General features: G+C 50.7%; 4 protein-coding genes across 9 annotated transcripts in view; 1 reads left to right on the forward strand and 3 right to left on the reverse strand.

Annotated features, from left to right (window-relative positions):
- ATG2A (autophagy related 2A) overlaps window positions 1–17,941 on the reverse strand; it is a 20,491-nt gene extending 2,550 nt beyond the window's left edge. Inside the window, exons 1-37 of one of the 3 annotated variants that reach the window (XM_029208360.1) lie at window positions 17,663–17,941; window positions 15,438–15,600; window positions 15,160–15,312; window positions 14,916–15,018; window positions 14,383–14,518; window positions 14,136–14,234; window positions 13,752–13,848; window positions 13,499–13,618; window positions 13,254–13,394; window positions 12,479–12,716; window positions 12,250–12,394; window positions 12,059–12,151; window positions 11,454–11,612; window positions 11,105–11,348; window positions 10,659–10,755; window positions 10,377–10,533; window positions 9,558–9,700; window positions 9,338–9,477; window positions 9,095–9,252; window positions 8,500–8,650; window positions 8,137–8,336; window positions 7,952–8,032; window positions 7,648–7,754; window positions 7,471–7,563; window positions 5,736–5,806; window positions 5,436–5,512; window positions 4,723–4,893; window positions 4,456–4,582; window positions 4,154–4,368; window positions 3,195–3,403; window positions 2,793–2,928; window positions 1,199–1,399; window positions 873–974; window positions 703–787; window positions 474–609; window positions 315–387; window positions 58–140 (exon numbers count right to left, since the gene is read on the reverse strand). In XM_029208360.1, the coding sequence (XP_029064193.1) occupies window positions 58–140; window positions 315–387; window positions 474–609; window positions 703–787; window positions 873–974; window positions 1,199–1,399; window positions 2,793–2,928; window positions 3,195–3,403; window positions 4,154–4,368; window positions 4,456–4,582; window positions 4,723–4,893; window positions 5,436–5,512; window positions 5,736–5,806; window positions 7,471–7,563; window positions 7,648–7,754; window positions 7,952–8,032; window positions 8,137–8,336; window positions 8,500–8,650; window positions 9,095–9,252; window positions 9,338–9,477; window positions 9,558–9,700; window positions 10,377–10,533; window positions 10,659–10,755; window positions 11,105–11,348; window positions 11,454–11,612; window positions 12,059–12,151; window positions 12,250–12,394; window positions 12,479–12,716; window positions 13,254–13,394; window positions 13,499–13,618; window positions 13,752–13,848; window positions 14,136–14,234; window positions 14,383–14,518; window positions 14,916–15,018; window positions 15,160–15,312; window positions 15,438–15,600; window positions 17,663–17,833 (5,075 nt within the window). In that variant the 5' untranslated portion in view covers window positions 17,834–17,941. Of the gene's footprint in view, window positions 1–57; window positions 141–314; window positions 388–473; window positions 610–702; window positions 788–872; window positions 975–1,198; window positions 1,400–2,792; window positions 2,929–3,194; window positions 3,404–4,153; window positions 4,369–4,455; window positions 4,583–4,722; window positions 4,894–5,435; window positions 5,513–5,735; window positions 5,807–7,470; window positions 7,564–7,647; window positions 7,755–7,951; window positions 8,033–8,136; window positions 8,337–8,499; window positions 8,651–9,094; window positions 9,253–9,337; window positions 9,478–9,557; window positions 9,701–10,376; window positions 10,534–10,658; window positions 10,756–11,104; window positions 11,349–11,453; window positions 11,613–12,058; window positions 12,152–12,249; window positions 12,395–12,478; window positions 12,717–13,253; window positions 13,395–13,498; window positions 13,664–13,751; window positions 13,849–14,135; window positions 14,235–14,382; window positions 14,519–14,915; window positions 15,019–15,159; window positions 15,313–15,437; window positions 15,601–17,356 lie in introns of all 3 variants that reach the window. The other 2 variants (XM_029208359.1, XM_029208361.1) reach the window with 2 other exon arrangements.
- Window positions 17,942–28,409: 10,468 nt separating this feature from the next.
- Window positions 28,410–37,159, forward strand: PPP2R5B (protein phosphatase 2 regulatory subunit B'beta). 3 transcript variants are annotated; one of them, XM_029209110.1, is made up of 14 exons: window positions 28,410–28,781; window positions 29,242–29,697; window positions 30,475–30,671; window positions 31,288–31,389; window positions 31,550–31,642; window positions 31,768–31,898; window positions 33,345–33,404; window positions 33,505–33,613; window positions 34,163–34,216; window positions 34,290–34,340; window positions 34,465–34,584; window positions 35,459–35,586; window positions 35,853–35,954; window positions 36,364–37,159. In XM_029209110.1, the coding sequence occupies exons 2-14, from the start codon at window positions 29,499–29,501 to the stop codon at window positions 36,509–36,511; spliced, it is 1,494 nt and encodes a 497-aa protein (XP_029064943.1). In that variant the 5' UTR covers window positions 28,410–28,781; window positions 29,242–29,498; the 3' UTR covers window positions 36,512–37,159. The 3 variants fall into 3 exon arrangements, with proteins under 3 accessions (XP_029064943.1, XP_029064944.1, XP_029064945.1); XM_029209111.1 differs by having other exon boundaries at window positions 29,283–29,697; window positions 36,364–37,153; XM_029209112.1 differs by having other exon boundaries at window positions 29,612–29,697; window positions 36,364–37,153.
- A 69-nt stretch (window positions 37,160–37,228) lies between these two features.
- On the reverse strand, window positions 37,229–38,472 carry GPHA2 (glycoprotein hormone subunit alpha 2). The gene is made up of 4 exons (XM_029209614.1): window positions 38,371–38,472; window positions 37,906–38,008; window positions 37,579–37,763; window positions 37,229–37,468 (listed from the first exon to the last, which is right to left on the reverse strand). The coding sequence occupies exons 1-4, from the start codon at window positions 38,470–38,472 to the stop codon at window positions 37,367–37,369; spliced, it is 492 nt and encodes a 163-aa protein (XP_029065447.1). The 3' UTR covers window positions 37,229–37,366.
- A 2,015-nt stretch (window positions 38,473–40,487) lies between these two features.
- On the reverse strand, window positions 40,488–56,832 carry MAJIN (membrane anchored junction protein). Of its 2 annotated transcripts, XM_029209616.1 has the most exons (8): window positions 56,805–56,832; window positions 54,918–55,035; window positions 52,413–52,458; window positions 48,022–48,113; window positions 46,582–46,645; window positions 42,503–42,575; window positions 41,258–41,375; window positions 40,488–40,643 (listed from the first exon to the last, which is right to left on the reverse strand). In XM_029209616.1, the coding sequence occupies exons 1-8, from the start codon at window positions 56,809–56,811 to the stop codon at window positions 40,598–40,600; spliced, it is 564 nt and encodes a 187-aa protein (XP_029065449.1). In that variant the 5' UTR covers window positions 56,812–56,832; the 3' UTR covers window positions 40,488–40,597. The 2 variants fall into 2 exon arrangements, 1 of the variants encoding a protein (XP_029065449.1); XR_003791579.1 differs by lacking the exons at window positions 40,488–40,643; window positions 41,258–41,375; window positions 42,503–42,575; window positions 56,805–56,832 and adding exons at window positions 48,416–48,447; window positions 49,508–49,669 and having other exon boundaries at window positions 46,433–46,645; window positions 54,918–55,037.
- Window positions 56,833–61,128: the final 4,296 nt, after the last annotated feature.

Here is a 61,128-nt window from a genome sequence, read left to right on the forward strand (position 1 = left end):
GGCCAAGGGCACAGTCAGGAACAGAGAAAGGGCCCCGAGAGAGGCCTGGAGGCTCACCCATGCCGGCAACACAGCCGCTTTAGCTTCAGCTCGGAGCAGTTGAGCTGGGCCAGGCCTATGAGGAGGCCTGCGAAAGTGCCCTGGGGAGGGAGGAGGGGTTGGAGTTTACGTGATGGGACCCAGGGACCCGCCCAGCTCACAGGAGCCACTAGAGGCTGACAGTAGCCGACGGTGCCTGGACACAGCCCTGGCCCCCTGGCCTCCAAAGAGCAGGCCACACCTGGGCAGAATGGGGACCTGACAGCCCCGCTTACCACCTGGTCCATGGTGACGTGCTTGCCGTGGTAATCCAGCCAGATGGGCACCTCGGATGTGAAGCGGAACTCCCTGCGTGGGGAGTGGGGAAAGGGGTCCTGTGGTCACTGGCCTGATCCCCTGCAGCCTGGCACGGGGCCCCCAGCCCAAGGCCCTACCTGAAGTAGATGGGCTGCTGCTCAGCAGGGGAGGCGCCGTGTCTACCGCCTGCAGCCTCCTGGGAGCTGGTGGTCTCCACACCCTCGGGTTGCCCTTCCTGGGGGCCGCTGGGCTGGACTGGGTTCTCAGGGTGAGCTGGAGGAGAGGCGGGGGACAGACCAGGGATGGGCCCAGGCATGGCTGTGAGGCAGGAGGCCCAGACCCTCCCCTCCCTGCCCAGCTGCTCACCTTCAGTGGAGGTCTCCGCCGGGACCACAGGGTTGATGCTGGCCGCCAGGCTGGTGAAGAAATCCCTGAGGAAGAGCAGAGCATCCTGCCGGGGGGAAGGAGCAGGTCAGATTCAGAGGCCTGGAGGCAGTGGGCTCACCTCAGGCTCTGCCCCCACGCAGCCCACTCACCTGATCCACGTTGAGCCGCAGGGGCAGCAGTGAGACGCGGAGACAGCACTCGGGCCCACCCAGGTTGGTCACGGGGGCCACGTGCAGCGCTTTGATCTTGAGCTGAAGGCAGAGGGTGAGCTCTGGGCACCCACTGGGCCTCAGGCCCCCGGCCCCCACTGCTCCCCCAGTTGGTCCTGCACATGCTGTTCCCTCAGCTAAGCCCGCCTGGGCCCCGCCCCCCTCCCAGGCTCACAGACAACCGGGGTCTGTATGTGTACATGCATGTGTGTGCACGCGAGCATGCGTGTGCCCTTCTCAGGGTGGACCGTGCGGAAGGCCTGTACCATGTTGGAGTGGGTGCGCCGTGGCATCCGCTCACTCGTGTGTAAATACAGGAATTTGTTGATCTGGGAGGAGGCCAGCCGGTCTCGGACCTCGAGCTCCTGCACGATGAACACCTGGCGGGACAGCGGCTGCTCCTCGGGCTCCTCGCCGGGGGCTACGGGGCCTGGCTCTGCCGGGTACACCTCATGCTGGAAGCTTACCTGCGGGGCGGACGGAGGCCTGAGCGGCAGGCAGGGCTGCACAGCGAAGGGGGCTCACCCCAAGCCCCTCCTCTCCCAGCCCAATCTCAGTCCCACAGCGGCTGCCACCTGGACGCCTCCACACAGCTGTGTCACAGGCACTTCAGACGCCCCACGGCCACGATGAACCCGACTGCCTCCCGAGAATCCACCTGCCCCCCTATCACCCTAAGTGCAAACGTTGGTTCGGTCCTCCCGCTGCAATCTCTCTATCACTACGGCTGTCAGTTTTGCTTCCTGAGAACATCTCTCCAGTCCCGCTGCACTTCTGTCACCGCCACAGCTGCACCTGGTCTCGGAGCTGCCGTCACCCATCCCCTGCCCGGCCCCCCTGCCCGGCCCCCCTGCTCGTCCCCTCCAGCCCCTCTCCACCCACCCAGAGGGATCTTTGTAAAGCGTTTGCCCACCCACCTGGCGCCCTACAAACTCCTCACTGTAGCCTGGCGAGGCCGTGCTTCCCCCTCCAAAGCCTGCTTTCGGCCCTTGCCCTTGACCTGGAGTACACTGGCCTCTCTCCTGCCCCTGACAGGTCAAAGCCTCCCTCACCGGCGGGTTCTCGCCCCAGCCTTGTCTCCCCCTCACCCGGCGCTGGCACTGGCTCCCCGGCCCGTCGGGTGTCCGAGGAGCCCCGGCCACCACTCTGAAGCGCATCCCCGAGTCCTCTCAGCACAAGCGCCCTCACCAGCAGGGAGTGGCTGTGTGGGCTCACTCGCTTGACCCGCACAATTTCTCAGGTCAGCCCGGCCCGCTCCCTCCCTCACGCACATTCAGTCCAGCAGCCCAGCCCGTGGTTCTTTCCACCGTCCCTCTAGTAAAAACCAAAACCATCCGTGGTCTACAGGGCCTTACGCGGCCTGGTCTGGGTTGGATCTCTGGCCTCGCCTCCTACTGCCCTCCTCCCTGCTCAGCTGCAGTCTCGCTGGCCTCCTTGCTGCTCCCGGGACACGCGAGGGATGCTCCCAGCTTGCGGCCTTCACGCTGTGCCCTCTGCCTGAAAACCTCTCCCTGGCTCACTGTGGCTTCACATCTTTGTGCAAAACGGCATATTTTCACGAGCGCTTTCCGGCCCTCCCCAGCACTCCCTGTGCCCCCTCTGTTTACGTTCCCTGCGCGTTTATCACATCTGAGCATCTGTATATATAGTCTTACTGGGCTCCCTCCACTATGATACAAGGGACAGGAAAGCAGGGTTTCTGTCTGCTTTGCTCATCGCTACATCCAGCATCTGGAACAGCATGGCAGCAGCTGACCTAGTACAGGAGAAGGGGCCCGCAGGAGTTCCCGTGGAGTGAGTGCTACCTGAGCAGCAGGGACACGAGGGCCTGTCCCGGTGCCCCACCCCGGCTGGCCTCACCTTGCTGAGCTGGATCTCCATGAGGACGTGGTGCTGCCTGCCACTGCCCCCCTGCGCACGCCAGGAGTTCTGGGGCCGGTTGGGGCCGGAGCAGCGAGAAGGGGAGCTCCTGGGGCCTGTGAGGCCTGCTCTTGCCCTGGGAAGAGGAACAGGGGACACGCTGACTCAGGGGAAGCCCCTTTCCTCATTCCCTCCCATCACAGCAGGACTTTCAGCCTGGGGCAAGAGACCCTCTCCTGGGAGGTAGGCAGGGCAAGGGAAGAGGAAGAGTTAATAAGGCCAGAAGGTGAGGATCTGGCTCAAGGTTACCAGCTGCTGAGGGTCAGAACTGGACCCCAGCCCGGGCCTCATCTCCTGGGGGCCCCACTGCCACAGCTGCCACCTGCGCCCTCTCCTTCTCACCTGTGTCCGGGATGAGGGCCAAAGTCTCGGCCCCCATAGAGGTGCCAGACAAGGGAGACCTCACGCAGCACCACACGACTGCTGGGCACTGGGAAGTGGGCAGGTGCCCGCAGCAGGTCCGTGCTGCCCAGCGGCTGTGAGAAGTGCCCGTCCTGCACTATGATGGGGTCTGGATGCAGCTGTGTCACCACAGGCTCCCCATCTTGGGGCTGCAGGGAGGAGGCCAAGTGAACATATAGGCCACAGAAGCTTTCCCCAGTCCAGGCCACCTGTTTATCCCTCATCCTCGCATCTGTCTCCCTTTTTTCACAAAAGGTGATTCCCACGGGCAATTATCCTGAGGAGCCTGAGTGCCCCTTGCTCCTGTCGGCCCTGTCAGGTCTTGCGTGTGACAGTGAGTCTGGACGTCATTCCCACTGGCACTTGGGGGCCGGGAGGCCAGCACCGTTGCAGCCAGGTGGTTCTCCTCACTCTCCCGCTACCTGCCCTGCTCCTATCCCTCCCTACTCTTATTTATTTATTTATTTATTTTGCGGTACACGGGCCTCTCACTGTTGTGGCCTTTCCCGTTGTGGAGCACAGGCTCCGGACGCGCAGGCTCAGTGGCCATGGCTCACGGGCCCAGCCGCTCCGCGGCATGTGGGATCCTCCCGGACCGGGGCATGAACCCGTGTCCCCTGCATCGGCAGGCGGACTCCCAACCACTGCGCCACCAGGGAAGCCCCCTCCCTACTCTTGAATGTCCCAGTCCCTCTGCCCAGGACTCCATGCCTTGTCACTTCCTCTGGAAATCCGTCAACTCCTTCAAAGCCCAGAGTGAGGGCTGCCTCCCCAGGGACCCAACCCCACTTCCCCACTGATACTGACCACCTCCTGCCTCTCTCACAGTGGGAGCTCTAGAAGGGCCTAGAACTGAGCCACCCTCTTCCAGGCCCCTGCCCAGCCTGCCCACCACACACCAATATGCCCAGGCCAGGAGCGTCAAGGATGCAAAACTCATCGCTGTCCAGAGTGTCTCCATCCCCTTCCTCTTCCTTCTCCTCTTCTTTGGCCTCTGAGTGGGACCCCAAGCTGCCAGTGGGGGCCCCAACCAGGGGCGAGGGGGGCTGGGCCCCACTCCGTTCACCTGGGAATAGGTAGACCGACACTGGAGAGGCCTGAAAGAAGGGGCTCCCTGTGGGGGAGAAAGAGGCCGGCTTAGGGGGATGCCCGATGTGGGTGTCTGATTGTGTCTGCTGGCCCCAAAGCATCCTGAGCCCACCTGAAGCCTGGGCCAGCTCCCGCAGGCTGCGCTCCGTGTCCAGGAGGGCGTCGGTCAGGTCCCGCTGGTTGATGAGGGCTGTCTCCACTGGGGGGCATGAGGGCAGGGAGGCAGGGCTCTCCGAGAGCTGCGCCAGGCAGGGGAGGACTGGTGAATGCGTGTCAGGAGGGAGGGGGGCCCCAGGGCTCCCCCATCACCAGGTCCCTGGCGGCCATGGTGGGGAGGGGGCTGGGCAGGGCTCTGGTGGCCTGTACGGCCAGGCCTCACCTGTACCTTCTGGCCGGCGATCTCCGTGGGGCTGGGGGGCCGGGGAGGGGGGTGCAGGTCGCCCTCACTCATCACGTACTGGAGCAGGTTGACCAGCAGGGCGCAGGAGTCAGCACAGCTATGCACGTGCATCACATTGTTGGAGCAGCGCAGCTCGAAGAGTGGCTGGCTCTGCGGGGTTGCGGGCGGGTATCAGCCTGGGTTCTAGCCCCACCAGACTTAGACAGGACTGGGCCAGGTCTCCCCTGGGGCGGTCAGCCTGGGGCGGTCAGCCAACTACCCTTTGAACACATGGGCAAACTGAGCCTAGAGAGTAAAAGGGGCTTCGCCCAGGGCCGCCTGAGGAAGCAAGGGTGCACTCCCGCGTGAAGGACTCTGAGCGCCGTCTCCAGTGAGGCGGGGCCTGGGATCTCCCTTTTACTATAGATAAGGACACTGGAGACCCAGAAAGGCTGACTCCTGAGGCCCTGCTTTTTCGTGGCTACAGCTGCCCTCTGCTGGCAGGGTTCATAGGGAGGGATGTCCACCAAAGGTCTGGCCCTTCCCAGGAGGGCCAATAACCACAGGGAAGGGCTGTCAGTGACTGGACCTGAGCCTGGGCCCAGGGAGCAGAAACAAAGAGACGGTGCGTGGGGAAAAGTGATCCCCCGAAGGCTCCCTTGCCCCAGTCCCTGCTCTGGCTCTGGGGGACCCTGGGCGACAGCCACACTCACCAGTTTGTCCTCAGTGCTCCCCTTCCAGGTTTTGATCACGAGCTCCAGAAGGTCAACGTCCAAGACACAGACATAATCTGAGGCAGAGGCAGGAGAGGCTCCCGTTGCCTCCTCCTACCCAGGCCCCGGCCCCGCTGCGAGAATCTAGGGTTTGTCTGGGTGCAGCCCTTGTGTGCGTGCACATGTGCATGGGCGCTGAGGACCTGGCCAGCAGCTGGGTGAGGACAGCGGGCTGCTCTGGGTATGGCCGGGGGCCACAGCCCCTCAGACGGGAGGGAACCCAGTCCAGGCCCTGCCCACCTCGCCGCAGATCCAGGGTCTCCATGTCACACTTGTCGGACAGGTACAAGGCGGAGTCGTCGAGGATGAACCTGGGGGGGAACGGGGCTGAGAAGGGCCGGGAGCCACTGCAGGCGGCAGCTCCGAAGGAGCTGGCAGGGGTGGGGCTTGCTCATAGAGACGGGCAGCAGGGGCACCAACAGGGGGTCCCAAGCCCACAAGAGAAGACTAGTGCTGGGTCTTCTCTGGCCTCGGTGTTCTTGTCTGTACAGTGGGGAGACTGGGCCTGGAGTCTTGTACCACAGGCCCAGACAACAGGCACTCGAGGCAACCGGGCAGCATTTCTCTTTCTCCAAAAACTTCCAGCTTCTCCACCTCACCTGGGCCTCATAGCAGCCCTGGGAGGGAAATGTCCTGTTTTCCCCCTACAGCCTGCATTGTTCTTTTAAAATAAGTCCTTATTTTAATGGCAACCTAACATAAGCTCCTTTCAAATATTTAAAAAATATAGCTAATCCCGAATTCTGAGAAAAGCACCGTATACGGTCAGCCCTCCATATCTGCAGGTTCTGCTTCTGAGGGTTCAACCAACCGCGGATCAAAATATTTTTCTAAAAATCCAGAAAGTTCCCAAAGGCAAAACTTGCATTTGTCATGCGCTGGCAACTACTTACATAGCATATACATGGTATTGGGCGTTATTAAGCAATCTAGAGACGATTTGAAGTATATGGGAGGGACTTCCCTGCTGGCGCAGTGGTTAAGAATCCGCCTGCCAATGCAGTGAACACGGGTCCAGGAAGATCCCACATGCTGTGGAGCAACTAAGCCCGTGCGCCACAACTACTGAGCCTGCACTCTAGAGCCCGTGAGCCACAGCTACTGAGCCCACGTGCCACAACTAATGAAGCCCGTGCGCCTAGAGCCCGTGCTCCGCAACAAGAGAAGCCACTGCAACGAGAAGCGCACCACAAAGAGTAGCCCCCTGCTCGCCACAACTAGCGAAAGCCCGCGTACAGCAACGAAGACCCAACGCAGCCAAAAATAAATACATTAAATAAATAAATTAAAAAATATATATATGGGAGGATGTGCATGGGTTATATGCAAATATTGCACCCTTTTATATGTGACTTGAGCGCCCCTGGATTTTGGTATCCACGAGGGGTCCTGGAACCAATCCCCTGTGGGATACCAAGGGACAACTATACATCTCCATCCTGTCTTTCCTATGAAGCCACACAGAGATTCATACAAACACACCCCCAAAAGTCTTTAAAAAATATATATATACATATATAGTTTTATATCTCTATATAAATATTGTACTATGGCATTTCCCCATATTTTTCAATGTTATTCTTAAATTTGACTTTAATGGTTGAGTGGGCCACGTTTACTGACTGAGGTCGTAATTTGGGGGCATTTAAGTTGTTTACAAGTTTTGACTATTTTGAATTATACTACAGAGGCATTACATTCTACCTTTCTTATCCTTCTATCCTAAGGACAACCACCAGAAGTGAGGTGATCAGGTCAGAGAGCTCAAACACCTTTAAGGCTCTGATTTGAAGGTCTGACTGACTCTGGGAAGGTGAAACCCAATCTTGTTCCCCAGGGAGGGATCACCTAAATGTCCAGAAAGGCTCAGACTGACCTGAAGATATACAGCAGGTACACAGGACCCTGGGGGAGTGGCAGCTGCAGCCAACTTGGGGTGGGATGGACGGGGAGCTCGGGTGGGGGAGCCGCATACCTGAGCAGGAAGGTAGAGGTGTCCATGACGATGTTGCTGGAGAGGGTGAAGGTCTCAGCAGTGACAAGGACACGTACAGGGAGGTAGAGGGGCCTGGAGGGGTGGGTCACATTTGGGTTGGGGCAGGCTCCTTACACAGGGGCCCAGCCCCTGGCCCCCAGCCCCGAGCCTGGGTACCTGTAGTCCACGGTACAGGAGAACAGGTGTACATGTAGGATGGTAATGACCGTTGGAGGCAGGTAGCCCAGCACTGGGTCATCCAGGACATCTAAGAACTCCAACAGCTTTGGGGGCCAGAGTGAAAGGGACAGGGGAGGAGGGGGCCTCTTTCTTCCTCAACACCCCCAACCGCAGCACAGCTCTCCAGTTGCTGCCCATCAGCTGTCTGTCACACCCTTGCCCAGGGGCTCCACCCAGAAGTCGGCTCCAGTCCAAGGTCAGCTCTGGCCCAGCCCACGCCCCCCACGCGACCCTCCCTCACCTGGGAGTGCCAGCTCTGTTCTGGCAGGGCCATGTGGTGGCGCAGGGTGGCTCTGTGCAGCCGCAGTGTCACCAGGAACTCCTGGGGGCAGGGCACAGTCAGCATGGCGGCAGCCCAGCCTTCCAGGCACCAGGGAGGCAGTGGCCCTGGCCAAACAGGTGGGCCAGAAGTAGGCGTGGCTGTACCTTGACGTTCCTGTGAGGGTCCAGTTGGATGCGCACCGCGGTGGACAGCATGTGGGGGCCCCGGCCCTGGCCTTTGCGGCCCACGCCTCCTTGCTCAGTCATCCCTTCCTCCGACGGGTAGATGGTTCGGGCCAGCTGGGCCGGAGGAGCAAAGGTGGGCAGCTCCAGGCGACTGGGCAGCAGGTAGTCATCCACAGCCGCTGCGGAGGCATCTGGTGAGCCCCCTGCCAAGCTGGCTGATCACCCACTCCATCCAGGGCACCCCTGCCAAGCTGGCTGACCACCCACTCCATCCCTCCTGAAGCAGCTCCCCTCCCCATGTACCCTAGAGACCCCACGGTGACTGGCCGCCAGCCCTCACACCTCGGTGGTACAGTGTCGCCTTTTCAGCTTCCAGGCAGAAGTAGCCGAGTCCCGGCTGGCCTCGGTACTGGCAGACGCTGAAGATGGTGCCTTGTTCCACGTCCAGCACCAGCTCCCCGTGCGTGGCCTCCAGCCGCTTCCCGCACTCGTCCTGCAGGCAGCACGTGGCTCAGCCTCACCAGCTACGCTCAGCAGCTCCCACACCCTCAGGGGCGAGGGCGCCTCTGGGAGCCCGGGCCTGACTAGCGTCGGCTTCAGCCCCTCCCCAGAGCGCTGGAGGTCCAGAGCAGCACCTTCTCTTTCGCCAGAGGGGAAGGGTCATCCCTGCCCTGTCTACCTCCGAGCATCAGATGGTGTTCATTCGGACCCCTGGCATAGTACCGTACGTATAGCAGGTGCTAGTAAGTGGCTGACGGGGTGTGATGGGATGGGTGCGGGGGCATGGGTGGGTGCTACTGGCTGGACAGGCCGCACTCGGCCCCCGGTGGGGCCTCTGTCTCCCACATTCCCCACTTGGAGCTGCTCACACAGGCCTTGTTCTCCTGCCAGTGGGGGCTCTGGAGTCAGGGGCTCACCTCCCCTGGGCTGTGCTCACCTTGGTCTCACAGTGGGCCGTGATCCGACCCTTTAGCACCGTCACCAGTGTAGAGAAGGTACTCTGGGAGTGAGGGCTCTGGGACTCAGGGACAAGGCGCTGGGGGGTGCCTGATGCCCCCGCTGAGAAGTGGGTGTCCTCGTCGTCCGAGTCCGAGTCTGGGGGGAGATCAAGGAGCCGAGTGGGAAGGAGACCTGGGAGGGCGGCCCCGGCCCCAGGGCCCCACCAGGGCGCCCCTCCTACCCAGCTTGAAGGCAGACTTGCACATCTTGAAGCTGTCGTGCCAGAAGCCCGAGGCATCTGGGAAGCCAGAGGGGCGAGTGGCAGGGGCGGGGGTGGGAAGCAGGTCCGCGGGCTCCCACATGAGCAGGTCGTTGTTGATCCTGAGAGGGCAGTTGGACCACGGTGGTGAGGGAGGCCCGGCCCAGCCCCTTGCCACCCCCTGCCCTGCCCACGTCGCCACCTGTTGTAGAGGCTCTCGTAGACCTCCTTGCTGGGCAGGAAGATGTGGGCGCCGGGCAGGACCACTTCCAGGCTGCAGCGGGACAGCGCCAGGGCCCAGCTCTGAAAGGTCCTCATTTCCTCAGGGTCTCCAGGAATCACCATCTAGGTGTGGGAGCAGGGAAGGGGATGCGAGAGATGTCAGGGCCTGCTGCCGGCCTTAGAATCTGACCCAGGTCTGCTTCCTGAACTCCTATCATTCATTCATTCATCCACATGAGCCCTTCTCTGCTGGGATGTATGACAGCCATCTTGTCTGAGGCGCTGACTGCATGCAAACCCTGCTCCAAGGGCCTCGTTTATGTTAACCCCTTTATCCTCACGACAGGCCCATGAGACAGGTCATTATACCCACTTTCCAGATGAGGAAACTCATCTGTAGGTAACTCTCCAAGAGGTTAGACAACTTCCCCAGATGACACAGCCACTGAGTGGCAGAGGCTGGATTCGAACCCAGGTCGTTTGGCCCAGAGGCCAGGCCCCTAACTACCTCTCACTCAACCCTCATCACCTTCGGAGAAGAGGATCCTGAGGCCCAAATGTACCCTGCTGATAAATGGCTGATGGGACGGGTCATGATCTTCCCCATCGAGGGCCCGTGTCCCCCAGGCGCTGCCCTCACTCTTGGGCCCCCTGAGACTCCCCACTGACCAGAGACAATGGAAGAAATGAAATTCTCACTGGTGCTGGTTCACATTTTCTGGTGCCCCATGTGGTCTTGTCCCCCTGACCCAGAGCCACCAAGTGGCTCCCGTGAGACCCAAAAGGCCTTGGACCTCACCTCTTCCGTCTCGTACATGGTCCTTTTGGAGGAGAAGGGTGAGGGCTCAGGCTCCCGAAGCTCGCACAGATTCTCGGCCGACAACTCCAGCTCCTCTCCCTTCTCCGGGGTCACTTCCCACTGTGCGCCGAGCTGGGGGTTCAGGGTCACCACTACCCTGCCAGGGCACAGGCCTGTCACTGGCCTGCAGGGCCCCCCAGCCCCTGGCCCCAAGTGGCCTCCCACTGCCCTCAGTAGCAAAGCCCTCCCCTCCTGTCTGCTCCTCCCAGAGCCCCAACTTACTGGGGCAGGAAGTACTTGTGCCCAGGGCTCTTGGGATCCAGGGCTTTGGAGACCCGCAGGCAGGGGACAGGTGGCTTCTCTCCGTCTTCGTAGGTGACTGGATGGGATGGGGAGGGACGGGGGGTTGTCACTGCCACCTTTCCCCATTTCTTCTTCAAGACCAGGTGGGTCAGTGGGAGCACCCCCATGACAGCTGTGTTTTATTGTGTACAGACCCGTGCCCTCCCTCGCGCCCACAGTCTGCAGCGGCCCAGGGATAAGCGGCCCACTCTGCCCGCTGCCCAGAGGAGCCCTGGGATACCCAATGCCGGTGCCTCACGAAGCAGATGAGGTCTGGACCAGGGTCTGCCCCCATCGTGACCCAGCCCCTTCCGTGGCCCCAAGCCCACCTCTCCTAGAGGCCTGAGCCCCCTGCCCAAGGGGTTGTCTCCTGGGGGTGCTCTTACCATGGAGGTCGGAGCAGGTGAGCTCCAGGCGGGTGGGGGCTGGGGGGCCAGGCCCACTGCTCAGCTCTGACCGGAACTGGGGCTCAGTCAGCTCCAGGCGCAGCTGCTCGGCCCGCACGGCCCCGCCCACCCAGGGGTCCCGCTCGGGCCGCAGGTCAGCAATGGGGAAGCGCAGCCGCAGTGTGGCCCGGGGTGCCGAGAGCCGCACCACTGCATGCTGCTCAGCTGCTGGCGGGGGCTCTGCCTGTGGGGGGAGGGGTCAGAGCTGCTGCTAGCCCCGCCCCCACGCAACTGTGGCCGAGAGCCAGAGGGCCCACGGCCTGCTCTCCGCCCTGGCTGCGCCTCTTACCAGCAGGCCAGCCGGCTGCTCGGGAGGGGGTGTGGCGGCCTGGTACAGCAGGGCAGCGAGCCGGTCCAGGGCCCCCAGCTCCACATCTGCCTGGAAGTCGGCCAGGTCCAGGGCCAGTTCGGAGTGACAATGGCAGGCAGTTGGGCGCCGGGGCCGGCTCTGAGGGTGAGGGTGCTCAGGTCAGCGAGGGCTGTGGGGTGGGTGAGGGCAGGATGGGCAGGGTTCCCCTTGAGCAAAAACAGAAAGGACACAGAGCCCTCCCAAGCTGTGAGGAGAAGAGCTTGGGTGAGGAACCCAGGAGACCTTCACCGCCTGCTCGGGGCAGACAACCATGCTCGCTTAACGAAAACCACCCAATACTTACCACCTCCAGCCCTGGAGGCTGGCAGGGGTTTGCCAAGATGAGCCAGGAGAGGGGCTAAGAGAATGGCATGTATATGGCCCGGAAGTACTCAAGGGCTCCGGGATGGGGAGGTGTGCTCTGGTTTGAGCACAGGTAAGGCGGGTGGAGGGTGGGAGCAGGGAGGCACCAGGGGAGGCTGGTGGGGGGCAATACACCGTGGGAAACAGCCAGGGGCCCCTGGGCCTGGAGCAGGGTGGGTTACCTTGGGCAGCCGGCGCAGGGTCTGCGTGTGGCGCAGGTGAGCACAAGGCTGAGCCGAGGCCTGGGACCGCAGGCTGCTGGGGAAGCTCAGGACCTGGGGCAGGACATGGAAGACGACAGGGTCAGGCCGAGCCCCCAAGCCCACCCTCACCTCTAGGCCCTGCCGTGCACACACTGGCTCTCAGCCCTCACCTCTGTGTACTCAGGCTCCGGAGTGCCCCTGGGCCACAGACACTCCAGCACCTCGAGCTGCCCGAAGTGCACTTCCGTGCTGGTAATCCGCCGGCCCCTGCTTGTCCTCAGCTCCCAGGAAAGCTGCACAGCGGCACCCGTTAGCCTACGGGAAGAAGCTGGGCATCAGAAGGTGGGCTTCAGGGGCTCAGGGAGTCCCCTCTAGTTCAGGCCCGCCTCGGGCTTGTACCGGACATGGCTACAGGGACAGGCCCTCTGGAAGCGCGGTCGGAGATGGTAGAAGTCATGGGAGCCGAAGGACCCATCCTTGGTGGCATCGAACTCCGCAAAAAAGTGGGTGGTGAGGTCAGGTGGTCCGGAAGACGGGGCAGATGTCTGAAGCAAGGTCAGGGTCACACCCCCCAAGGTCATCTTCAGCAGCGAGTCGGGGCGCAGGGTGCTCGAGGGGGGTGCAGGGGCTGTCTTGCCTGAGAGGACAAAGGCTTCACCAGAGGCTCCCCAGAGCTCGTAGGCATCCCAGGTAAAGTGACAGTCAGACAGTGGTCTAGGGGCCAGGAGAAGCCCTGGCCTAGTTGGATCGTGACTCTGGCCAGGGACTTGGCCAGGCAGGGGTGACGTGAAGCCTTATTATGCCAGACACTGAGTCCAAGCTCAATTCAACCCGCTCAAGGAAGCTGGAAGAACTGGAGGTGACGAAGCACTTACTCAGTACCTGACACACGCGATCTCTCAATAAACATCAGCTCAAACGTGCAGCCTGGCAGGGTCAGATCTCACCCCTTTTTTATGGAAGGGGAAACTGAGTTTAAGTGCTCGGCCCAAGGTCTCTAACTCCGAAACCCAGGTTCTGTCCATCGCACCGCCACCTCCCCTGAGCGTTCCCACGGAACCAAGTCACCAACGGTGGACCTCCAGGCAGCGCTGGAGGCCTCCCACATGCACGTAGCAAAGATGACACCGGCACCAAGCCTTCTTCCAGCTCTTCCTGCCCCTGGAGGACTCACCGGTTGGGGGGCCCTGAGCAGAGAGCCGGCGGGAGGCCATGTTGCTGTGCACAGAGGTGCCCAGGTCTACATCGGAGAGGGAGAGCTCAGACAGGGCTGAGGCCACACTGCTTGTGAGGCCCGCCATGGAGAAGAAGAGGTCTGTGGGCCAGAGGAAGGGGGTCAGAGGCAGCCGGGCTCAGCCCCCTGACTCCTGCGCCCACAGTAGACACCCCGCCAATTGCTGGCTCTGGCTCCATACCCACCAGTGCTCTCCAAGTTGACAAGGGGGTTCGAAAGGGGGTCTGAGCTGAGGGGCTCAGCTACGGTCCCCGCCTGCAGCCGCTGATTCAGATCCTGTTCAATCAGCCACAGATCGTCAGCACCTAGTGGGCGGCTCTTGTTCAGCTTGTCGACCAGGCCCTCGGGGTCTACGGGGGAGGACAACTCCTTGTGTCAGTCCAGTCTGGCCGGTGCCTTCCCAGCCATCCCACTCCCTGGACCGCCCAGAGGCCTCACCTGCAAGGCTCAGTGCGCCAAGCAGTTCCTGAAGCTGCTGGAGCTGCCGTGGGGTCAGGAGCAGGTGCAGGGAGCCCAGCTGCCCACACACCTCCAGCTGGGGGTGGAGGAAGCAACCATGGAGCCTACACCAGCCACTGCCGCCACCCACGTGCCCTCACCCTGAGGAGGTAGGACGCCAGTCGCCAGGCTAAGCTCTGCCACCAACTAGCTGTGTGACCCTGGCTCCAACTTGACCACCCTGAGCCTCAGTTTCTCCACTTGCCTAGAAGGCAGTGATTTCCCCACCTAACGACCCCGCTCCGTCCCAGGGAAGATCAGCATTGCTAAGGAGGATTCTGAGATGGAGCATAATCCCTCCTCCCCAGGGGCCTGGAGACCCACCTTGGGGCCTGGGAAGGCCTCATTTTGCTTCAATTTCACTGTCAGCTCCAGGCACCCTGAGCAGCTGCCAATCTGCAAGGGAGGCTCTGGGGGGCCTTCCTGGGAGACAAGAAGACATGGGAGGGGAGGGATTGAAAAGATGCAGCCAAAGATGGTCAGAAGGGATGCAGAGGGGAAGATGGGTCAAGGGCCAGAGAGGACAGGGATTAGAAGGAGAAAGAGATGGTCCGGACCAGAGTCGGCCCACCTGTGGGCGGAGCTCCTCGAAGTGCAGGCGGACCCCCGCCAGCTGCAGCAGCTTGTGGAGGAAGGCAGGGGGCTGGTGCACATCCACGGGCGGTGCCTGGCTTGGGTCTCGCACGGCCTCGTCGCAGTACTCTAGTCTGGGGAGTGTAGGATCAGCTCCTGCCCAGGCCGCCCTCTCCCCACACAGCATTCTGTTCTAGGAGTCTGGGGTTAGTGAAGTCTGGCCTGCGGAGCCGTCCCATCATAGCCAGGCCATCCTGGACCTCCGCGGCCATTGCTCCCCAGACCCTCAGCGTGTCACCTGACCCCGGGGGCCCAGCTACCCTAGGCCTCTACCACTTGGCCCCGGGACACCACTCCAGGCTCACAACACAGTTCGCCGCCCGCTGCCCTGGCCACAGCCCAGGCCCACCCAGACTTGCCCTGACACTTCCCAGGAGCCCAGGCTGGGGGTGCAGGTGGGGCCAGGGCCACTCAGCAGCCCCTCACTCCCCCTCTCCCTCACGCCAGCACCCCCACTCAGCCTGCCCCTACCTTTGCACGTGGGCTTCCACTGCCACGCCACGCTCCCCAGCACCGGGCGGGTGCTCTACCCTCACGACAGTATCCAGGAAGGTCACCTTGATCCTTCGCAGTACTGAGAGGTGGGGAGGGGTCTCAGGTCAGGCAGAGCAGCAAGGGCCAGACAGAGTTTCCCTGTCAGGCAGCAGGGTGCTGTCTGAGGCCTTTGCCCTGTGGGCCACGGAGGGGCGACAGTGGCCGGGCGGGGCCTGCTCACCAGTCTCAATGGTCTGGGCAAACATCTCCAGTCCTTCCAGGGGCTGTGGTGGCTCAGAGGGCTCGGGCAGCCCATCCCGCAGGCACTCCTGGGCCAGCTGCATGCTCGTGGTCATGCACGAGGCCCAGCTCTGTGAGTCGGCAGCCCCCGGCCCTGCAGGTAGGAAGAGGGTCTCAGGGCCGGCAGGTCCAGTCAGCTCCTGGGTGCCCAGGCCCACTCGCACCGCCTTCTCCCGCACCCCCACCCCCACCCCCGCCCCAGCTTTGCTCTGTTCTCACCCGGGCCCTGGCGGGGCTGTAAGGTGAGCTGGAGGCCTGAGACGTGCACGGTGCAGTGGTCAGTGAGCAGCGCGGCCCAGGGCACGGCCACCTCGATAGAGCCCACGAAGCCTTCCACCAGCTCCAGTGGCGACTCCATGGACTCCAGCACCTCATTCACAGACTGGGAGCAGGCAGGAGACAAAGCCAGCTCAGGAAAGCCCCAAACCCAGCCATCTCCCTGGCTGCTGCACTCCTTGCCTGGCTGTTCCACCTCGGAGAGCACCCTCACTCCCCCTGTCCGTCCACATGCTACCTACAAGATCCTACCTTTGCTCAACTGATCCCTACTCTTGGCCCGCCCTATTACCGTACAGTCCAACGTGCCCAGTCTTTCAAACCAGAGGAGGGCAGAGCTGAAGGACAAAGAGGAGGGAGCCAGGCAGAGGGGATGGAAGGCAGGGTTTCAGGCATGGGCACAGCACATGCAAAGGCCTGGCAGAGAGAGCAGCAGCCCACATTTACCTGGGCGAGTGTGGATTAAGGGGAGTGTCCAGGAGAGGCAGGCAGGGGGCTGACCTGAGCTGGAGGGGGCCCCCCAACTCCAAACACTTGGGGTAGCTGTACTCTCTCTGAGGCACAAGGCTAGAGCCCCTGGTGACAAATAGGGGAGCAGCCCCCCCACCAGTCTGGAAGCTCCCTGAGGGCAGGAGCCCACCTGCCTTCTCTGTGTGACTCCAGGTGCTCTGTGTGGTGCCACCCAGAGAGGGCCTCAGTAAACACCTGTTGGATCCATGAATGAAATACACGGCAGAGCTAGAAGGCCCACAGACATCACGTGCAAATTCCTCACCTACAGATCCACAGATGGGGAAACTTGAGGCCTAAAGAGAAGGGACTAGCCTAGTCACCCAGTGTACTATGGGAACTGAGACTGAGACCCAGGCACTTGGCTTCTTTGGGGGTCTGCAAGGGAGGGGCTGCAGGCGCGGCAGCCTGGAGAAGGGCGGGCATATTGGGAAAGCACTTGCATTCCACCAGGGCCCAACTCCTCCCTGGAGGCCGGGCAGGAAAGCAGCCTAGCTAGGAGCCAATTCAAATCCCCAACCAGAGGGCAGGGCGGGTGGAAGTATAGAAAGGCAGCCTAGAGGTCTGGGCTAGCCTAAGAGGCTGAAGTCAGAGGTCAGAAAAGGTCTCCCGCACTGGGATTCACAGGCAAGAGGTGCCACCAAGTCTGGGCTCAGGGGTCTCCGCCTACCCCACGTTTGCTCAGGAAGACCTGGTCTACCCTAAAGCCCAGTTTCTCCTGCCCAGACTGCATTGAGGCCAGGCACCCTGTCTGCTCCCCCAGGAAACTGCGAAGCCCCTGTCCCCATGCCCACCCCTGTTGCTCTGGACTGGAGGGTTGACCCAGTGCCAGCCCTGGTCTGGCGCCTCTAACTGGTGGCTCCTTTGCAACTTCCCAGGTCAGCTGAACCGTGAGACACAGCTCCTCACTGCCCCCAGCCGCAGGCCTCTGACCCAGAGCTTATTCCTCTCTGCTTCCCCAGCATCTCTCTCCTCTCTGCCTAAGGCCAGATCTCTCCACCTTTCCTCAAGGGCTTTCCTCTAGGTGGGGATGCTGATGCCCAAGCTCCTCCCCAAACACCCATTCAGTCCATCCCACTCTCCTAAAAGCAGGAAGTAGGCATCGGTGGCAGTCACACAACGTGTTGATCAACAGGGGTGCTGACGCGGTTGTTGACATCCATATCCGGAGACGAACGCCACCCACCGAGCCAGGGTCGTGGGGTCAGGAGGTCAGGGCACCTTTCCCACAGGTGCCCAGAGCAGGGCCCTGGACCCCTGCCAGACTTCCCTAACCAGCTGCGTGCCCCAACTCTGTCACTTCCCTGGCCTGGTCCCACCAGAGCCCCCTAGTTTCCGAGGTTCCTCCTCACCCTCTCCTTAGCCCCTTGGCACCACGCTCAACTCAGGCCCCCAATTTGATACACTAATTCTGGCATTCTCCAGACAAGTGACATCCTGCTCCCCAGCTTCAGTTTCTCCTCCTGTGAAGTAGAGGCAGGGGCCCCTTCTGTCCAGCTTCTGGCTCTGGAGGCGATCAGCTGACCCCTGGAAAGGGCCGGACGCCCAAGGCCTCTCCACTCCGGTGCCTGGTCCCCTAGTCCGACCCTTTCGCAGGGAGACTCAGGATGCTGCACCCCCGAGTCCGACCCTTCCAGGGCTCGGGCCTGGATCCTCACCCAGATCTCCAGGTGTATATCCCGCAGGACAACGCTGCCCTTGTACAGATCGAGGCTGAGCTGGTCCAGGCTGAGGTGCTCCTGGAAGAAGTGACCCAAGTAGTGGTGCAGCAAGTAGCGGCAGACCCGCTCTTTCACACAGTTCGACCACGGCCATAGCCATCGTGACATCTCGGAGACCGCCGGGCCCGGGCCGCCTCCACTCGCCGGCCGCCGGCGTTCCCCGTCCGGTTGCGCTGTTCACTAGAGCCCCCGGCTCACCCCGCCGCTTCTCTTAGCGCCAGGCCGCACCCCCGGACGCCTGACCACGCCCCCACGCTCACTGCCATTGGTCACTGCAAAGGGCAGGGCCTACTGATTGGCCGCGGGGGCGGAGCCTTCAGGCGCGAAAAAGGGACTGGGCTCTCGGTAAGATATAGGGCTCCCAATATTAATTTACGCTTGCGTATAAATTCTGTGTGGGAGGACCTTTAACCTCTCTCCTACGGGCTCCGGGAAGGCTGTCGCTTGAGGTGCCAGCCCCTCAAAGGAATGCGCATGTGCTGACTCGTCCGACTAGTACTTGAGGTAGTTGGCGAGGATTTAAAGGGACAGTGTCCCATTAAACTTCGTAAAAAGCTTTTCAGAGGCATACTTAGTGTGAGCCCAGTACGCATCTCTAGAAACGATTAAGTGAAAACATTTGCATTTTACAAAACGCTTAACCTTCCGCTATCTCATTCAACCCCCACAGCAACCTCTAAGGTGGAGGTTATTGTCACCATTTTACAGATAAGGAAACAGATTTATAAAGGTTGCTGTGAGTCCACCGTGAAGGAGGTCTCACCTGGAATGCTTGAGCGGAGATTAACTGATCTTCCCTTCTCTCTGTACTTGGTCAGGGCTCCAGCCCCTCCCTGGAATAATAATAATAATGGTTTTTAATATCTCTAATCCTAGAATTCAATAAAGAATGGATTCTAACCCCCTTGAGCAGAGGTTTATTGTTTTGCACAGCCCTTGAGCTAAGAATGTTTTTTTTTAAAAAAATTTATTTATTTATTTATTTTGGCTGCCCCGGGTCTTGGTAGTGGCACATGGGATCTTCATGCAGGATCTAGTTCCCCAACCAGGGATCGAACCCGGGCCCCCTGCATTGGGAGTGTGGAGTCTTATCCACTGGACCACCAGGGAAGAATGGTTTTTACATATTCGAATAGTTGGAAAAAAATCAAAAGAAGAATATGATTTCATGACGTGAAAATCATATGAAATTCACAGTGTGTCCACAAATAAAGTTTTAGTAGAAGACAGCCATGCTCATTTGATTAAGTACTCTCTAGGGCTGCTTTCTTGCTATAGCAGAGTTAAGTACTTGAGACAGAGGCCTGCAAAGCCTAAAATATTTATTTTCTGCCCCTTTACAGGAAAAGTTTGCCCACTCCTGCTCTACAGGTTTAGTCACACAAGCTTCCTTACATCATGATGACTTAGGAGATACCCACAGGTAATTATAATTCCATTTTAGCCTTACTAGGGAGATGGACTCTATTGCAATCTAAAGCCAAAAGTTGGCCGGAAGCAAGGGCAACCACCCTGGCCTGAGGGGCCAGGGATCTGGATTCCAGTCCCAGCTCTGTGTGGCCTTGCTCCTATTGGTGAGACTGTTTTATTCCCCTTAGCCTGGGGTTGGGTTAGTAGGCCGGAAGGCTCATTACCTGGAAGGGATTGAAGAACAGCCTCTGAGAGAATTGTGGGGAACACTAGGAAGGCCCCATTCTAGGAGACTGGCTAATAAGATGGCTGCTCAGAAAATGCTTGTGGAATGAATCAAGAGGTCTGCCTGACCCCCCATGACAGGCCAGGGGCAGAGCTGTGTTCATCGAGTGTTCATTAAATTAATAATAAAAATAATAGACACCATGAATTGAGCCATGTGATGTCCTGGACCCTGGGCTTGTCACTTTACATGCATGACTTCATCTGCTCTTTACCACACAGGCTCATGAGGGAGGCACTGTTGCAGCACAAATAGAAATGAAGTTTTCCCTCTCCTGAGAACAAGGTAAATAAAGGGAACAGTGAACAGGCTAGAGAAGAAACATAACCTGGCCTGAAAGAGTGAGTCAATCCTAGTTTTATTTTAACTGTTACTAAACTGTAATGTCTGTAGTTAGATTTGCCCTTCACAAAGCTAACCTGTCACCACTAATCCTGTGTAATTTATATTCTGCACCTGGTATTTGCTCTCCCTATAATCTCTAGTAGCAAATCACCCCTTGTAGCTGTTTGCATTTCAGAAAGGAGGTCCCAGACCAATAACCCAGAGACTAACGGACCCAATTACCGGACTGCTGGACCCAATTACCAGCTTGCCTGACTCCAGCAGTGACTGTTTTGAAATAATGCAAGAAAAATGCAAGACATTCACCATTTTGATCCTTATCACTTACTTCGGACTGCGAACTCCCCTATAAGGATCCCTGTAATTCCCCAGGAAGGGGGGCACAGTTCTTGAGGTGCTAGCCTACTGTGTCTTCCCTTTGCCTGGCAAAGAAAATTTAAAAAGCCTCTCTATTTCTTACCTTCCAAATCTCTGTCTCCGTATTTTTATTCGGCATTGGTGTACAGGGAGCCAAGATTTTGGCAACAGCGCTATTAATACCCTCATTTTATGGAGAGGAAAACTGAGGCTGTGTGCCTAAGTGCCTGTGGAGCAAGTGAATGAACAAGCATCACTTCTCCTCCCAAAGGCAGTGGGAATAGAAGGGCAGATTCTCGAGTCTAGGAAAAGTTGTCCTTATGTTCCATCTAGGAGGGAGCTACCATTCCCCTGCAGTGGGAATGGAGAGTACCACCTGCAAAGGGTGGGGACACCGGGCCATTCCCTATATCCAGACAGACCTCCAATCTGGGGTGGCTGCTTCCTAGGTTGGCTTCCTGCCACTGAGGCTGCACTCAAATCTTGTCTTTCATTGTAACTTTACTAGGAGCCACATCTGTCTCTCAGAAGTGGGTGCTTGTGAGTCCACTCCTAAGCCTGATTCCCTCTGTGACCAGGACACAGTGCAGTGTCTGTGCCACAACAGAGAAGTAGATAGGACTCAGAGGGATAGAAAGTTCCTTCCTGCCACCTCCCCCTAGACAATACACGGTGAACTCCACAGAAATCCAACAAATACAGTGGCCCTGGGCACTGGACAACGGGATCTCAGAGAACTCAAGGGGTCTGGAAAAGCATGGGGCCAGGGTTCCTCCCCACAGAAAGAAAAGGAGAGGGCCAGGCTTTGTGGGGCTTCTTGGGGGCCTCCCCACGTCAGATAGGTGGGAACTTATAAGGCAAACCAGGTTCTATAGGCCTCAGGGGCCCTAGGGGGAGGCTCTCCCTTCCCTAGGAATGGCCCACCCAGAAGAAGCCCCTCTGGCAATGTCCTCAGTGGGATCATGATAGGTGTAAAATTGATCACGGAAGGTAGCCTGGGGGCTGTGGCTTTTGACTTGGCCATGGTGGAGGGCCTGGATTTTGCATTTTGTCTGAATTGTGGTAAAATATACATGATAAATTTTACCATTTCTAGAAGTACAATTCAGTAGTGCTAAGTGTATTCACATTGCTGTGGAACTAATCTCCCGGACTTTTTCATTTGCAAAACTGAAATTCTATACTCATTAAACAACAACACCAAACTGGGTGAATTTTGTGGTATGTGAATGATACCCCAAGAAAGATGATTTAAAAAATAATTTTCAACTCCCCCCCCATGTGACATTGTATCTATTCTGAGACACAGTTCAAAGGCTATTTCTTGCAGGAAGTCTTATGTGTGCCCTCCACACTTCAGTGCCCCAGTCCTCAAACTGAGCACCCCCTTTGTACAAAGCATCAACCCTCCATGGCCAACCTGGCCTGGAGACCCTCAGAGTTCAGGGCACTAGCCCCCAGGGGACCTGGGATGGGGGGCTGGCGCTGGCGCTGGCGTGCACCTGACTTAGGCTGGGAGGTGGGGGCCTGGACCGTGGTCCCAGCTTTGATGGTAGGCTATGTAACCCTGGGCAAAGCACTTCTCCTCTCTGGGCCTCGGGGTCCTCACCTGGCTGTAGAAGGCTTGGTGGGCCTGCCCTCCCCCAGCTTCTTCTGCAGGGGCGTGGGAGAGGCTTCATCTCCTGAGCCTGGGAGATGGGCAAGGAGGAGATTATGAGTTTCCAGTTGACAGACGAGGTCACCAAGAGCCAAATGGACAAGACCTGTTGAGCAAGGGGTTTCATCCTGGATCTCAGCCTGGCTAAACTGTGGCCTTTGCTCTTTATTGCTCCAGTAGGTGAGTACCTCTTGGGTACCCAGGCTCCCTCTGCAGCAGGGAAGGCGGCTGGGTGGTTCCACTGGGGTACTGAGTGGTCAACAAGGCCTAAGGCAGAGTAAGGAAGACTCTAAAAAGGGCCCCATCCCACTCCCTGACTTCATCGCGAGGTTTCACTGCCCACTCCTGATGCTCACATGGACCAGTTGTTTATTTAGGCAAAACTGCTGGGTGGAAGCAGAAGCGGGAAGAACTACAATTCTTCAGCCTGTGGAAGGAAAAACACATTCACAGAAAGACAGACAAAATGAAAAAGCAGAGGACTTTTTACCAGATGAAAGAACAAGATAAAACCCCAGAAAAACAACTAAATGAAGTGGAGATAGGCACCTTCCAGAAAAATAATTTGGAATAACGATAATGAAGATGATCCAGGACCTCAGAAAAAGAATGGAGGCAAAGATGGAGAAGATGCAAGAAATGTTTAACAAAAACCGAGAAGAATTAAAGAACAAACACCTAGAAGAATTAAAGAACAAATACCTAGAAGAATTAAAGAACAAACAAACAGAGGTGAACAATACAATAACTGAAATGAAAAATACACTAGAAGGAATCAATAGCAGAATAACTGAGGCAGAAAAACGGATAAGAGACCTGGAAGAAAGAATGGTGGAATTCACTGCCATGGAACAGAATAAAGAAAAAAGAATGAAAAGAAATAAAGACAGCCTAAGAGACCTCTGGGACAACATTAAACGCAACAACATTCACATTATAGGGGTCCCAGAAGGAGAAGAGAGAGAGAAAGGACCAGAGAAAATATTTGAAGAGATTATAGTCGAAAACTTCCCTAACATGGGAAAGGAAATAGGCACCCAAGTCCAGGAAGTGCAGAGAGTCCCAGGCAGGATAAACCCAAGGAGAAACATGCCAAGACACATAGTAATCAAATTGACAAAAATTAAAGACAAAGAAAAATTATTGAAAGCAGAAAGGGAAAAATGACAAAAAACATACAAGGCAACTCCCATAAAGTTAACAGCTGATTTCTCAGCGGAAACTCTACAAGCCAGAAAGGCGTGGCACAATATATTTAAAGTGATGAAAGGGAAGAACCTACAACCAAGACTACTCTACCTGGCAAGGATCTCATTCACATTTGACAGAGAAATCAAAAGCTTTACAGACAAGCAAAAGCTAAGAGAATTCAGCACCACCAAACCACCTCTACAACAAAGTTCCTTTAGGAACTTTTCTAAGTGGGAAACACTAGAGAAGAAAAGGACCTACAAAAACAAACCCATAACAATTAAGAAAATGGTAATAGGCACATACATATCGATAATTACCTTAAACGTGAGTGGGTTAAATGCTCCAACCAAAAGACACAGGCTTGCTGAATGGATACAAAAACAAGACCCATCTATATGCTGTCTACAAGAGACCCACTTCAGACCTAGGGACACATACAGACTGAAAGTGAGGGGATGGAAAAAGATATTCCATGCAAATGGAAATCAAAACAAAGCTGGAGTAGCAATACTCATATCAGATAAAATAGACTTTAAAATAAAGAATGTTACAGGAGACAAGGAAGGACAGTACATAATGATCAAGGGATCAATCCAAGAAGAAGATATAGCAATTATAAATATATATGCACCCAACATAGGAGCACCTCAATACATAAGGCAACTGCTAACAGCTATAAAAGAGGAAATCAACAATAACACAATAATAGTGGGGGGCTTTAACACCTCACTTACACCAATGGACAGATCATCCAGAGGGAAGATTAATAAGGAAACACAAGCTTTAAATGAAATAATAGACCAGATAGATTTAATTGATATTTATAGGACATTCCATCCAAAAACAGCAGATTACACTTTCTTCTCAAATGCACACGGGACATTCTCCAGGATGGATCACATCCTGGGTCAGAAATCAAGCCTCAGTAAATTTAAGAAAATTGAAACCATATCAAGCATCTTTTCCGACTACAACACTATGAGATGAGAAATAAATTACAGGGAAAAGAACGTAAAAAACACAAACACATGGAGGCTAAACAATACGTTACTAAATAACCAAGAGATCACTGAAGAAATCAAAGAGGAAATCAAAAAATACCTAGAGACAAATGACAACGAAAACACGATGATCCAAAACCTATGGGATGCAGCAAAAGCAGTTCTAAGAGGAAAGTTTATAGCAATACAAGCCTACCTCAAGAAACAAGAAAAATCTCAAATAAAAAATCTAACCTTACACCTAAAGGAACTAGAGAAAGAAGAACAAACGAAACCCAAAGTTAGTAGAAGGAAATAAATCATAAGATGAGAGCAGAAATAAATGAAATAGAAACAAAGAAAACAGTAGCAAAGATCAATAAAACTAAACGCTGGTTCTTTGAGAAGATAAACAAAATTGATAAACCTTTAGCCAGACTCATTAAGAAATAGAGGGAAAGGACTCAAATCAATAAAATTAGAAATGAAAAAGGAGAAGTTACAACAGACACTGCAGAAATACAAAGCATCATAAGAGACTCCTACAAGCAACTCTATGCCAATAAAATGGACAACCTGGAAGAAATGGACAAATTCTTAGAAAGGTATAATCTTCCAAGACTGAACCAGGAAGAAACAGAAAATATGAACAGACTAATCACAAGTAACGAAATTGAAACTGTGATTAAAAATCTTCCAACAAACGAAAGTCCAGGACCAGATGGCTTCACAGGTGAATTCTATCAAACATTTAGAGAAGAGCTAACACCCATCCTTCTCAAACTCTTCCAAAAATTTGCAGAGGAAGGAACACTCCCAAGCTCATTCTATGAGGCCACCATCACCCTGATACCAAAACCAGACAAAGATACTACAAAAAAAGAAAATTACAGATCAGTATCACTGATGAATATAGATGCAAAAATCCTCAACAAAATACTTGCAAACGGAATCCAACAGCACATTAAGAGGATCATACACCACAATCAAGTGGGATTTATCCCAGGGATGCAAGGATTCTTCAATATATGCAAATCAATCTATGTGATACACCATATTAACAAATTGAGGAATAAAAACCATATGATCGGGCTTCCCTGGTGGCGCAGTGGTTGAGAGTCCGCCTGCCGATGCAGGGGACACGGGTTTGTGCCCCGGTCCGGGAAGATCCCACATGCCGTGGAGCGGCTAGGCCCATGAGTCATGGCCGCTGAGCCTGCCCGTCCGGAGCCTGTGCTCCGCAATGGGAGAGGCCACAAAAATGAGAGGCCCGCGTACCACAAACAAACAAACAAACAAACAAAAAAACCATATGATCATCTCAATAGATGCAGAAAAACCTTTTGACAAAATTCAACACCCATTTATGATAAAAACTCTCCAGAAAGTGGGCATAGAGGGAACCTACCTCAACATAATAAAGGCCCTATACAACAGACCCACAGCAAACATCATTCTCAATGGTGAAAAACTGAAAGCATTTCCTCTAAGATCAGGAACAAGACAAGGATGTCCACTCTCACCACTATTATTCAACATAGCTTTGGAAGTCCTAGCCATGGCAGTCAGAGAAGAAAAATAAATAAAAGGAATACAAATTGGAAAAGAAGGAATAAAACTGTCACTGTTTGCAGATAACAAGATACTATACATAGAGAATCCTAAAGATGCCACCAGAAAACTACTAGAGCTAATCAATGAATTTGGTAAAGTTGCAGGATACAAAATTAATGGACAAAAATCTCTTGCATTGGTATACACTAACAATGAAAGATCAGAAAGAGAAATTAAGGAAATAATCCCATTCACCTTTGCAACAAAAAGAATAAAATACCTAGGAATAAACCTAGTAAGGAGGTAAAAGACCTGTATGTGGAAAACTATAAGACACTGATGAAAGAAATCAAAGATGACACAAACAGATGGAGAGATATACCATGTTCTTGGACTGGAAGAATCAATATTGTGAAAATGACTATACTACCCAAAGCAATCTACAGCTTCAGTGCAATCCCTATCAAATTACCAGTGGCATCTTTTACAGAACTAGAACAAAAAAATCTTAAAATTTGTATGGAAACACAAAAGACCCCGAATAGCCAAAGCAGTCTTGAGGGAAGAAAATGGAGCTGGAAGAATCAGACTCCCTGACTTCAGACTATACTACAAAGCTACAGTAATCAAGACAATATGGTACTGGCACAAAAACAGAAACATAGATCAATGGAACAGGATAGAAAGCCCAGAGATAAACTCATGCACCTATGGTCAACTAATTTATGACAAAGGAGGCAAGGATATACAATGGAGAAAAGAGTCTCTTCAATAAGTGGTGCTGGGAAAACTGGACTGCTACATGTAAAAGAATGAAATTAGCACACTCCCTAACACCATACACCAAAATAAACTCAAAATGGATTAGAGACCTAAATGTAAGACCAGACACTACAAAACTCTTAGAGGAAAACATAGGAAGAACACTCTTTGACATAAATCATAGCAAGATCTTTTTTGATCCACCTCCTAGAGTAATGGAAATAAAAACAAAAGTAAACAAATGGGATCTAATGAAACTTAAAAGCTTTTGCAAAGCAAACTACAAACAAGACGAAAAGGCAGCCCTCAGAATGGGAGAAAATATTTGCAAATGAATCAACCGACAAAGGATTAATCTCCAAAATATACAAACAACTCACGCAGCTCAATATTAAAGGAACAAACAACCCAATCCAAAAATGGGCAGAAGACCTAAATAGACATTTCTCCAAAGAAGACTTACAGATGGCCAAGAGCACATGAAAAGCTGCTCAACATCACTAATTATTAGAGAAATGCAAATCAAAACTACAATGGGGTATCACCTCATACCGGTTAGAATGGGCATCATCAGAAAATCTACAAACAACAAGTGCTGGAGAGGGTGTGGAGAAAAGGGAAGCCTCTTGCACTGTTGGTGGGAATGGAAATTCATACAGCCACTATGGAGAACAGTATGGAGGTTCCTTAAGAAACTAAAAATAGAATTACCATATGACCCAGCAATCCCAGTACTGGGCATATACCCAGAGAAAACCATAATTCAAAAATACACATGCAAAAAAAAAAATACACATGCACCCCAATGTTCCTTGCAGCACTATTTACAATATCCAGGTCATGGAAGCAACCTAAATGCCCATGGACAGACGAATGGTTAAAGAAGTTGTGGTACGTATATACAATGGAATATTACTCGGCCATAAAAAGGAACAAAATTGGGTCATTTGTAGAGACGTGGATGGATCCAGAGGCTGTCATACAGAGTGAAGTAAGTCAGAAAGAGAAAAACAAATATTGTATATTAACACATATATGTGGAACCTAGAAAAATGGTACAGAGGAACTGGTTTGCAGGGCAGAAATAGAGACACAGACATAGAGAACAAACATATGGACACCAAGGGGGTAAAATGGCAGGGTGGGGTTGTGTGGGGTGGGATGAACTGGGACATTGGGATTGACATGTATACACTAATATGTATAAAATAGATAACTAATGATGTGCTGTATAAAAAATAAATAAAATAAAATTCAAAAAACAAAACAAAACAAAATTGCTGGGTGGAGATTTCACAGCATAGTGTAGGGGATGCAGTCCAGGGGAATGAAAGGTGTTGGGGTCCAGAGTGCTAGAAAGGGGGTCCCGGACTACAAGCTGGAAAATTTTGGCAGGAATGCCAAACTCCTGGAAGTCCACCTGTGCCTTGGATACCCTGCAGCAGGATTTTGAACAGGAGACCGCAGTAGCACATCTTAGGTCCCAAAGGGGCTGGGAGTCCCATCCAGGGAGGCTAGCTTGCCTGGGGTGGGGTGGCAGCACCAGGGAGCACCCCCTGCTCTGACGCTTTGCCACTCCTAGGCTGGCCCTTTAAACCCAGATCATGATGTCACCTTAGACAGCAAGGGACGGGAGGGGGACTGCAGGCCTGAGGAAGGACTGCATTTCCCAGCAGCCTTGGGTACACCACACCCCTCCCAGCAGGCACTGGCTCACTGCAGACTATTAACCAGTCCAGTGCCAGTTTCTACTGGGGTTTTGAAGCATCCAGCCATTCTGGAGTGAGGGTGGGGTTCCCTTGGGGGTGGAATGCCTGGGGCACAAGTGGAGCAGGCCAAATCTTTGGGCCTGGCATAGGATTGGGTCTCTTTCCTGCCGGAGTCCTGGCATCGCCCCCAGCTTCCTGGTGCAGACTCCTGAGTCTTCCTCTCTCCCTACGCAGTCTCCCTTGCAGAAAGCAGGAACCCAGCGCCAGTTGGACCCCTTCCCGCTCAGCTTCAGTCTTGTCCCTGGGTGCCCGCAGGGATTACCCCTTTGGTCAGGCAGCCGCTTTTATAGGTGAGGGAACTACATCTCCCAGCTGCCCCGGGCGGGAACTTCCTGACGCAGCACCCCACCCACCCACCCCGCCCCCGGCCCCCAAACCCGCGGGGATGTGCGGGCCGACTGGGGGAGGTGACTTGATGTCATCGTGAGCAGCTGGGCGGCGGGTGCCGGTGCGCGCAGAGCCGGGGCTCCTGTGGTGCTGCGCGGGTCGGGTGCCACGACTTGAGGAGAGGTCAGCACGCTGCCCCGGCCAGCCCAGAGCCCGTCGGGCGCCCGCGCCCCGACGCGGGGCTGAGTTGGGTGCACGCTCCGGCCCCCCCCCGGAGCCAGAGAGAGAACCCAGGAGCGCCGCCGCCCAGCGCCAGCGCCCTGAACTGGACCGCGGCTCGGGAGCCCTGAACAGCTGCTCCCTCCCCACCGGCAGCCCCTGGAGGGTCGGCGACCAAAGTCTGGGCATCTGAGAAGTGAGTGGCCCCCCCCTCGAGAGGCAGATGAGATCTGGGAGCGAGGAAGGAGAAACTGAGGCGGGGGGAGGCTGCGGGTCGTGGGGGGGGCAGGGGGATGGGACCCTCATTCTTGGGGAAGTCCCTGGTGACTGGATTAGTGGAGCAGAAACGGGGGCCCCATTCTGTTAGGGGCCAGGGCTGAGGAACGAGGTCCCCGTTCCAGGTAGGGTCTGGCTGGCGGGAGAGGCCCTATTTCGAGATGGGTTGTTTTGGAGTCTGGGGCCTTTCAGTCAGGGAGAAGGGAGGGCCCTGTCTCCTGTGGGAGAGGGCTGCACCTCTCTTTAGGGTCTGGGCCAGGGTAGGAGGGAAAGAAGACTTGGGCGCTCCGCCGCAGCCCCACAGCCTGTCCTGAAAGAACTGACAGGCTCTCTCTGTCTCTTTCTTGCTGACCTCTCTGCCCTGACTTCTTTTTTAAAAGAGCCAGGGTGGGAACCCTAACTGGACTCTTCCGACCCTCAGGAAGGACCTGAGACCTGAGCCATCCTCCTCTCTACCGTGCTTGCCCCCCAGGACTGGGCAGTTGCCAGAGGCCCTGGGGGGGGGGCCAGGACTGTGCTGTGCTCCTCCCCACCGCACAGGATGGGCCCAAGTTAGTCAGCCCAGCCTCACGCAGCATCCTGCAGGCCCAGAGGGAAGCTCAGGGGCTCTGAAGGCTTGGCCCACCGCCTGACCGCCATGGAGACGAAGCTGCCCCCCGCGAGCACCCCCGGCAGCCCCTCGTCCCCAGGGCTGTCCCCGGTGCCCCCACCCGACAAGGTGGACGGCTTCTCCCGCCGTTCCCTCCGCAGGGCCCGGCCCCGGCGGTCCCACAGCTCCTCTCAATTCCGCTATCAGAGCAACCAGCAGGAACTCATCCCACTGCCCCTGCTCAAAGGTGAGCCCGGTCTTGGCTCCGGGGCTACCTGAGTCCTGGAGTGGGCAAGTGAGGTTTGGGGGTGGGGTGGTGGGAAGCAGCTGGCAGCTGCGATCAGAGGGAGTCTGGACGGCCCCTTTCAGGCCAGGGACTCCACCACCTGACCGCCACCTCCCAGCCCTCTACCCTCTCTGCTGACGCATGGCCTGACTGGCTTGTCATCCTTGGAGGTGGGGCATCTGGAGGTGGCGCCACCCTGGGGGGCAGACCAGGGCCAAGGGTGGGGCCTACAGCTTGGGTTCCAGGAGGCCACTACCAGCCCAGCTGCTGCCGGGGTCCTGGGACAGGTGCTTAGCACGCTTCCCTGCAGTCACCGTGAGGTCCCCCCAACTCTGGGCTACAGGGCCCAACTGGCTGAGGCAGAGGGCACCCGAGAGGTCCTCGGTGCTGGCTCTTCTCCCCACTTCTGGCTCTTAGAACAGAGTGCCGCCTATGAGAGGGAGGCAGTGGCTGTTTGGGCACCTGTGGAAAGGCCAGGCAGCCAGGGTCTGTTCCCATGCTTTAAAGTCAGGCTATCGTGTTCTCTCAGCCTAGGTTAGGATGAAGAGATGAAGCTCCTTTACTTCACAAGAATGGAGGATGGGACAGAAGTTGTTTGCTTTCTGCAAGGAGTGGGAGATGGCACAAAAGCATGGGGTCTGGGGGGCAGAGGAGCCAGCCTTAGGAATTAGGAGGGCCCGCCCCTGCCCAGAGCTGTGGCAGCTGGGGCCCAGGCTCAGCCCCCTCCTTCCTCCCCAGATGTGCCAGCCTCTGAGCTGCATGAGCTGCTGAGCCGGAAGCTGGCCCAGTGTGGGGTGATGTTTGACTTCTTGGACTGTGTGGCCGACCTGAAGGGGAAGGAGGTGAAGCGGGCGGCGCTCAATGAGCTGGTGGAGTGTGTGGGGAGCACTCGGGGGGTCCTCATTGAGCCTGTCTACCCAGACGTCATCCGCATGGTGAGCACCTGGCACCTGGCCTCTGGGGGAGGGCTTGGTGCCCATGGGAACCCTAAGCCCGCCTGCGGAGCCCCCGTGCGGAGAATAAACCCACAGTCTTTGGCTTGGCCTCAAGGCCCACATCTTCCTCCCCCGCAACCCCTGTCCCAGCCCCACTGCTGCCCAGCACCCAGCCAGTGTAGGTAACTCAGTGCCTCCTGGGCTTGTCCCACCCTGCGCTTTTGCTTATGCTTTCCTGAGGCCTGGTATGCACTCCCACCACGTTCCTTATCGCCATGGCCTGGCTCAGGTGCTGCCTCTTCCATGAAGCCTCTCTCAATGCCCAAGCTAGAAATCTCCCTTTTGCTGCTTAGAATGTCCTTAGACCTTACCACTTTCCATCTCGTCTTCCCTGCTGGACTGCACCTGATAGAGGGCAGGGATGTATCTCATCCACCCCTGGGTCCCCAACCCTGGGCCCAGGTCTATCCATGAACTAGATGTTCAGGTAATGATTGCCAAGGAGTGAATTGGTTGCTTGGGTAGGTGCTGAGGCCCATTAAACTTTGGATGAGGGATGTCCTGGTTTCCACCTTCAAGGGTTCTTCCGTAGAGAACCCTGACTCTGTCCCCTCAGATCTCAGTGAATATCTTCCGGACGCTGCCGCCCAGTGAGAACCCTGAATTTGACCCTGAAGAGGATGAGCCCAACCTTGAGCCTTCATGGCCACATCTTCAGGTATGAGGGCTCGGGAAGACAGGGATCTGAGTTTCAGAAGAGATCCGAGGAGAGGGTAGAGGGTCTCTTTAGGCCCCGGACTGTTGGATGAGGGCCACAGGGCAGGATGAGGGGGGAGGCTGCTCCTGAACTCACCTTTCTGTCTGTTCCCCTCCTCCAGCTGGTATACGAGTTTTTCCTGCGTTTCTTGGAGAGCCCAGACTTCCAGCCCTCCGTGGCCAAGAGATATGTGGATCAAAAGTTTGTCCTGATGGTGAAGTGGGGAGCCCAGGCCGGGTGGTGTCATGGGGCAGGGGCAGGCTCTCTGAGTGGCGTGGGGATAGGATGGAAGCAAACTGGCTTGGCCTCTTTCCTAACCCCTGATCCTGTGTCCCACAGCTCCTGGAGCTATTTGATAGCGAGGACCCTCGGGAGCGTGAGTACCTCAAGACCATCTTGCACAGGGTCTATGGAAAGTTCCTGGGGCTCCGGGCCTACATCCGCAAACAGTGCAGCCATATCTTCCTCCGGTGGGTGCCTGCGGCCTACCCTGCTGGGACCTGGGGAGGGAGGGAGAGAGCTATGGGGAGAAGACAGAGCAAAAGCTTCTGGGCTGGGGGGCCCAGTTTTTTCTTGGCAACATATTATATAATTTTTGCTTATACAAATCCTGTGAGATCAGTAGAGAAAGGGTATTTATTTCCATTTTACAGATGAGGAAATTGAGGCTGAGAGATGAAGTGGTTTGCAGGGTCTAGGTCAGTTCAGGGGGCCTAGGATCTAATGTCACACCAGGCCTTAAGGACCCAAAGAATGAGATTCTTTCTGCAGATATGTATTGAGCGCCAGTGCCCACTGGGCATCAGGGACCCACATTGCCTTGTAGTTGAGACTGGCTCTTGAGCTAGATGGTCTGTGTTTGAGTTTGGTTCAAATGTTTGGGTGAACTTGGGCAAATTATTTAAGCTCTCTCCTAGTCTCCTCGTCTCTAGAATGGGAATGATAACTATACTACACAGAGATAATCATCAAGATGAAATGAGGCAGTGCCTTCAAAGCACTCAGTGTAGCTCCTGGACCAAGGCCGGAACTCTGAAACATTAGCTTTTATCATTATTAGCTAAAAAATAGGTGAGGCACGATCCCTCTCCTCCAGGAGCTCAGTGTATTAGATCCCTTGCTTATTAACTTTGCGGCAAGTTTCATTGAACTGCTGAGCCTTGATTTCTTCATCTATATAATGGATCTAATAAGGTCTACCTCCTGGGATAATTTTGAGAAGTACATAGCACAGAATAGACACTAAGTGTTTGTCATTCTTTTGGTTGATTGGCATGAAGAGCGGAGGACTCAGGCTAGGTGCCTGTGGACTGGATGGGGACCAGGTAATGAGGGTTAGGGTCTCGGGGAGGAAGAGACGAGTTGGAATGCTTCATAGAAGAGAGGTTTGAATACCAGAGGGGAAAGGGTGGGTGGGATGAATTGGGAGATTGGGGTTGACATATATACGCTATTGGTACTATGTATAAAATGGATAGCTAATGAGAACCTACTGTATAGCACAGGGAACTCTACTCAATGCTCTGTGGTAACCTAAATGGGACGGAAATCCAAAAAAGAGGGGATATATGTATATGTATAGCTGATTCACTTTGCTGTACAGTAGAAACTAACACAACATTGTAAAGCAACCATACTCCAATAAAAATTTAAAAAAAAAAAAGAAGAAGAAGAAGAAAGGTTTGAACTGGGACCCAGAGTGGCACTGGTGGCTGGGCTGAGAAGGGTAATAAAGAGGTGGGTGTAGATCTCAGTGGGGCCTCGTTTGGGGTTTGGGGAAGGGAGCACAGCCTCTGGGTGGGGAGAGAGTTGGATTGATGTGCAGGCTGGGGGTGGGCAGGCAGGGTGACAGAGAGGAGGGCTGGGCCTGCTCCAACTGCCTTGAGCCCTTCTGCATCCTTCTCTTCCTCTCAAAGGTTCATCTATGAACTCGAGCACTTCAATGGCGTGGCTGAGCTGCTGGAGATCTTAGGAAGGTGACTCTCTCTGGGCATCAGCTGGAGCCTCAGGATTCTGGGAGGAGGGACTGAGGCCCAGTCATGCCAACCCTCCTCATCTCTTCTGCCCCCTCCTCAGCATCATCAACGGCTTTGCGCTGCCCCTGAAGACTGAGCACAAGCAGTTTCTGGTTCGAGTCCTGATTCCCCTGCACTCTGTCAAGTCGCTGTCTGTCTTTCACGCCCAGGTAAGGCCCAGGCCTGGTCCTGCCACGGCAGAGAGGTCCTGACAGAGTCAGGGCAGCCACCCGGGCCCGCAGAGCCAGCCTGACACTCTGATTTCAGCCACACTAAAAGCGTGAACTCACGGGATCCTCTCTCACCTTTTTCTTGACTAAGTCTGTTCCGTCTACCGTAGAGAATCCCCATGACCGTGTAAGGCCGATCTCAGACATTGGCCTCTGAAGACTTCCCAGCCCCCTCCCGCTCGACCTGCCTGTGCAGGCTTGAGCTCTCCTCCTTCTGTATTCCCATAGATCATGATACAGATTCCGGTTAAGGAACCTTTTGTAAAATTTTTAAGGACTAGTTTGCTGAATGTTTCCCCTGTGAGGTCATTATTGTGTCCCTGCACACCAAGCATGGTGCCTGGTATATCCTAGGTGGCCAGTAAATGATTGGTGACTAAGAGAATAGACATAGGAAATGAGCCAATGTCTAGCGTCCTGTCCTGGTCCCCTCCTGACCCCTGTCCTCTTTCTCTGTGCCTCCTCCTCCCCCACCACGCCCCGCTGCAGCTGGCATACTGTGTGGTACAGTTCCTGGAGAAGGATGCCACTTTGACAGAGCATGTGAGTACCCCTGGGGGGAAGGGCAAGCCCCCACCCCTGCAGGTCTGACTCTTTTCTGCCTCAACTCCCACAGGTGATCCGGGGGCTGCTCAAATACTGGCCAAAAACCTGTACCCAGAAGGAGGTATGAAGAAGGGCTTTGATGTCCACCACAGGGAGGTTGGGAGGGCTCAGCTTCCAGAGGGCAGGCAGGTGTGTGTCAGGGGAGGTGGGAACTGCTGCTCCCTGTGTCCCTACCCCCACCCCAGGTGATGTTTCTGGGGGAGATGGAAGAGATTCTGGATGTCATTGAGCCCTCCCAGTTCGTGAAGATCCAGGAGCCCCTCTTCAAGCAGGTGGCTCGTTGTGTGTCCAGCCCCCATTTCCAGGTATGGGGCTGGAATGGGTGGGGGTGAGAGCCAGGGTATGGACTGGTAAGGTTGGCAAGTTGACCTAACACAGCTTCCTCTGCCCTCAGTTTCTCCTCTGGACCTTCCTGGGTCTAATAATGGGGAGATGCTGGACTTAGGGTCAGGAGACCTGGGGTCAAGCCTCAGATCCACCTCCCACTGGCTGAGGAGCCTTGAGCAAATCACTTCACCACTCTGAGTCAGATTAGGCTTCCTTATCTGTAGAATGGGCCAACAGGTGGTGATGAGAGCCGAAGAGATGGTAGCATAAACACATTTCGTAAACTGAAATGGATGTTTAGCAAACGTCCATGAATGGGATGGATGGTTGTCCGCTTCCTTAGTGGCCTTAGATTTCATTAGCCCCACTTCACAGCCCAGCAAGGCTTCTCCACACCATCCAGGCTGGCTGTAACCAGTGTTCTCCTACACGTGTGTGCAGACTTTCATTTTTATGAGCCATACCTGGTGGTTGTCAATTTTTCCTCACAGTGACTCTGGCACTTCAGTTTACTGAATACCTCATTTGATTCTTACAACAGCCATGTATGGAGGTAGCTATTATTAGCCCCACTTTACAGATTTGAAAACAGAGGCTGAGGGGTTAAATACCCTGTCCAAAGTCACGTGGCCAGTGTGTAGTGGAGCCAGGATTCTCCTCTGAGCGTTGGACTCCTAATCCAGTGTTCTTTTCACCTCACCATGTTGCTTCCTCCCGTGGGTCAGATGAGCCCTGAAGACGGGGTGTGTGGAGGGCAGGGCGCCCTGGGTTTTGCGTTGGGGATGGATACCAGGCCTTGCATGTGCAGGGAAGCCACTGCCAGGCGCCTACTCTGCCATCTCGCTGCCTCAGGTTGCAGAGCGGGCTCTGTATTTCTGGAACAATGAGTATATCCTGAGCCTCATTGAGGACAACTGCCATACCGTGCTGCCTGCTGTGTTTGGGACCCTCTACCAAGTCTCCAAGGAGCACTGGAATCAGTGAGTGCCAGGCCTTGACCTAACCCACAGAACCTGGGGCAGGGCCAGCCAGTCCAGAACTGGGGTTACTGCTAGCTGGAGAGGATCAGGGAAGGCATCCGAAGATGGCAGAGGGGTGGTGAAAGGGGCAGGCAGAGGGCGGTGCTTGTGGTGTTCAGGGCTGCATGCTGTATTTGGGACACAGGGACAGGCAGAATGCCAGAGAGGGAGGTGGGACCCAACTGAAATTGCTCTCATCTCTCACCCCCTCCCTTGACCCTGCCAAGAACCATTGTGTCTCTGATCTACAATGTGCTCAAGACCTTCATGGAGATGAATGGGAAGCTGTTTGACGAGCTCACAGCCTCCTACAAGCTGGAAAAGCAGCAGTGAGTGCTGGGAGGCTGGACATGGAGGGAGAGGGGAGAAAAGCAGAAAAGAGCCAGTTCCTAATGGTTGGAGGGAACCGAAGAGGACAACCCACATCCCACCTGATCAGATGTTTAAAGTCTTTCCCTATGTTTTTGCCAAGTGCTGGGGCATCCAAGCCCAGTTATCCCCTGCATCCTCCAATTATCCTCCCAAGTACTTCTTCCAGGTATGGAGCATCCTGTACTTCAGCTGGGGCCTCTCAGGGCCAGGCTGATCCATTTACTCCATGACCACAGGCTGGGACCAGTCTCTCCTTAGTGCCTTCTCCCCTAAGTGGAGTCTCTTTGCAGGTGGGGTGGTGGTGAGGGAGGCTGAATTGCAGGTGGGGGCCCCAGGTAAGGGAACTGCCTCACCCTCTCTCCCCAGGGAACAGCAGAAGGCCCAGGAACGTCAGGAGCTGTGGCAAGGCCTGGAGGAGCTACGGCTACGCCGGTTACAGGGGACCCAGGGGGCCAAAGAGGCCCCGCTCCAGCGGCTTACACCCCAGGTGGCCACCGGTGGAGGTCAGAGCTAAAGATCCCCAGAAGGGAAGGAGCTAAACCCAGAGCTGTCAGTCCCTCCATCCTCCCTCCTGCCCAGGGGTCCAGAGAGATACACACCTACTCCTGGCCTTGCCAGAGGGGGCTCGGAGGGCTTCCTGCCTGGCCCAGCCTGGGCAGTTTCCACTGGGGGGAGAGGAGGAGAGATGGGGGTCCGGGCAACAGAACTCTCAGGCCGTCCTGGCAGGACTTGACCGGGGCAAGCTTGACCAGGAAGCTGCCATCAGGGATCTGCCTCTGCCCCACAAAGCTGGGCTACAGACTGCAGGCGGGTTCCCACCCCCTGCTCCCAGCCTAGGGCAAGGGGACTCGGGCCCTCACCTGCCCCACCTTGTGCCAGCGGGAGGTCCTTCCTCACCCCACCATGGGATCCATGGTCTATTTATTCTCCCCCAGCTCACCTGCAACACAGACATTATCCTGGGCCTGGGGCACCCTCCTTCCTTCCCTCCCCTCCCTTGCCCTGTACATCCTTGTCCCCTTTTTATTTATTGGGCAGGGGGAGGGGTGAGGGCACAGGCAGAAGATTCCGTGTGTCCTGGGGCAAGGGTGGGTGGTCACAGTAACCATGGTCTGTTCCCCTTTCCCTGGCTGGGGGTAGATTTAATAAAGAGAGAAACTCATGATCTGCTTGCTTTATTTAGGACAAAGAGGGAGATGAAATGATGAAGGACTGGTTAGGAAGCCAGGCAGAGGTGGGGAAGAGGCAGAAACGCCCCTCTTCTCACAGGGTTGGAGCTGTTGTCCTTGCTGAGGTTCGGGATATGTAGGATATACTCCAACATGAAACCCTCTGACCAAGGGGAGGGCGGCGGGGGGAGAAGGATGGGCTAGTAGCGCGAGAGGCGACACATGTCACACTGGCAGGCCCTGGCCGTGAAGATCTCCAGCTCCTCCCTCCGGTCCCCCCCACAATGCAGCTGCACCTTCACCTGTGGAAGAGGTGGGTGTCTGTTCCAGTCCCCTTCCTCAGGCCATCTTAGATCCCCGTCTCCTCTGTCTCCCCTACCCGCAGCGAGCACCACCGAGCTGGGCCCCTCACCTTCCTCAGGCTGCTGACGGTGCAGCACTGAGAGACGGAGGTGATGTTATGTCGATAGCCGCTGGCCACCAGCACCGAGTACCGGGAAGGGAAGGCGCTGGACTCGCAGTGGCCCACACAGGCCTGTGCCACATGGGAGCCCTGGCAGGTGCCTTGCCGGTCACTTCGCACCGTCACGTTGAAGGCTAGAAGAAGACAGAAGAGCGGTAGATGGGGCCTTGGAGAAGGCTCGCCCAGCTCCTGTTGCCTGAGCCTCACCGGGTCCCTCGAGGGTGCTGCCTGCCCCTCCGTCCAGTCCGTCAGCTCTCTGCTCCCAGGGTCACTTACAGTGCAGGTAGCAGCCTGGGATGGCTGCCTGTTGACCCTGGCCTCCAGTGACCACCAGGACCAGCAGGCAGAGGAGCAGGGTCTGGGGGGACGCCATGGGCATCTGAAACACAGAGAGTAGACAGACGTCTCTAGATGGGTGTGCAGGTGGGAGGGGGAGTTCTTTCAACACTGCAAGCCTCCAGGTGAATGAGGCAGGGCGGGGCTGTCTTTTCCTGGTGCCTGCCTTTGGGTGCGTGTGCATGTGGATGTGCGTGTCTGTCTCTCTGGATGCGTGTGAGTGTGCACAGCTGTCCCAGTGTGACTTGCGTGTCAGCCCACTGCCGTGATTCTCCGCCCGAACTTCCTCCACCATCTGGACCACAAACCTCTGCGTCCCTCCATCTGCCCCATCTGTCTGCCCGCAGGACCCTGATCTGCAGTCCCCAGCCCCTCCCGGGGCTCCTCCTGCCTCAGGGAGCTCACCACTTCCAAGGCCCAGGAGCTGAGTGGCTTGTTGAGTGGCTCCTCTGGCCTCCCGCTGGTCTCCAGGCGGTGCTGGCTCTCCGGGTTTTTATTTGCCATCATTCTGGAGCCACGCCTTCTTGGAGATCGGCTTTCAGGCCTGCCTTCTCTGCCTGAAGCCTCACAGCAAAACCACCTGGGAGATCTTGCTGTTCTCTGAGGTGTGGTCCTCTAGGGCGGTTTCTGCTTCCCCTATGTCCAAAAGCCGCTGGTGGCCCAGGGCTGGGAAGTGAGGTGTAGAGAAAAGCCCAGGAGCTGGTGGAGTAGGCAGCGTGTGTGCAGTTGGAGAGGGAGGGCTCTCACTGGGCTGAGCTGTGGCCACCTGGGTTCTCTTCTTTGCTATGTGACCTCGGGCAGGACACTTCTGTTTAGGGCCTTGCCAGCCCATCCTTAAAACTATTAAACTCAGCCCTGCCTGTCTCTTTTACCCACTGCAAAGGAAAGGGTGGAGAGGAGATTCTTATGGACAACGGAAATGCAATCAGTGGGGGGTCTCCTGAGAGATGCTTGGTGGCAGAGCCAGGGAGAGTCAGGGGGCTGGTTCTAAGTCCGTTTCAGAGCTTCACTTTCACTGTCAAGTGGATGACTTCTCATTCTGAGGGTCAGCTACAGAGTGGGGCTTCCCCTAGTTTCTGGACTAACAGGGACCTGACTCCTGGAAGTGCCTGAAGCTATCAACCCCAGCAAATCGATCATTTAGTCCAGCCCTGGCTCTGGTTTTACAGGTGAGGCAACTGAGGCTCAAGAGAAGGAAAGTTACTAAAGGTCACACAGCTAGTTCATGTCAGGGCTGTTTTGGAACTCAGATCTCCTGCTATTCATGCCTGGTGCTAAATTACACTTGGGGCAAGAATGTGGCAAGTTAGAAAAAGACCCCTAGTCAGCAGGAGCCACAGGGGCCGGGGCAGGGTAGCGATCAGAAGGCAGCCTGTGGTGGTTCTGTCCCCACACACCCCAGGGCTACTGGCTCAATGACCTGCTCTGAGAGGCGGAGCCAGCCACAGACTGCCAGAGCTGGAAGGCACTGAGAGCTCATCAGATCCTACCCTTTCATTTTCCAGATGAGAAAAATAAGAACCAGAAAGGAAAGTGACTTTGCCAAGCCTTCATTATAAGCTTGTAAGTCAGAATGGCGCTCAGATCTCCAGATTCTGGAGCTGTGCCTTTGAACAGCTTTGGAAAGTGGGCTGTGTTTGGGGCAGCAAGGCAAAGGCTGTAAACACTACTTGTCCCTAGTCCTCCAGTCCTCACACACGGCGACTTCCCATTTGGCCCTCCTCCCCTCAGGTCCCAGGCCCTTCAGCAGCCCACCTCTTCTCTCCTCCCCAGCCAAGGGAAATGCGTCAGAACAAGGGGTCTCTGAGGGACTTTAGCAGTCCAGCCCCAGCGTTCCCACCCACCGAGAGTAACTTCCAGCATCTGACAATCAGCTCTGTTTAAAGACTAGGGTTGACAAAGGCTTGTTACCTTACAAGGTGGCCCATTCTAATACTGGACATCTCTACAGTCACAAAATGATTCCTTTGGCCCTAACCTACACTGACTTCCAGTTGATCCAATAAACTAATCTGCATTACTGTCAAAAGCCAAAGGGGCAGCTGGGTGAGAAGCATTTACCTACTAAGAGACTGCACTTTGGGGCCAAACTGGGTGAACTGAGGAGACATGATTTCTTGAGGGTCAGCAGGGCTCAGGACATTGAGTCTTGCAAAACCCCATTCTCTAACCTGGCCAGGGGAGTTTAAGGTTTGAAGTCAGGTACAGACCCCACCTACCCAAACTGTTCTGTCAACAACAACCAGGGAGACCCAGGGGAGGTTTCAGGCATTGTTTCCCTGTATCTTGAGGAAAGAGTTTGCTCTCTCGCGCTCTCTCTCTCTCTACTCCACTAAAATTCAGTCAATAACTCTTCATAAATAATTTATTTTCATTAGAAATCTAAGTGCTGCAGATGGAAGACCTAACTGGCTCATAGGGCAGTAAAATTCTCAGACTAGAGCATTTTAGAAAGTTACATTCTTAGTGTTTTAAATTGGGGAAGGACAATCCATTGTAAAGGACAAACCCACAAGAGGACTCAGGGAGTTTGGGGCTCTCATTCCCCAAGACTGGAATGTCATAAGCAGGGAGTGGAGCGGGAAGAGTCGCTGCAAGAGAAACGCTCTTCCCACCGCTGCATTTAGGAGGCTCACTGGCTGCTCCTTCTGAAGAAATACCGAAACGGGAAGAGAGAGCTGCAGGAAGAAGAGCAGAGCAGGTTGAGACTCTAGAGGTCCACTTCCCTTCTCCCAGGTCCCATTAGGGCTCCATTATTAGCTAGGGCATTTTTGCTCTGAGACCACTGAATGGAAATTCAAGTCTGAAACAGCGTTTGAAAAGGTACCCAAGTTAGAGTATACTCGGGAGGTGGAAATAAAGAAGAACAATTGCAATGGTATGGCTGAGCTCTAGATAGAGGAAGCGATTTGCTAACCGTACTCTGCAAAGAGGACTCTGAAGACAGCCTAGATTCAGAGGGGAGAATGGAAACATTCTGGTAATGAGATCATCTGAATAACCCAAGCACGATCAGAATAGTTTCTGTCCAAGCAGCATTTGTGGAATCAGGTCCAATGCTGGGCACATCGGGGTGGGGTAGACTGTGTAAAAATGAACAAGACACAGTCTCTGTTAAATTCAGTTAGGGCCCTAATGCTCACTTCATTTCCATCATTTATCCCGTACAAAATAGAGATTATGCAGGTAATCTTTCTTTTGTATTCTAATTTCCCTGAGAGACTCAGTGGGGCAGGCTCTGGAGCTAGACTGCCCTGGGTCTCAGTTCGATGGCAGGAGAGGTCTATCCTACCTTAGAAACCCAAAGAAGCCACTGGTTCCCAGCTCCGTGCGTCCTTCAGGAGGAGGTGGATCGTTTTGCTGCAATGGTGGGATAACCTTCCCTGCTCGGCCGTCTCCCCACTTAGAATCTGCAAGGAAAACACTCAGGCAGGGAAAAGGTGTCAGTCCTCAGGCTACTTTTATGTGAGCAGAAGGCAGGACACAGAGCCTGAGCCCAGGGCAGCCTCAAACCAGGATTATTCAAAGCCAGGTGAATTGCTTGTTCTGACCTTCCCAATTTCATCTCAGCTCAGTAAGGTGCTATTCTGACCTTGGAGTATTTTCAAAGACCCTGAGATTTTTTAAAAAAATAAATTTATTTATTTAATTTATTTTTGGCTGCGTTGGGTCTTCATTGCTGCGTGGGCTTTTCTCCAGTTGCGGTGTGCAGGCTTCTCTTGTTGTGGAGCACGGGCTCTAGGTGCGTGGGCTTCAGTAGTTGTGGCTCGCGGGCCCTAGAGCACAGGCTTAGTAGTTGTGGTGCACGGGCTTAGGTGCTCCGTGGCATGTGGGATCTTCCTGGACCAGGGCTTGAACCCGTGTCCCCTGCATTGGCAGGCGGATTCTTAACCGCTGCGCCACCAGGGAAGCCCTGCCCCTGAGATTTTTACACTGCTCAAATCCTAGACACCTACCATGGCTGGTGTGTCTGCACATGGAATGACAACTTACTGAAGAACTCACTTGCTCACAGGACTGCATCTGTGATAACTGTATCCATATCGAATCCTCATGCTGAGTGAAAGATCAGCAAGTTGAAAGGGCGATACCTCAACATGCATTCCCAGCCCTTGCCAAGCATCCACCTGCACCTTCAATATTAACACTAGTGCGCCAAAGGGAAGAGGAGGAGAGACAGCTTCCCAGAGATTGTTCTCCAGGATAGAAGAGTGAAACATATCCCTCCCAACTTTTCTGTAAAACTTATCACACAATATGGAAATGTTCTGAAACTGGGAGCATCAGTTTCGCTATCAGAAGCACAAGAAGGACATGCGTTGCCTCCTTCACTCCTTCTGGGAATTGCGGGGGCTTTTATGACTCAAGAGCCTGCCCCCAGACTGGAGGATAGCCAACAAGCACCTCCACGGGAGTGAGGTACATCACCCACTGAGCGTGTCCAGACTCAGAGCTCTGTGCTGCTCTGCTCATCAGACGACTGAAGAGGACAGAATGATTGTTAGAGGAGGATACACAGGAATTTCCCAGAACCTACCCTGGTCCTGAACATCAGTGATATCAAGTGCTGGGGTCTCCTGCCATTCCTGCTGGGTTTTTCTTTCTCTCTTCTGATAAAAAGACCAAGAAAAGTCTTAAACGTTACTCCTTTACAGCTTGGTGGTCTGAATGCTATTTGGTAAGGTGATATCACATCAGTGCTGGGGCCTGCCTTCTGACTGCCCAGGCAGGTTCTATTTTTCCTTCTATAGGACTGTCCTTTTCTCATATCAGCTTCCCAAACACTGTCTCTCTAAAATCATAGTATTTAAGAGCCAAGAACAAACCAAGCTGGGTATACCTTATCGTTCCATGTTTCTGAGTGCCAGCTATTGCCAAGGACAGAATATTGAGGTTTCAGAAATCAGGAGGACCTTTACTTTACCTTGGAGAAAAGTATAATCTATGTGGTAAAACTGACGTATAAACTAAATATTATAAGTCAGTGTGCTAAGAGTACTCCATCAGTCTATATAGAGTGCCGTGGTTACTGAGGAGGACATGAATAGAGTGGGTAGTGGTTAGTCAAGGAAGACTTCACAGGGAAAGTGTTATTTAAATGGGGCCTTGGTGGATGGCATCAAGGGGTCAGAGAGAGCAGGGCATTCCAGAAAGGGACATGATGTACAAGGGCACATTGCCATTAACATGTAAATATGATCAACATGGCTAGAGCCAGGGCAGCAGAAATGTGACTATGGCGTAAGCAATCTTATTATTTCTGTCTACTGCTCTATAGACCTTCCTTTGTACTTTGAAGGGGACATCCTACAACCTGGTTCCAAGCCTATAATATTCTAGGAGACACCCTGGTAGCCAGAAACATGGTTGATATATTTCCTTTGAGAATCTCTGCCAGCTGGCCACTTCCCTCACCCAGGCACAACCTGAGGGCTTGACTGCCCAGCAGGGCTGGGGAGTTCCTTGAGCCATTTTGCTGGTGAAGAATTCTCTCTCTCTCTTTTTGCTTTTGCCATGCCACGTGGCATGCGGGATCTTAGTTCCCCAACAAGGGATTGAACCCATGCCCGCTGAAGTGGAAGCACAGGTTCTCAACCACTAGACGGCCAGGGAAGTCCCGCTGGTGAAGAATTCTATAGCAAGGGTGCATCTAGGAGGCAGAGGCACAGCAATCCCAGGGAAGTTAGGACAGATCCCCCATCCTAAGCATAAGCTGACATTTCTGTTAAGCTATTCCACAAACCCCTCAAATCCCAGACCACATAGGCAACCTAGATCATACCTCCTATAAAAGTGAAAGGTAACTCTGGGGAGGAAGGAGACTATCTCTTATCTCTTCCAGACAGGGCGGAGATGAAATTTAGGGGCCCAGATCTGATTTCTAGCTTGAGGGAATGATTCTCACAAACTTACTATGGTGAGGTATGGAAACTATGGTTTGGGGTTTAAATACCGCTGCATTGGCCCTAATGGAAGCATCATCTACTAAGGTTGGTAGTGGGGACCAGAAGGGCGAAGGCCCTGGGCAGAGGTATAGCCTCTACCTCTGAACCAGGGGAAGTTTCCCTCATAAGGCAGCCTTTGTGCTCTGAAATCTTGATAGAGGTTTCCTCAGGCAAATGTTGTTAAGAGAGGAAAACCATTATAGCCTGAATTAAGACTGAGGGTACCATCTAGGACATCCAACAACACATAATACCCTGAAAACCTGATGCAAGGTTGTCCGCTGTATGTTCAGGGTCAGACCTGCTTAGAAGTGCAGTTCAAGCAGAGGCTTGAAAAAAAAGCTACGTGCATGGCAGTCTGTTTCACTTCTGGTCCATTCATCTGCTCTCTCCCATTTTTTATCTTTTTAAAGTCTGGATATCTAGATCTGGGAGCTAAAGTAACAAAGGGAATGAGTCTGTCCTTCCGTCCCATTCTCCTCAAAACACCTCTTATGAAACAGAGACCTTATTCAGGTATATGTTGTATTCTTCTAAGCTTTCCCTGCACAGGCTCCCTATGTGTACAGATGTGCACAGTCCACACTGACTGTGTTTCTACACCTTAACTTCCCCCAAAGGGAAGAGAAGATATTAGGCATTGGACCATAGGAGTAAATTCAATTCTTCCAGCTCAAGTGACTTACACTAAGAGTCCCTGTGATCACCTTAATTTAGGAGAAGTCTGCTCTCTGGGAACAGGGTCTACAATGGAGACTGCTTGGGCTGTGAGTCAAAATCCATAAACATGCTCCTTTTTTTTTTTTTCCTCAGAGTTTTTTCTAAACCCAGTATCAGGTTGAAAAGGTAATTATGTTGAGTAAGAAACTGTGGGTTCTTAAGGGAGATGATGCGTCAAACTAAGAATAGGATGGTACAAAGGGTAGAGAGTGAGGGAAATGTTCCTTTAATAGTAATTATCTTGGTTGTATAAAGTGTCTTTGTTCTCTAGAGCTTCATGTACTCTTCTTGTACTTTCTAATTTCTTCTTCTTCCCTCTCTAAAGGATGAGGGTATAGAAGAGGGAAACCATCTGCTTTAAATCACTCCATGGGCCAGCTGGCCATGGGCACAACAGGGCTCTGTACCCTGCCCCCGCCCACAGAGGCAGAGGTCTTCATCTTTAAGGGTTCACTCTACTCCAACTAAATGCTAAGCTCCTGGAAAAAAAACTAGGTTTTATATGTTTGGGTGCATCCCAGCACCTAACACAATGCCTTGCTAACAGGAGACAGAATTGTTTAGAAATGAAAATCACTTCACTTTTCTACTTTAAAATGTTTTAGGGAATTCCTGTGATCTTGAAGGTGGCTTTAAAGCCTTTTAGGATCCACCCCATGCTGACCTCTCCAATGACAATTCTCAGCACCGTACTCTAAGCGCCAGGTACACTGGCTTCCAGTCACCAAAAGCACTGTACTCTTTCCTCTTAGCCTTAGTTCTTTGAGCTACTCTGAGCTACGCTGGGAACTCTCTTTCACACCACTTGGTCTGAATGAGGTTCTCCTTTGTGGTCCCTTTGTACCCTGTGCTTCCTTTATTCCTGTACGTAGCACATTTATCAGTAATGCCTACCCAGCTTTACACTTTTGGTATTTTTCGGGGAGACTGTGTGTGATAGCTTTAGTACTTGGCACATAGGAGTCACTCAATAAATGTTTGTGGAATGAATGCATATGTAAACGTTTGTTCGATAACTGATCATGTTATAGATCCTGGGAAAGTGAGGGAGGTGAGTTGGGAATGTTTGGATACCTAAGGTCAGAGCTGCTTTGGAGCGATGGCAGAGAAGTAAGAAAAGTCACAAATAACAGCTATTTCAAGAAAAAGGGCACTATTTTAGAGACTACTATGGAAAAGGAGTCCTGAAATGGAGGAGTAGCAGATGTATGAATATCTAAATGGAGAGCAGACCTCACAAAATGAAATATTATTAGGGCCGGACCATCACTGCTCTAAGTGAAGTTTTCTCTTACCAGTATCCTGTGCTGATATATACCTATTTTATCTGTAAAAACTAGATGTTCCCATACAGATGAACTGGTTTGCTGGGCAGAAATAGAGACACAGATGTAGAGAACAAATGTATGGACACCAAGGGGGGAAAGTGGTGGTGGGGGGTTGGTGGGATGAACTGGGAGATTGGGATTGGCATATATACACTAATATGTATAAAATAGATAACTAATAAGAACCTGCTGTATAAAAAATAAATAAAATAAAATTCAAAATTTCAAAAAAAAAAAAACAAAATAAAAAAACTAGATGTACCCAGACTCAGAGTCTAGTGCAGATGAGAGCAAAAAGTTTTCTAAAAAAAATTCTAAACTGGATCCTACCTCAATTCAACAGATCTATTTTCTTTTTCAACTGCAGAGTATAAGAAAGCATCTTTTTAAGCTAAGAGAAGACCTTTTAGCAAAAGCATTCATCACTGTGTGTATTATGCAGCTACATTTAGGACAGGTCGTGGTGAGGGTGGAATGGCTGAAAGTTGTTCTGCAGATGGTGAAAGGTGAGAACGAGTGAATTCAGCCTGTACTAAGGATCAAGATGCGCTGGTAACAGGAATCCTGACTTGTAATTGAGCAGAAATAGCTACGAGTCTCGAAGTCTCCATTTTGGTGCTTACCCTCCTGGTTTCCATAGGGGCCTTCTTTTTGCTGAGCCCTTGGCTGCAAGTCCCCTTCTTGGGCCTGAGGTGGGAGAAAAAAGCCCAGGAAGTGTTACTGGCAGCAGCAACATCACCACATTCAAGCAAATGTGGCCCAAATGAATATTTCAGCAGGTTGGCTATTTTTATGCCACTCCTGGCCTGCAGAATAAATAGTGTGGCCAAACTCTCTTTGGGTGCTGCTTTAATTCACAGTAGAATCACAATTTGAGACATTTTGGGATCTAGGGGTTGAGAAAGGGAAAATGTGATTGACAGCAGGTATCAGATTTTGAAATACTTGGTTGTGCATCAAAAAACAGAGAAAGGGAAGATGTGAGGCCTCATCTCCATGGATAATTCAGTCAAATGGAATTGACCAAAGCTTCATACCTCCAAGTATCCTCACATCCCACCTGGCTGGGAAAGGAATTTCCTAACTCTTCACCGATGTGTGCATTTGGAGGGTGTAGGGGTCAGCTCCTTCATGGCCTACCCTCACTGCTCCTGTATGTCTTGGGGCCCACACAGTACCAGGAAAAGAACAGCTGCTTTCTGTGAACCTGGGCTGAAAGCACTTTGGGCTGGGAGCAAACCACACCTTGGATTATTCCAGCATCTCTCTCTGGGTGCTAACATGAACAACTGAATTGTCTTACTGACTCATTCTGTCCCTGACAGAGAATCAAAAGAAGAAAATAAGCCTCTACAACAGCAACTTCAACATGTTAAGGGTTGTGCTCAACACTCCCCCTAATTCGCAGCACCTCACCCAGTAATTGATGCATATCCTGTTGCAGACATTTATGTTGCAGCCTGTACTACCTCTTAAGGTAGAGTTCCAAAAGCTTACTGCTAACTGGGTAAAATAAGATTATATTTTATTCACTCTCACTCTTTTGAGAAACCCTCTAAAGAGGGTTTCTCTATGTTCTTGGATAATATTTTGGGACTTCATATCTTGTGCCTTCTGTGTTTTCCTATAGTACGACCATAGTAAGTACTCACTGAATATTTGTTGGATTCAATTGTACAGATATGTTTACATTTCCTCTCAGTCTTCATCTTTTTTTTCTGGCCGTGCCATGCGGCTTGTGGGATCTTAGTTCCCCAACCAGGGATCGAACCCATGCCCCCTGCAGTGGAAGTGCAGTCTTAATCACTGGACTGCTAGGAAATTCCCTCAGTCTTCATCTTGATGAACAAAACGATTCTATTTTGCTGAGGAAGGGACCGTGTTCTAATTACACTGCAAACATCAACTTGCTTCCTTCTCTTAGTCCACCCACTAGAATAGGCAGGTATGAATGAAGCCCTGAGACAGAGAGTGACACGCCCAAGGACAAGATCAACCAGCAGCAACAGCTGGCAAAGCCTAACTAGGATGCAGGATTTAGCCCCTCTGTCAAAACCACTGACCTGTCCAGCCCTGGCCTGGCTGGGGAGCTGGGCACTTCTGCGTGTTTTCGTTTCCTCATCATGGCTCCTGCTGCTTTCCTCTCTGCCAGGACCTATAGAGAGGAACCACATTTCCTGTGACTCTTCCTTTTCCAGAGTTGCTCACATGAGGGCACAGTGAAGAGAACTCCCCATCTTTAAATTGCCAAAGGCAACTTTTAGCACCAGCTTTGCAAGTAAGGATAGACATAGTCTCAGAAATCTAGCCAAGGGGAAAAAGAATGTCTCACGTATACAATTCTGACTGGACTTGGGCAACAACCAAGGGGCATAAAAGACGAGACAAGAGCAGGACTTTTGGGACAACAGAAGGCAATAAGGCCATTTTCATTTCTTACAGAAAAGGCAAACTTACCAACCCAAGAGGACTGCTGTTTATTGGTTTTCCTGCAACAGAAAATTTGAATGTCATAATGGATCAAGACTTTCTGACTATCATTGACATTTTAGAACTGGTCCTAGACAAAACTTTGGTGCGTACCCTTTTCCCTACCGCCCGGTACCACTTTTCCTACAAATACTGTGTCCTCAAACTTTCTTCCTCCCTTATGTTAGAACTACTGCCATCTACAAGCTAAAAATAGTTTGATTCGTACTATATTCTAACTATATGTCACTTAAAAGGGGATGATCCCTATTATGAAAGAAAAAAAGTGGAACTTTCAGCAGCAGTGGCAAATGAATTGAGGAGATCTTTTGAGGTAAGGCCTTTGTACCTTTTTTCAAATCAAAGTGGCAGGTGTCTCCTTATCCCTCTATTTGTAAAAATAGCGGTGGCCCCCAGAGATTAAAAATTGGGAGATATCTTTAAGATACTACTAAGGTGAAAGTCATTAAATACTCTAAAATGGAGGAATTATTTATATAATAAGTATCTTTCATTGAGTGATTATTCTAAGTCACACTGCACTTTCCATCTTCCGGTATTTATACATTTAATCTTTTTAACAACTCAGTGAGATAGGTACTATTATTATTTTTCACCATTTCACAAAGGTGGCATAGAATGAGTAATTTATCTAAGGTCACAGAGCTATTAAGTGGCAAAGTCACCAAGATTTGAAGCAGGCAGTCTAGTTTGGACACATGCTCCTGACTTCTGCACTGTCAGTGTTGGCGCCCAATCTGGCTGACTGTTTCACCATATTCAGCTTGCACTGCTAACCCATGGATGTTCAACCTTCCCTTTTTTCTTCACCACCACCTACACTTCTATCATTCTACTTACCAGTTGACAGGTTTTCATGAAACCATTTCATCTCCACGTACAGAGTGAAAACAAATGGATAAGGGACCAAGACAATCTCTCCTTGTTTGAATTTCAGGTGGGACACTCTCTCCCATTTGCTTTTATCTGGGAAATGTGCTAAGGAGTAAGGAAAGAAGCCAGTACGAATCCCTGAGTACTATTTTAGGGAAAAGACTCCCTCTGGTTTCCCTGACCTACCCTCCAAACTGCCTATGGGTTTGCTGCTTCCATTTGAATATACAGTGTGAATTGTAGTTCATTTCCACCCAGTAAAGAAAGGATACAGGGAAATACAATGAAGTGTTCTGTAGCAAACGGCTGCAGATTATCCAGGTTTCCCAAGACCACACGAATAGAATCCTGAAAAAAAAAAATTTGAAATGACTTTAATCTAATCTCAGCCAATCTATCGATTTATCCTTATCACTGCTCTTCACATACTCTATACACTTTTAAAGTTGAACTACTTGCTGTTCCCTGAATATGCCTTCTGCTTCTCTATTTCTATGCTCTTGCCTGAAATACCCTTTCAACCCATCAGTATATGACCAAATTCGACCTATCCTTTTATGATACAGTTCAAAAGCCACCTCCTCCAGAAAGTTTTCCCTGATTTCCCGAGTTTTATTAACTATTAGTCTCAAATTTCACAGTAGTTAGCCTTGGGCTTTTACTATATTCCATGTACTTTTTTTTTTTTTTTTTCTGTCATGCCCCATGGCTTGCAGGACCTTAGTTCCCTGATTAGGGAGTGAACCCTGGCCCCGGCAGTGAACGGGCTGAGTCCTAGCCACTGGACTGCCAGGGAATTCCCTCCATGTACATATTTTTATTTTCCTTACTGAGAAATCTTCTTGAAGTAGAATATACACCTGATTTATCTTAGCATCCCTCCTATGGTGTCTACCATTAGTGGATGAAGCATAACAGGTCCTCAACAAACATATACTGGATTAGTGAATAATACTGGTATTTATTTACATATACTTATTTTGCTTTTGCTTAAGTCAAATCTTTTCTTCTACTCTCTTTAAATCTGAATTGATTAGTCTCTAATTAACCTATGCTTATTAGTATACACTAGTTAAACAATTGGTATCAATGAAAAGACTACTAAATTTCTATGGGGAAAAAAATCTGAATTTCAGTCTCAGTTTGTTTTTTTTTGTGCGGTACGCGGGCCTCTCACTGTTGTGGCCTCTCCCGTTGCGGAGCACAGGCTCTGGACACGCAGGCTCAGCGGCCACGGCTCACGGGCCCAGCCGCTCCGCGGCATGTGGGATCCTCCCGGACCAGGGCACGAACATGTGTCCCCTGCATCGGCAGGTGGACTCTCAACCACTGCGCCACCAGGGAAGTCCTCAGTCTCAGTTTTGTCATTTCATCTCTCTAAGCCTCATTTTCCTCATATTTGGGCTCACAGAAAACGGAAACTGTGTCATGTCCATCTTTGTATGATCTCTATTAGCACAGTATCTAGCTTATAATTTTAATAGCTAGTATTTATTGAGTAATCATTATGGCAAATATTTTTGTTTTTATACACATTAATGAATTTAACAGTCATAAAACCCTATAAGATAAACACTCCTATTATCCCCATTTTACCCATGAGGAAACTAAGACAAAGAGGTAAAATGACTCATGGAAGGCTACACAGGTAGTAATGATGGAGTTAAGATATGAACCCAGGCAGTGGGGCTCCAGAGCTTACACTCCTAACCATTAGACTAAACTGCCTATCAATAAATGTTTTCGAAATGAGTGAAAAAGGATGATAACATCTGCCTCAGAACTAATGAGAGTAAGAAAAAGAACATATAAAAAGCATTTCAAAAACTTTAAATATGATTATAAATGGATATAAGTGCTCTCTAGCTACTCTTAGTTGAACTACTGTGTGGCAGGCATTGCATACATCTATTTCTAATCCTCACCACAACCTTGAAAACTGATATTATTTATCAATATCACTGACAGGTAAGGAAACAGACTCAGAGAAGGCAGACAGATTTCCCAGAGTCACACTGTGAAGGCAGAACTAGAGTCCAAATCCAGGTTTCACTGGCCCTAAAGACTAAGCTCTCTCCATTCTACTATGCTGCCTTGAGCTTTTCTCTGCCCATATTAAGTGAAGCAAAATGAAGTAAATTCTGCTCTACTCATGATTAAAATAAGCAGAAAACTGTCATGGTCCTATATTAAAATAATTGTTATTTATACTGATGCCTCTGAAGTCCTCAAAGATCCTAATGTATCTTAAAACACACAGCTGAAGAGCCACAGGTACCTTTAAGACTTTGGTTTCACAGAGTTTTCACATTCAAATTCCGTGAAATGTGGCAACATATGTCTTCATAAATCACAACAGTCATAGATCACTCAGTTGTGAAGTTAGAAGAGAATACGCTAGTTTAAAACTCTCATTTTATGAATGAGGCGATTAAGACCCAGAGAGATAAATGATTTGCCAAGGCTCACACAGCTAATTAGTGGTTCAGCCAGGACTGGAATCCAGGGCCATCCCCCAGAACTCTAATTTCTTTTCCAATGCTTTCACCAATCTGCGAATTTGCCCACCTTCTCTGTCTTCTTGTGGGAGAATCTAAAGCTAGAGGAGCTGGGTAGCAAAGGAATGAAAATGAAGTGGGAATAAGGCAATTGCAAATGTTTCCAATTAAAATGAAGACACAGCAGCCTTGTCTGTGTATTTACAGTTGAGTTTCCTGAACGTCAAGTACCGGGCAGTGGTTGGGATGGTGAGGTTTCCCAGAGCCCTGGAAGGCTGCAGTCCTCCGGAAGCTTTCTCTGTGCCAGCTGCCACAAAAGAGAGCTCCCCATGGCTGGAAACTCTAGTGGAAACAAAATAACTCTTAGCCTCAAAGGTGCTGACATTTCAACTAGGAGAATTGAGAAAGAGTATAGGCTTTAATTTCCCTGAGAAGACAGTAAAGTTTCTTTGCAGAGGAAATGTGGCAGGGAGAAGCCAAGTAATCAAGTGGACGTCGTGACCCAGTTTGCAGGAAATAGCTAAAATCTGAATATGGACTCATCCTCAGTTCAAAGAATAACATTCCCAGAGCTTGTCTGCTTCTCTCCCTACCTCTAGCTCCTGGACGATGACTTCCTTGTTTTCTACCTCTTCCCCTCTAGAAGGTAAACAGACAAGAGAGAAGTAAGCCAAGAAGGAAAGCTCTGGAGACAACAGACTCTAGTAGAGCAAAAATGAAACTTCCATTGAGCTAAGGAAACATAACTAAATAACAATTGTGTGTGCTGACCCAGTGCTCAAGGGAAGAAGTGATCACCTAGGTGGTGTGGTCTGAGAATTGGTACAAGGCTGTACCAAAATATCTTCTCCATTAACCCGCCAAGACCTGAAACTTCCACTGTGAAAGTTAATAATTTGTTAGACCCGTTGTACAAGTGCAGTCTGTGGACCTCCAGGGGTCCTCAAGACCCTTTCAAGGAGTCTCCAAGGGCAAAACTAGTTTCATAATAATATTAAGATGTTATTTGCCTTTTTCACTATGTTAACATTTATAATCTGTAGTGCACAATCAATGGTGGGCAAAACTGCTGGTGCCTTGGCACAAATCTAGCCAGTTGCCACTGAACTGTACTAGCAGTTGTAGTCATCTTTACCACCACACAGGAAAAAAAATCCAGTTTCATTTAATATCCTAGAGGAAGCAGTGAAAAATTAATAACTTTATAAATCTCAACCCTTGAATGCATGTCTTTTTAATATTAGGTGATAAAACAGGAAGTAGCAGAAAGCATTTCTGCTGCGTACCAGAAGATGATGGCTGTCTTGAGAAAAAGCACCTGTACAACGGTTTAAGTTGCAAACTGAACCACTTGCTTTTTCATATTTTACTTGAGTGATCAGCTGACAGATAAACTATGATTGTTATTCAGACTTGGGAATGTGACAGACATTTTCTCAAAAATGAACAGTGAGCTTATCAATTTAAGGAAAACAACTGACAGTATTTGTTGTCAAGGATAAATTTTGGGATTTCAAGCAAAATTTTGAATTTTGGAAAACTTCTATCCACCACTGTGGGGTTGACAGCTTCCAAATACTTAGACATTTTTCTGACAAGTTTGGTAGTGATATTAGCAAATATGATTTTTTGATATTATATAATGAAATGTGTTGACATTTGAACAATCTGCATAAGCCAGTGAACCAATATTTTCCAAATGACCAACGAAACACTTCAGGTTACAAAATCAGATGGCCTCGCTGCGCAGCTTGTGGGATCTTAGTTCCCTGACCAGGGATTAGACCCGGCCCTGGCAGGAAAGTGCTGAGTCCTATCCACTCAGGGAATTCCCACAGATACATTTTTATTTAGGTCTCCTTTAATTTCACTCAGAAATATATTTTTTTGGTAGTTTTCAGTGTGCAAGTCTTGCACCTCATGGGTTAAATTTATTGCTAAGTATTTTTTCTTTTTGATATTATTGTAAACAAAATTGTTTTCATAATTTTCTTTGCAGAGTGTTCGTTGCTAGTATATATAAGTCAACTGATGTTGATTTAGTATCCTGTAACTTTGCTGAATTCATTGATAAGGTCTAACAACTTTCTGTTAGTTTGTGTGGATTCTTTAGGTTTTTCCACATATAAGATCATGTCGGGAATTCCCTGGCGGTCCAGTGGTTAGGACTCTGTGCTTTCACTGCTGAGGGCGTGGGTTCAATCTCTAGTCAGGGAACTAAGATCCCGCAAAGCCACGTAGCACAGCCAAAAAAGAAAAAAAAAAAAAAAAAGTCCATGTCATCTGCAAATAGAGAAGTTTCACTTCTTCCTTTCCAATTTGTATGCATTTTATTTCTTTTTCCTGACTAATTGCTCTGGGTAGAACTCCAGTACTATGTTGAGTAGAAGTGATGAAAGTGAGCACCCTTATCTTGTTCCCGATCTTAAGGGAAAAGTTTAAGTTTTTCACCACTGAGCATGATGTTAGCTGTGGGTTTTTCATATATGGCCTTTATGTTGGGGAAGTTCCCGTCTATTCCTAGTTTGAGTATTTTTTGCTGGATTTGGTCAAATGCCTTTTCTGCGTCAATTGAGATGATCATGTGTTTTTTTTTCTCTTTTTTTCTAATAATGTGGTGTATTATGTTGATTGATTTTTGTATGTTGAACTATCCTTGCATTCCTGGGGTAAGCCCTGGGAATATAAACAATGTCAATCTTCTCATTAATTTTTCAAAAATATAGTTATTTTAATAAAATGTTATATTATTTTTAAATTAATAAGTAATGATTTTAGTTTTTCTGTTTCAATTTTATATGATGAATATTGACAGGTATAACCCTCTTAATCAAAAACTCTTTGGGATCCTCAATTTTAAGAGTGCAAAGGGGTCCTGAGATAAAAAAATTTGAGAACCACCGCCCCAAAGGTATGCCATTGTTAATTTAAAAACTTATATGAATAATAAATATATAGAACACAAAATACCTGGGAAAGAGTCCTACAAGGTGCTGCTTCAGCCAGTCTCCTGGACTGGGTGAAGGCAGAGAAGGAATGACCTGTGGGAAGGTACTAACCTGTGTTCGCAAAGACTACCCTCCTGGTTTTAAAATTACCTGATGTTGTTGCCATATCTAATTTTGAATTTATACACATTGGATCCTGCATGAAGAAACCTCGTCTCCGGAAATGGGTAGGTGAAAGGTTTTAAACTCATTGCTTCCAAACAATAACCTAAAGAAAATAGAAATATTAGAGAATTATTAAAAAGCTAAATATGGTTCCTTATGTACAGGAAAGAGAGTCTGCCTAATCTGTAGCATCTCTTCATCAGTATAATGTCCAATTCTCAGTGACACTGCCTATGTCCCAGGCTCAGTTCTGATATTAATTACCTGGACCATTTCCCCACCTGCATGGGGAGGATACATGATATTCTGGGACAATCTCTATACTTGAAGTCAAAAGACCTGAGTTGAAGTTGTGCTGTCTACCTTATGACCTTGTGCAAATTACTTCTCTTCCATGAGACTAATGATACTAACATCTGATGACTAACAAGGTTTTTGTTAGGATTAAATCTATCTCCCAAATATCTCTTGAATCTGTTCTTGTTCCTTGACCCCACTTTTCCTGGAACCTATGTCAAGGTGAAGAGGGCTCAAATCAAATAATGAAACAGGATGCACCAATAAGAGGCACAATTGGGAACACCTCTGCTATTAATTTTAGATGAAGTTTAGGAATTAGCACACCTCCCTGCTACAGCCAATGCAGTAAATAAGGATGTACACTAATGCTTTCCAGTGTTGCCAAGGAATGCCTTATCTTCCCTACCTCTCAACTACTCTTCTTCCTCACCACTTATGAGAGTGCCCTGTGCCATAAGAGTGCCCACTCTTCTCCTAGCACTTACTAGTTTTACTTTTCCTATTCCAGAATCTCTGCTCACTTAAGGTCCTCTCTGCTGGAAACTCAGGAGAGGAAGAAATGGAAAAAGAAGTACAGCATGTCTCTTCTACTCCAAGAGAGCATTTGATATGCACTCAGAAGTAAGAATCAAGCACACTGTGATTTTCTAAGTCACTAGGACTTTTCTAAGCCTCTTTTTATTTGTATAGATAATAAACCCTGTACTTTCTGTCTCTTCATATGGAAGTTTAAATAATAAACAATGAGAGTAAAATGTCCAGACTTCCTAGGATCAAATCTACCTATATACAATGCAAGGTATTGATTTCAGAGGCAGCTGAGATGGGGTAGATAGAACAGGCATAAAGTAAGAATAATTTGTGTTTTAATTTCAGCTCCATTGTCCCTACCTAGTTTCTCTGGGCCTTGGTTTTCTTGTTGATATTTATACAATAATAACAACTTATTTATACAACAACTAACAACAACAACAACTAACAACAACAACAACTTTTTGTAATACCCTATTCTAAGTGCCTTATAAATATATCTCACTTAATCCTCACAAAAAGCCTATGAAATAAGTAGTCTAAATTTGATAGATTAGGAAATTGAGGCACTGAGAGATCAAGTTTCCCATGGCTATGAATGTTGGAATTGGGATTCAAACTGAGGCAGTGTAAATCCAGACTCGATGGTCTTAAATCACTTTTCCTGGGGTTATTAGGAAGAAAAAAATGAGATAATGAATATAAAATCATTTTGTAAGTACTACAATATTATACACACATAAAGGACTATTTTCATTATTCTTTCCTTCATATTACCTTGATTCCATGTCTACTCAGAAGGGAGAACTCTAGTATAGTAGAATCAGAAGACCTATGTGCCCAAAGAAGAAATTTCCCACAATTTCCAAAGCTTAAGTCTGGGGCTGCCAGTAAAGAGATATCCCAGTGTCTGATCTTGGCTGCTTGGGATTAGAATCACAGGAGGCTGGAGCCAGAGCCTGAGACTATTTAGACTAGAACTACAGTCAAAGTGAAAAGAAATAGTTGGTGCCAACTGCAAAGTTACCAGAGAGGAAATACCGTTCATATCCTGAGAAAAACTTGCAGATTCCCCATGTCCTAGGCATGGCAGGAACCTATGCCAGATTTGATGGTGTTTTTGGTCCTAGATGACTTTACTAAGTAAGCAGGGAGTCCATTTGGTAAAACTTAGGGTGCTGTCACAAAAATTGAGCCCTTAATTATTCAGAGGGTTCTTCAAAAATGCAGTCACCCTTCCCCACAGACTGAGGACTGGGGGCATCAGAGCAAAGGAAATGAAGAACATTTGCTGGAAATGACGATCCAGAGAGGAAACTTCATGTGCTGTGCCACAGCTGGATGGCTGAAAGAAGTAAAAACAACCCTCTTCTAGCTGGGGCCTGCTCCTGTTAATTGCTGGCTGCCTGCTTCAGAAACAAACACTACACACTAATTACCCTATTTGAAAATAAAGATTAGACAGCACAATCCCAAACAACCACATAGTAGTAGTGGTTCAAAGATTTCACAAGGTTATTTTCCAACACAGTACTGCAGTCATGGTGACACCGTCCCAGGGACTATCAAGTTGATGAGATCTTGCAGATGAAGGGTTAGACTCTCAACCAATTTTAGGTGATCATAAAACATGATGCCTTTAAGACAAAAGAAGAGAAGTTACAGGCAATATGGTATAGTGGGAAAGACACAGGATTTGGAATTGGAGGACCAAGGCTTGAGTCTTAGCTCTGTGTCTTATCAGTCATTAGACCCTGATCAAGTCACTTAGCCTTTTCATTTCTCAGTTTCTACATCTATAAATAGGGATTACACCTACCCCTGGAATTGTCGTGAGGATTAAATGAGATAAAGCTGTAAAAAGCACTTCGTAAACTCTGGATTATTATATTAACATTAGCCATTTTGATAGATTTGAAGTGTTTCTGAATGCTTTACTAGAAAAGCAAATTCAAGAGAAGAAAACTGATTAGCTTTAATAGCAGTACAAAATCTGACAAATCTCAATTAAGAATCTTTCCTTGAAAATCCCCAGTAATAGATTTAAATGACACATAGGCACTGATGTTAGAAAGGGAAAGATTTTTCAAGGTTTTAGTAATTTGTCTCATGGAAAGAAACATCTGGGTCAATGCACGGAACCTGAAGCGAGGCTGAATGTGATATGAGGATAGTGATATTGACTACTGAAGCTGAAGGAGAAGATCATACAGAAGTACTGTCACTAAATATATCTGGTGATATTTGATGGGAAAACCCTCCACAGTGTTAACAAATAAAAGAGCTTTCATAAGCATTTAATAAAAATATATTTACTGAGCAAATCTAACATGTCAGGCTCTCTGACCACTAATGAGTGTGGGCAAAAAAACAGGGAAATCCCACTGATGCTATGAATCCAACACCCAAGTTTTAGAACTGAGTTTGAGGACAGACGCTCAGCTCCTCCTTCTACCTTCAAAAGTCCCTGGCTAGTTTCAGAGGTCTGTCAGTCTGTCTGCCTTTGCTGAAGTAGATCCAGACTCTCTGAAAATCTACATTCCTAGTGAGATTCACGCTTGCCTATGGCTGGAAATGCCTTTCATTTTAGAGGGGACGTAAAGGAAGTGAATTCATCAAAGAAGGAAATGACTCCTATAGGTCACATAACTCAGTATGGAACCAGGATTAGCACCCCTGAGATTGTTGACTCCTTTGGCCCATACATTTTCCATTATAACACATCGACTGGTCATTTTATTAAACTGTAACCCTGGTCACTCTCATAACTCTGGATGACTCAAGGCAAACTCAATTTGGGTGCAAAGCCATCAAGCCAAAATGGAAGATTTCCTGATTAAAGCTTCTTAGGGTTATAACTTGGGGTGCAGGGGTTACAGTCACATGTTTGTCTTCAGGCTCTATTTTCAAAAGGAACTCTTCTCAGTTTCCTCACTTGCAGGGTGACTAGGATGATTAATGAAATAATGCATGTATAATTGCATAGGTTACTCAATAAAGAATAGCCTTTTTAGACTTCCCTGGTGGTGCGGTGGTTAAGAATCCGCCTGCCAATGCAGGGGACACGGGTTCAAGCCCTGCTCCTGGAAGATCCCACATGCCGCGGAGCAACTAAGCCCATGCACCACAACTACTGAGCCTGCGCTCTAGAGCCCGCAAGCCACAACTACTGAGCCCATGTGCCATGACTACTGAAGCCCGCGGGCCTAGAGCCCAGGCTCCGCAACAAGAGAAGCCACTGCAATGAGAAACCCACGCACAACAAAAATAGCCCCCGCTCGCCACAACTAGAGAAAGCCCACACGCAGCAACGAAGACCCAATGCAACCAAAAATAAATAAATAAAAATTAAATTAAATTTTTAAAAAATAGCCTTTTTTTTTAAACAACTTTATTGGAGTATAATTGCTTTACAGTGTTGTGTTAGCTTCTGCTGTATAACAAAGTGAATCAGCTATATGCATACGTATATCCCCATATCCTCTCCCTCTTGCGTCTCCCTCCCACCCTCCTTATCCCACAAGAATAGCACTTTTTTTAATGTGTCAATATTTTCTCACACTGATAAGCAGCTACTATTTTCTATTACTTTTTTTTAAAATTTATTTTTGGCTGCATTGCGTCTTCATTGCTGCGCGCAGGCTTTCTCTAGTTGTGGCAAGCGGGGGCTACTCTTTGTTGCAGTGCGCGGGCTTCTCATGCAGTGGCTTCTCTTGTTGCACAGCACAGACTCTACGCGTGCAGGCTTCAGTAGTTATGGTGCGTGGTTTCAGTTGTTGTGGCTCGCGGGCTCTAGAGCATAGGCTCGGTAGTTGTGGCGCACTGGCTTAGTTGTTCCACAGCATGTGGGATCTTCTCAGACCAGGGCTCGAACCCGTATCCCCTGCATTGGCAGGCAGATTCTTAATCACTGCACCACCAGGGAAGTCCCAAGAATAGCATTTTTAAAAGCAAAATAAATCCAAGTGTTAAGACACAGGACAAGAAAAGGCTGATCTAAGACTACCCAAGATACTCCCATGCTTATTGATATCATTCTCTTTCTCATTAGATTTCTACCTACTCTTTCTGGTAAGACACAATCTTTAAAACACCACTGGTATTTATTCAGAAATATATATGTAATTGGAACTGTGTCAGATTTTGTTTTGTTTTGTTTGGGAGGGGAGGAATAACTAAATCTTCTAACAGAGGGGTAGGAAGATGCCCTGAAATGAAATCAAAAGGCCTTAGTGAACAACTCAATAGGCCAGAAAGGAGATTAAGTCAACCTCTTAAGTTACTCTTTACACCTAAATGGCTCTTCCACTTCCATTTTAACCATCCTAAAAGTTAATAGCAAAGCTATCTTTGGTCAATAGGTCCAGGACTGTACTCCTTATTCTAGAAAAGCAACAGAATGGTATCTCATCTCACCACCTGCCCATTAGCTGTGGCTTGTTACATGATGATCAACCTATTAGCATTCACATCACACTGAATTCATTGCAGCACTCTAAAAATCCTACTAATCCCAGGAACCCTAAAAGCATTTGGATGTAAAATTGCAGGCAATGAAGGACATTTTATTTTTTGGTTACACCACTGGGTGATTGCCCTGAAGCAGTAAATGTAAGAAAGAAGATTAAAAATGATGAAAAAGCATCAGTAGTTTCAGAAGGGCAAATGGTGGAGAGAATATCCTTAGCTAGAGAGAAAGGAACATCTTTTACAATTTTGAGCTATAAACTCTGAGTCCTTGATGTACATATCTCAAGGGTCTTAGTGACAGAAGACAGATATAGGAAAGTGTGAAAAGAAAGCTTCTAAAATATAGCTTTGTTCTTGGCATGAAACAATGGCAGATTCTGAAGAAATTGAGTTAATAAAAAACTATATTACTTTTTATATAAAGAGAGCAAATTTCACACAGGAAATCTGCAACATTTTACTGACTTTAATCTAACTCTGGTGAGATACTGGGGAGATAAGAATTGTATTCACTAGGTTTACAAAAAGATTAAACGTGACTTGAGGATATCATCTAATTTGACCAAGGTCACACATCAAGGGCAAGACTAAAACTCAGACATATTGCTAAAGCAAGATAGTCCGGCTGAATTAAGGGTGTCAAGAATATAGTTACCTTATGAGTTAGCCTAGACTCAATATTAGCCTCAATTCTTTATATTTTACCACCTAAGCATAGCTCTAAAGTAACAGAATCAGGCATTATTGTTAAGAAACATAAAGCTTTGTACTTTGAAAGACCATCAGGCCATAGGGATCTGATGAAAAAAAATCTTATATTTATAAAAGCACTCTCAGTTTATACAATGCTTTCCTATCCCTATCTCACAAGATTCAAAAACATCTATTGAAGTAG

Source organism: Monodon monoceros, unplaced genomic scaffold (assembly GCF_005190385.1).
Source record: "Monodon monoceros isolate NGI ecotype Baffin Bay Population unplaced genomic scaffold, NGI_Narwhal_1 Super_Scaffold_7, whole genome shotgun sequence".
NCBI classification, from domain to species: Eukaryota; Metazoa; Chordata; class Mammalia; order Artiodactyla; family Monodontidae; genus Monodon; species Monodon monoceros.

Excerpts from the sequence above, each read along its gene's own strand:
- MAJIN (XM_029209616.1), bottom strand. Across the intron at positions 52,459-54,917 it reads AGATATGGCAACAACATCAG|AGGGGAAGAGGTAGAAAACA; the intron begins GTAATTTTAAAA and ends TTTACCTTCTAG. Across the intron at positions 40,644-41,257 it reads GGCTTCTTTGGGTTTCTAAG|CTCTCTCTTCCCGTTTCGGT; the intron begins GTAGGATAGACC and ends TTCTTCCTGCAG.
- PPP2R5B (XM_029209110.1), top strand. The coding sequence starts at position 29,499 with ATGGAGACGAAGCTGCCCCCCGCGAGCACCCCCGGCAGCCCCTCGTCC. Across the intron at positions 31,643-31,767 it reads ATCAAAAGTTTGTCCTGATG|CTCCTGGAGCTATTTGATAG; the intron begins GTGAAGTGGGGA and ends TGTGTCCCACAG. Across the intron at positions 33,405-33,504 it reads CTGCTGGAGATCTTAGGAAG|CATCATCAACGGCTTTGCGC; the intron begins GTGACTCTCTCT and ends CCCCCTCCTCAG.
- GPHA2 (XM_029209614.1), bottom strand. The coding sequence starts at position 38,472 with ATGATGGCAAATAAAAACCCGGAGAGCCAGCACCGCCTGGAGACCAGC. Across the intron at positions 38,009-38,370 it reads GCTCCTGGGCCTTGGAAGTG|ATGCCCATGGCGTCCCCCCA; the intron begins GTGAGCTCCCTG and ends TCTGTGTTTCAG. Across the intron at positions 37,469-37,578 it reads CCGTCAGCAGCCTGAGGAAG|GTGAAGGTGCAGCTGCATTG; the intron begins GTGAGGGGCCCA and ends CCTCTTCCACAG.